The sequence below is a fragment of the Elaeis guineensis genome, chromosome 2 (genome assembly GCF_000442705.2).
Source record: "Elaeis guineensis isolate ETL-2024a chromosome 2, EG11, whole genome shotgun sequence".
In the NCBI taxonomy this organism is placed as follows: Eukaryota; Viridiplantae; Streptophyta; class Magnoliopsida; order Arecales; family Arecaceae; genus Elaeis; species Elaeis guineensis.
The window spans coordinates 110,056,605-110,127,773 of NC_025994.2; the positions used below are offsets into that span (position 1 = coordinate 110,056,605).

Genomic DNA, 71,169 nt, shown 5'->3' on the forward strand with positions numbered 1-71,169 from the left:
GTAAATTAGGCTTCATTATGGGCCATGAATGGGCTCGCACTTGGGCCAAGCTTAAATCTAGCCTAAAAGGCTAAGAGAAATTCTCTGTGCACCACCCGCGGTGTAAAAAATTTGACGTGGAGCACATCGCTTCATTATATTGGACCACAAAGCCATTGTTTTTCAATATATATTTAATATCTATAATTCTATTTTTTCATTTAAAATTTTAAATGACGAAAATACTCCTTTCCTTCCGAAAAAATTATGACATCTTGTACTGATATTATGACATTTTGCGTTGAAATTATGACTTTCTGCACAAGATGTCATAATTTTTTCACAAGATATCATAAAGAAAGAATGGCATTTTCATCATTGAAAATTTGACAAGAAGGGATATTTTTCAATGATGAAAATGCCCTTCCCTCTTTATGACATCCTATGAAAAAATTATGACATCCTGTACAGAAAGTTATAATTTCAATGCAGGATGCTATAATATCAGCACAGGATATCATAATTTTTTTGAAAGAAAAGAGATATTTTCGTCATTCAAAATTTTAAACGAAAAAATAAAACTGCGGATATTAAATGCGCATTGAAAAACAGTGACCACGTAGTCTAATAAGATGAAGCGGTGCACTCCACATCAGATTTTCTATACCACGGGCGGTGCACAAAGAATTTTGCAAAGGCTAAATCTGATCTAAATTTATTTAGGCCTAGACCAAAGCCGACCCAATGGGCCTTGAGCCAACTAGAGCCCAAGTCTAACCCTACACGCCACTTTCTCCTTTTATAACTCCTATTGATGGCTCATTTGGTTTGTTAAAAGAATTTTTTTTTATTGAAATATTTTTTTAAAAAATTGATTTCTAAGAATATGATGCTTGAAAAGGTGGTTTTGGTATATTTGGTTGACCATAGAAAAATAAACTATTACAAGATGGCTTATATTTGGTTAAACATCTATTTTTTAAAAAAATTATGTAAAATATCCATTATGTCCTTAGTAAAAGAAAAGATCTTAGCTCATTTTATTTTGAATTTTGCTACAGTACTTCAAAAGATATTTTAATCTTTTTATTTTTTATTTGTTTCTGATCGTTGGATTAGATATGGACCATTTAGATTTTAACTGGATGAAGGGCTTATGTGCATAGCTGGTGCAGTAAATATTTCAAAACTTAAGATTATTTCGATATTGTAAAGGATGATATTTTTTTTTTCAAAATCCTTGGCTACCACCTCGGAAGGTGGGGGAGTTGGGAAGGACGATGGCGGAGGATCTGACGGGCTGAGGCGCACTGATCAGGGCATCATGAACGAACGATAGAGCATTGATGGGCAGAGGACCCGCTAGGGGGTGACAGGGGTGTCGTGGGTGAGGGAGGGGGGCACGGTGGTGGAGCCATGCAGACGAGGGAGCATCAGCAAGTGGAGGACCCATGAGTAGGTGGTGGAGAAGAAGAAAGAAGAGAGGTGGTGTAGTAGAGAAGAAAAAAGAAGAGAGGGGGGTGCACCAGAGAAGAAGAAAGAAGAGAGATGGGGGTTTGCAGTGGAGAGGAAGAAAGAAGAGAAAGGGGGCTGTGGCAGAGAGCAAGAAATAAGAGAGGGTTGGGGGTGCAGTGGGGAAGAAGAAAGAAGGAGCCACAGGAAGGCAACGCGGTTGTGAGAGGGGTGGCACAAGCGCCAGTTGGGAGGAGGGGAGAGAAGACCATGGTGTGGGATGGCATGAGTGTCGGTAGGGAAGAGAGGGAGATCGTCGGAAAGGGAGGGGAGATGGGAGGGAAGACCATAGGGTGAGGCGGAACGAGCGCCAGGAGGAAGGGGGAAAGACCGCTAGGGAGAGGGGTGGGGGCGGCACGGGGTGGGGCGAATGGAAGAGAAAAGAAAAAAGATATCTAAAATATATTTTATAATAAAATATTATAAAGAAATACTGTAATAAAATCCTTTCATGCATTTTTTGATGGCTTTCAGGATATTTTTGAAAAAATAAAAGACTACAATTTTCAACTCATATGAAAGTAAAAAATTCATAACCACATGAACTTTTTTCTCTCTTAAAATATAAAAAATTTATTTCTATAGAAATGTTACCTTTCAATCTCTCTTTTTCCAAAGTTCTAATCAAATAAGAGAGATTTTTTTTTTTTCCAAATCCATACTTCATTTTTTTTTCCACGGATGAGTTCTAAAACATAAAATCTAACTACAAAATAAAATAGAATCCTACTAGGATTAGGCTTGGATTTATGGTGCTCAAAGCTCCTCTTCAGCTAAATTAGTTAGAGTTCCTAGGCAGGCCGGGTAGACTACCAAACACAAACTCCTTTTTCTTTTTTTTTTGCGGCTAAGTCGCCAGAAGTTGTATTAAGATAAAATTAGATCTGTTTACACGAGCAGTACACAAACACAAACAAACAAGAATATGAAAAAAAAAAATAAGTACAAACTTGTACAAAGTAGGAGGGGGACCTGCAGCCACATGATAAGTCAGGATGCAGCTTCAGAAAATAGTGACAGGTGCTGGGCGTGGCTATGATGGTGGTAATAATTAGCTGCAGTTGGGACGACCATTGCTTGAAATAGATACAGAGTGTGTCTGCCACTGGAAGGAGCAGCTGTGAAGAGACTGCAGCAGCATTGGAGCAGACCATTTGCAAATGTAACCGTATATGAGTAGGTAAGACGCAGGCACGGAGCTCTCCAAAGAAAGAAAATCAAACATGTACCTAAATGTTCCAATGGACATCAGACCAATTACAGTTTCAAGGTCCAACGTGACGAGCAACAAATGCCACAAGGGTGCATCTCCTATCAAATCCCTATTTGAAATCTAGACATTAGAGTGGTTATCTTACTCTGTCAAGGTTGGCAGCAATCTTTTTCTAAGAATCTAGAAACACATGCAAAATCACACGAGGAGACAAAATCACAAAGAAAAAAAAAAAAGAGAGGCATGAATTAAACTTATTCTCGATCTGATAATGATTGCCTCTTATCAAAAAAAAAGAAAGAAAGAAAGATATTATAATGATTGCCAGCTCCTAAGATAAAAGAACGAAATGTGCTTCCTTCGATCACCGACGTAAGATGTTTACAGCACATCATGAATGATGAGGGAAAGAAAAACTTTAATTCTTTTCTCAGTAGTCCCATGCCCTCCCCTCCAGCTCACATGACCTGTCTCAACTCGACCGATTCCAGCGTGGCATCGGAAGATTCCCTGAACTGACCTGTCGACGACCGGTAGCCCGCGCACATCCGCCGGACCGGCGAGCCCAGCGCCGCATCCACCATCACCTCCGACCAACGTCCTCTCATCGCTCCGTTCAACCTCGCGATGAATCCTTGCCGCCGCCCCTCGCAGTGCCGCAAGAATTCCCCCGACCAGCACGTTCCATCGGTTTCCTGGGAAACTTCATTGGTGATTACCTGAGTAGGTGAAGCGAAGCCGGCAATCATGGCGAGGTAGTCCACCATGGCTTCCAGGAGTGGCTCCGGTGCCGTGCCGCCCCCGTCCCAAAGCCAGACACGGGCCATGCCCCGCTGCACCGCCGAGGCCAAAGCTGCGTTCGTGTCAGGCATCGACATGAGGCTTGGGCTCAAGTCGATAATAAAGTCGGCGGGGCCAACGCCGGAGGTAACCGACACGGTGGTGGTGAGATTGTGGCTGGCCATGCGGAGGGTGACGCGGTCGACCGGCTTTCGGGGATAAAGATTGTTCGGATAGAGGGCACGCTCGACGAGTTGACCGGCATGGTGGACTATTCGGGCAGCTCTACCGTTGGAGACGAACATAAGGTTGAAACGGTGGCCGGCGTGAGATCCGGCGGCAGCCTTGACGATGGAGATTTGGAAGCCTTTCGAGGCTTCATAGTTCGCCCAGAGAGAGATGGCAGCAACGGCGATGATCGTCGATAGACGGATAACGATGGTTGTAGTGCTGGAGAGTGAGGAGAGAGAGGAGGTTTCCTCCATGTCATCAGTGGTGGTGGTGGTGGAGGAGGAGGGATTATGGAGGAGAGGCTCTTCCATGGTCGTTGACACACCTTAAAGATGGGAAAGCGGGAGGATATGTGATAAAGGAGAATGTTGGGTATTTTAAAGAATAACGATTGGGCTAGAGCATCAACCTCGCTTAGAGAGCTGGAGATCGCTTGTGACCTCTCCTCTGGGATTTCTATTTTGGAGGTCAGGTAGCGCGTGGTTTGGTGCCTGAAAGACCTGGATGAGAGTTGGAAGTCCCTGAGTAATGAATTTGCGTTTGGCTGATCATGGAAGCGACGTAAGGTAAGGTAGAACATGGGATGTGATGTATGTCGCCTACCATTTATGCAATCAAATATTTATCCTTTGATTCGATATAAGAAAGTAATTAAAGGCAAGAGGTCGGATCCTTACCATTCTACCAAAGAATTTATAACTTGTTTGTAGAAATTTATGGCAAGCCATGTCAGGCCTTCGATATCTATAAATTACTGCATACGAAAATAAAGGCTGCTGCTAATTTGTTGGCTGGCTGGTACAATGAATGTGTGGGTCTCGTAATTGAGTGCTCCCCTTTATTTTGAGTTTTTTTTTATTTTGATAAAATAGTTTTATTATACCAATTTTAAGTAAATACAACTTTATGAATCAGAAAAGAAAAATCTAGAAGCTCAGGTGGAATGTCGTCAATCGCGGACATCCATAATATTAACTTGGCATAATTAGCTATGTATGGTGCTATCTAATCTATAATACTTTGAATATCATTAATATCGTTCCAGTTTTCACAACTTGCTTGTTCATATGATGCTACGGGTTTGTTGCTATATCCTTGCAGTCCTTAATTTTCCTTCTCGAAGCCCCTCATCTGCATCAAGAAAGAGACGGCTCTCCAAAGCTCATAGCATTTCAGCCTAATACAACAGAGGCGGCCATTATACTAATTGTCAAGGCCATGTATGGTAGCAGAGAGGATCCCCTTGGAAAATACAGGGACGCGCTCGTTACTAATTACTGATTAGACAACTTCATAATCAACAAAGTTCTTAAGTTACACCAATTCCGCCTCACCACATGGCAAAAAATTTGCAGCATCATCACCAGTCCTACGGATAACATTTTTTTTTTTTTGGGAGGTAAGACTACGGATAACATCTTTATCCTTACCCTTGACTACCCTCATCTTTGATGATCAGATTTCTTTGACCGTTCTCTCATGATTTGGATCCCGTATAATTATACCCGTTTTTTTTAATAAAATAATACTGTTTTATTGAGAGAAAGTTGAGAACGTTGCGCAACACCTGTTAGACGTGCATGAGTTGGAATTCTAGACCCTTATCATCTTTCCTTATTCAGATCTTTCCGTGCAAATTAGAGGTTTTTAAATAAAGAAAGCGCCAAAACTAGATGAGCTGGTAAAAGTCACTTGATGTAGGAAAAAATTAAAATCCAGCGGGTAAAGTCTCTTAGTGTGGATACTAAGTTATCTAAATTCGCAAAAATGATGAAATATTATTGAACAAAAAAATAATTATTTTTTTTAGATATTGGTTATGTATACGATATGAACTCTGTGTTTGGTTGGGATCATGAAAAGATAGATGGATAAAGATGGAAGGATGGATATGGCTTTCATCCACTGTCTGGTTCAAAAAGTTGCAGGAAAGATAGATGAAAATGAAAGGATTGTCCATTCGATCCATCAATTTGCATTCTTTCATATTGGAAGAATGTAAGGAAGGATGAATGAAGCATTGATGAATGGATTTTGCATTGACAAAATTACTCCTCATTAATTTTTTTGACAAAATTATAATATTTTTATTTTTTCATTCATATTATTTATATATAATTTTTTATATGTACTATTAACCATATACTATCAAATTTTATTACTGATTATTTTAATTTTAGTATATAATTATGATAATTATAATTAAATAATTAGAATTATCTTCTATATCTCTATTTTTATTTACTATTTTTTAGTTAACTATTTGTATAATATTAATTAACTATTTAAATTACATTATAAATTAATTAGTTATTTATATAAGTAATATATATAATTAATTTATTAATAATTAATTTATTAAATTATTTATTAAATTAAACTAAATTAAAATTAAATATTTATATAATTGTATAGTATAATTTGTTTACTTCTTTAGTACAAATAAGTATAATAAATTGATAATAGTAATATTTTTATCAAAGGGTTTGTTTGGTTGGGGTGTATCGGAGGTAATCTAACGATTCTTAAAAATCATTTATTTAAAAAATTGATTGTAGAGGAAAATAATTTTTACTATATTTGATTAGTAGAAAAATTACTCTAGAAAATAATACTGTAAACAAATTATTGTGTTTGATTGGAGATAATCCCATATGAGAATATGATAAAATTTATAAATATATCTTTTAATATAAAATATTTTTTTAATATCATGCTAGTATTGTCATCTCCATCAATTTTAATATAATTATTATAATTACAAAGCATTTTGTATAATGTCATCTTCATCTTAATTTTTTTGTAGAAGCTCTTTGTTAAATAAATTTAATAAGATATTAGAACAAATTCAATGATTATATATATAACTTTATTAAGGTATTTTTGTAAGTATTGATTATCACTACTCAAAAATTTATCAAATACCAATATTTTCATAGTATTTATTTTACTTTCTCCCTCTGAAAAATAAACACGGGATCCATCAATTTTTTTATCATCTCTCTCTTCTATTTTTTATATCAAATATGGTAATATGACATGGGATTCATTTTCCATGTCAGATTATCCCCAACCAAATAGTCTCAAAGTGTAATCTTGTAAAAATATCATATAAATATTATCCATCCTCTCATTCATTTCTCTTATACTAAATAGAGGAGAGAATCATTTCCATCCATTCATCCTTCATTCACCAAACATATAAAAGGATGGTTGGAAGATCTATTTATCCTTTTTCTCATTCATTCATCCTCCTCCATCCATTCTTCTTTCAATTCATCTTTTTTACCAAATAGAGAATAAGTTTTTCTTTGGCTATTGCGCACTGGTTAAGTATCCAGAGCTACTCAATATATTTATACAGTGGCAACTGTAGCTTTTCTTGGTCAAATCTCTTGATATTGGATTGATTTACCTGTTCTATGAAAAAGAAACTATGTACACTGTCCAATTTAAAATCAATAAAATTAATGCTTACACTTTATAATCTCTGGAATGCATGATTTTTTATAAATTCGTGAAAGGGAGATATAAAACATAATTGATGAAATTATATATTTTTCTATGATCTAAGAAAACAAGTTAAGGGGCCCAGCAGCTCTAGCATCGCTCTTACTCTCTAGTTAAGAGGAGTCTTATGGTTCGATCCCTAGTGGTGGCATGCTACCATGTGTAGTAGTCCATTGAGAGAGAGTGTACATCAACAAACCAATGAGATAATTAGGTTAGAATCATCCATATTTTCTCCATTTGCACTAAACACTAGCTTCTAGGATTGTTATCAAGACATTTAAAATCATGATCAGCCTAAAAAAGATTCATGCAACTTTTCAAGTTTGCTAGATCAAACTGAGTTAATGTAGCGTCGTCTCAATTTGATCTCTTCATATATCATATTAGATTATGAATATGATTTTCATGATTTCAACTTGATTTGATACATATACCCAATAGCTTACATAATACACAGTATGAAATTTACCCTTATATTTCTTTTTTGAATAAAAATTGTTTATTATAGGTTGAAGCCAAGTGCCAGTAGATTTTTTCTGAAGGTACCGGTGGAAATTTACATGCAAATGCACAAGCGTTTTGTTGCTCTTAATTTTTCAAGAAAGTGAAAAATGTAATATAAAAAATCCTAAATCATATTTAATGAAAATAAAACTCACAAGTAAGTGGGAAAAAAATATAGGAACAAACATGTATTGAGATTCATATTTACTATTTGGCCAATTTCCAGAAAAATACAAATCTACGGATTGATAGTTATATGTATTGCCAAATTGATCAAGTTGATTGGATAGATGGAATAAAATATGAATATTAAGAAAAAACTGCTATGGGGAAATATTAAACATGTAGAGAAACTACATCAAATAGATTGATTACAAATAAGAAATATAATTTAGCACAATGATAAGTCTTCTTTAGATCAAAATGGCAGTCATGCTAGAGAATGGAATAAATTGATTAGGTTGGATGCAAAATCATCTCGATGCTTGATCGATCTCCTCGAAGGTGGAATGGGATATAAAGTTGAAGAACTTTAGACCTAGTGATGGATACAGAATCTTCTTATTTTCGTGTATGAAAGAGGTGTAGAATCCTTGTCTAATATCTAGATGGTCAAATATCTATATGCGTATAACATAAAAAAAAAAAAAAAAGTCAATACCTATCATGTGAGAGTATGAATGAAGCATTCTTTCCCTTTCTTTTGTAATTATTATAGAATGGTAACCATTGAAGGTTTCCTGTCCTGATAACCTTTTCTTGGTGGTTGTTGGTGGTTATCTGCAAAAATAACTCCCTTGGCTCCTGATAAGTTTATTTAGAAAGTTAATTCTAGTAATTAACTTCCCAAACATTGCCTCTTATATGGCCAAACGGTTCCTTCAAGCATGATTAACTAAATCTTGACTAACCTTATATTTTTGACCATTTGCTATAGTTGGTCGATGGTTGATTAATTTTCAAGTGAATGCAATTGGCCACTGTAAAAGTTAAAAGAATCATGTACTCGTCCAATAATAAAAAAAATAATCAGTATTTTAGATTCTCAATAAATTCATATATGTAGCTTGTAGGAAATAACATAGAAATTATAAGGAATAAAGATGAACCATACTTAATAAAAGTAAAGCTCAAGCATCAACTTGAGGTGGTGGAGTTGATGAGAAACTCCAATTAGAAGGCACCGGAACATTAAGTAGTCTTCTGTTCCATGCGAGACAGTCTCCTCCAAAATATATTGGTTGGTGACCATGGGCGAGAGAATCGAATCATGAGGACTGTACAAGTTCTGGAGGCTTAATAGCTCTAGTTCATCTATCAGTGTGTATGTGTATGTATATATATATTATTTTATAGACTCATTTGGTTGACGGAAAGTGGAGGGGGAAAGAAGCATTTCTTGAGAAGTGAAAAAAGAATCTCTTATTTGGTTAGAATTTTAAAAGAAAAAAGAGTGAAAAAATCACTTTTCATGAGAAGTCACTTTCCATATTTCATGAGAAGTGAAAACCCATGAGGGATATGAATTTTAGCACTTCTTGTGATATGGAAAGTGGTTGTACTTTTTTTTTCCTAAAATATCCTTTTAAGATCCATAGCTAAAATTTAATAAAATATCAATGGATGGTTAGGATGAAATACTGAATAGTAATATAATATTATATTAATATTATCTTAATATTTATATAAATATAATATTAATATTTATTATATTTTAATATTTATATTAATATAATATTTTTATTAATATTAATATAATATTTATATTAATATTATATTATATTTATATCTATATTAATAAAATTATTATATTAAAATATTTATATTATATTAATATAATATTAATATATTAGTATTATATTAACATAATAAATTATTATGGTCTAATATTATATTATAATATATTAATATTATATTTATATTAATATAAATATAATATTAATATTTATATAAAATTTATGAGTAAAAATGTATTATTTTATATCTACTAAGGGTATAATAGGTATTTTATATATTTTTTTCAGAAAAATAGGTACTCATCCAAATATAAGCTAATTTACAATAAATTATTTTTTCATGATCAACCAAACATATCAAAATCTTATTTTCAGAAAGTAACTTTCTAGAAAGTTATTTTCGAAAAAGTTACTTTCTAAAAAGAAAAGTTTTTTTCGCGAACCAAACTAGTTCTTTATGGACTCCGATCGTCGAGCGACGTCGAAGATAAGCAAGGGTGAAGCACCACGAGCAGGTTGCACCAAGGCCCAATTTTTCATATCAAGACTTATTTAAGTTAGTTTTGGAAAAAAGTAACCTAATGTGACCTTATACAATTGGACCATGCAAAAATAAACCTGAAAAAACTAATTCAAACATCTCGGTGATCTTTGAGTCCTAACCCTGACCTAATGTGAAATTCAGTTAATCTTGGCCAACACTTGCCAACTGGACAATAAAGTTTGGATCTTGATCGTAGTTCTAAAGTCAATTTAAGCATCAATCAATTTGAACTTGAATCTGGTCGGATTCATTTGCAGTCTGAGAGGCAAAGCCGATTGACTAACCCAATTTAGCCTTCAAAAAGAACTTACATAAACAATTATATTATATTGGTAGCAGCAAAGAGAAGACTCAAAGAATCATGTCAGAATTGGAGAGTGGCTAAATTGCTGCACCTACCTCTCGGATTATGAAAGGGATGAAAAAATAATGAGAGCCTGGTTGAATATTTATATATGGTTGGATTAAAAATTCTATAAGAATTGAATCTGTTGGCCGATCTAGCTTTTATTTTGTAATAGCTTATCCAAATTCAGCTCAGATTCTAATCTTCGAGCTGTGGAAAGAAATAATAAAAATATTTTTTTTCATAAAATTTGGATTGGATGAAGTTTGATTCGTCCATAACCATACTTAAATGAATGGTCTAATGTACGAATTGTACAGAATTCTCAGTCCAATTCCATTGGAATAGCCCAATAGAATCACAGCTCTAATAATATACCATAACAAAGATATATGGAGCAAGATAGTTATAGAAATAGAATTAAATTGAGTATTTTCATCGTTCCACTGGTCACAGAAAATTATAATAATTGAAGCTTTTACATATTGTACAGATAGAGGATATTGCGGTTCCAAATAGTACCTCTTTTTCTTTTTCTTTTTTTTTTTTTTTGAAGAATCCCTCTAATAGTACCTGATTCGAATCCAATTTCTACCTGGATCCAGACCCAAGCGAATTTTCAAACAGACAATAGGGTTTGGATTAAAATGCTGATGCAGACCCGAAACCCCAACAAATACGGATGCGGATTGGAGGTAGCCAGGCTTAACCCGACCCGATAGAACCCTAAAGCAAGCCTAATGTTCACCCCCCCTCTGGGGAGCAGCGGGATCGGTCTCGCTGCCTCTGGAGCCCAGACGGCGAACTCCGTTCTTGAGTAAAGCAAAAACACAAGGAAGAAGCCGCCGAGAAGGCATGGCGACGGCCAAAGACCCCAATCTCCGCCCCATCCGAACCAGCAGTAGCTTCTCTCGCAATCCCTCCGCCCCCTCCGTTGCCGCGCCCTCGCCTCCCGTTCCCGGCGTCAAGCCTGGCCCCAGCGGCGCCGCCTTCGTTTCCTCCGGCATCCCGGACCTTGACAGTATTCTCTCCATTCGCAGTCTCTTCCTCTCTCCCACTTCCCTTCATATTTTCCTCTTCCATCTCTTAACAGCGTGGGGTTTTTCCTCGTAGAGATTCTTGGCGGAGGATTCCTTCTGGGGTCAGTGGTGATGGTGATGGAGGACGCCGACGCGCCTCACCACCTCCTCCTCCTGAGGAACTTCATGTCCCAGGGTATTGTTCACCGCCAGCCGCTCCTCTTCGCCAGCCCTGCGAAAGATCCGAGGGCGTTCCTCGGAACGTTGCCGTCCCCGGTCTCGTCTTCTAAGGAGGAGAGGCAACGAGCCCCGGGTCTCGATCCTGATGCAAAGGACAAAGTTGCGATCTTTCTCCGTTTTTCTTTCTTTATTATTTTTAAAAAAGAATTTAAAGTGCCTGGTTGATTGGCCTTATGGTGTGGTTTCTTGTGTTGCAGGAGAAGGGATTGAGAATTGCCTGGCAGTACAAGAAGTATTTTGGGGAGCGGCAAGTTCCTGAACTTCACGATAGAGGTGAAAAAAGAAAGTAAAAAAAAAAAAAAAATCTTTTTTATATTTAAAGTCATTGGTTTTTGTTAGTCTGGCTGCTAGAATGAACTTTTCCTTATTTCCTTCTTTGTCTGTATTTTGTATTGCTGTTGGTGTTGGTGTTTGGGTTGTGTGGGTGTCTTCATGTTTCAATTTTGCTGGAAGATATCATTGACAGCCAACTGAGAAATTGTAAGCTATATTGAAGCAGTAATGATTTTGTTATTTTGGCGGAAGCATGTTGGGGTGGAGGAGATACGGGAGTCAAACTCAAGAACTTGTACCGGCAACAATTATAGTCTAGATACTCAATTTAAGGGGCAATATGTGACATGCAAGAATATGTGATTAACTTCTCAAACCAACTGGAATTTGGAGAAGTCTAAAACTAAAAGTGGAGTGGATTGATGCAACAATAAAGGAACAAGGGGCATTGCTTGCTAACACAATAAACATTGTAACTGATCGGTTCAAGAAACTAACTAATGGGATGAGTTTGATGATTTAGAAATGACCTTGTAGTCACAATTTTGGAGGAATAACATAGCAGGATCTCTAGTCCTAGTAAAGTTGAAAATGAGTTCCCAGGAGTGTTGATTTTATCTTTCCTCAAAATGATAAAGTAAGAGACTTAAGCTTCCAAGTGACAAAGTGAAGTCTCCTTGATCATTTAGATTTTGAAGGGAACTGTGAATGTATGATAATTGATAGGACCATCATTGGCACTCTTTGACTGATTATATCATGAAAGTCGATAAATTTCCAATTCTTAACTGCATACCACCAAAGAAGGGTTTAAATTCTCTAGACTGGATAGTCTTGACAGAAAAGAGTGGATCTAACATGTTTAAATGCTTTTCTGAATGTCTAACTTCTATTGTTTGATTTGTTATTGGAGTATCAGTGGAAGAAAATATGCAGTGCATCATAATTTATTCCATTTTTCCAATCCCATGGAGTTGGGGTAAGGCTTGTCCATTAAGGTTGAATTTATGGGAATCTAATGGAGAAATTTGTCCCAAAATCTTAGAATGCTGAAACAGCATTCTCGTAATGAAGACAAGAGATTTCTTCAGTTGTATTAATTGAAGATCAGTGATGGATTTTCATATGCCTGATTCATAGATTGACAAAAAGAGGTAATGACAACTGGCGACTTTGTGGGAAATTGCCTCAAGCTGTTTTATAGTGCAGCGGTTGCTCTCTCGACTGTCTAAAGGAGGTTCAGGTTTTGAACCTTGGAAGGTGTTATCCAAGTATTTGATTTATATAATTTCATCTGGTGGTGCTCCCACCATTATTCTCAACAAACAGGGGGAAGACTATAGAAAAATGTCAGAAGGCGAGGTTTAAATCCGAGTGTTTCATTATGCTCTGGTGATAGGTTGGAATTCAATGACAATCTCGAGGACAAAGAGAAGTAATCTTTCTTAGTCTGATGAATTTTATAGCGGGCAGTAGACAATGTCATTAAAATTAGTCAATTTTCTGACAGCTGGATCTTCCTACTTTGTGAATAGAGATGGGTGCATGGTAATCTGATCTGATTGTGGAATTCATCATTACTTAGGCAAACTTTCATATTAAGCCTGTGGGTTTGATGGTTAGGTAGGCAGACTTTCACATTAAGCCTCCTGAGTTTTTAAGAAAGTTGTCAGAGGAGATCCATGCTTCATGTTGTGAAACTAAAGCAAGTATTTAGGTAAACAGGAATAAAGGGAATAACCAAATGCTAGGGACTAATGACCAAGCCTATACAACTATGAGAAACTATGACTCCATACATACAAGCTTAATCATAGAACATGAGAATATATGATGGATGTAGTAACCTATACTCTATATATTCCACATGCCAATATGTCCGTATCTATCTTTAGTGTTACATGCAAGCCTTTTCTTGTTGTTGCAGCATAAATATTGTTTGCTGACAAGTCACTGTATCATGGCCATGATCTAGTATATGCAGTCTGTTCTTATGTGCATGGACATGCATGCATTGCTATATAAAAAGTGTTTGTGTCCTGTAAGATACAGCTAACTTCACCTTTTTAATTTCGTTGCAACGATTCATCAGTCTAGAAGTACAATAATAATTCCAAAGACACAGCCTTGCTTGGTAGTTTTCTGAAGACTTAAACAGTCAACTAATGGTATTGCAGGTATAGAACAGGATTTCTGCAGTGATTTTGATTTGCGGAAGCCCCTTGAAAGGCAAATGTTTAGGGCACAACAAATTGATTGTATAAGCATTCAAGATAGTGCAAATCTTGCAGTTCTCCGTGAGCATTGTTCCACTTTTCTATCTAACCTTAGTAGGTCTGGCCAAATCTTTTTGCTTTCTATTTCTTTCAGGAAAAATAATCTTGAAATTACTGCTTTTTACATGTCTTCCTTGACCTGTTTATGCCGTTGTATGCATATTTCGTAAGTAACAATTGTCTAGCTTTGCTCTATCTCATAGTTGATCTCTTTTAGTTTAATAAACTAAATATATTATTTTGTATACGCACTTACTACTATTCATGGAAATGTTCTAAACTGCATATCTGTTATATTGAACAGCAATCTTTGATTTGTTTGATGGCATCCAAGATCTGCTATGCCTATCAATTTTTTTCACTGATTCATTTAAATTGTCCTTTAGAACTGGAACTATTTTTCCTGCAGTCGTTCCTATTATATGCCTTAGTGGATTTCATCAGATTTCCTCGTATGAATGTTTAAAGATCAGCAAATTTTAACATCTGGGTAAATCCACCAACCTGTTCATGGCTTGTCATGTTTGAAACGGTTTAGTGTTTTCTTACCTTGAAAATCAATTTTGGTGTGCCAGATTAATCTAAATGATGACATAAAGGTCATCTTTGTCACTGGACCATGTCAAAGGTAGGTGGTTGATCTGGTTTATTGTGCTAAAAAGTCTGTTTATTGGAATTAACTAGTTTCAGTTAAAAAGGTTTCTGAAATGTTTGAAAATATATTTTTTTAAAGGTATGCAGTGACACACAATGCAAACTATGGAAAAGATCAACAGATTGAAAAATAATTTTTCCCTTTTCCTTGCTGTTATAATTTGCTGGCAGTGAAAACTGCAGTCTGGAATACTGCCAATGGCCCTATAGGTTAGCCATTACTAATTATTTTTATTTGATGGGATAAGGCCTAGCATCAGAATTTAGCAATCCTGAAAGTCTTAATATGTAAACCTACTAACCCAAATCTCAGATCTAAATGTTGTGTGTGTGAGTCTTGATCTTATTTCAAGATGTTATATGGGTTAGATGAACTACTTGGAGGGACCTTAATGATTTTTGATGGGCCCAGAAATCAGAGTACTGGAGAAGTAATTCCTGATTCCTGATTAAAGATGTCGGGAGAATAATCATTAGAGTTGAAGTGATTTATTTACTGTTGGTGAAAGTGGCGTCGGGAGGTCGAAAAATGCCATTTTATGGTAGTGCTCAAAGGATATGAATTGGATATGCTGTAGTTGAAAATATCTGTGATTACTCATAGTATCCTTTCTAGCTGAATAATTCTCCAAATCATTTCCCAATAATTGTATTAGTCAAGAATTTTCAGTTGTTCATGAAATTTATGATATATCTCAGATTAATCCAGATGTTAATCCTGGAATATTCATGAGTTACAAAGAAAGATGCCATATGTTACTCTTTCTGGTCTGTTGTTGATAGTTTTTTGTCATGCCTCTCTTGTCCTTTTCTTTACATGAATATAACAAGTTCATGTTACACAATATCATTATTATTTTTTAAATCTTGCATTTAAACTGTTTCCAAACTTTTGGCACAACTGCAGACTGCTAGAAATGATTCACAGTTTGGCATAAAAACTAACATATTATGCATTCTGTTAAGTGGGTTAAGCACATATGAGATGTTAAACAAAAAGAAGGACCTTGTCTCAAGAAAAAGGGAAATTAAGAGAAATGACATAGGAGGGGGCAGTTGTAACGGACAAAAAGAAGAATTTTGGTGATCAAATAATTGTTGCTATTTGCTTTTGATGAACTTAATTGCAATGGAAGAAAATGGGCGTAAATAAAAAGCGTAGAGGTATATGATTTCTTGGAAGGATGAGAAGCAATCCTAAGGGGTTCACAGGTCTGGTTGCTAAGGAGAGAGACTACATGGGTTAATCCACTATTTCTTTGCCAAATGATAGTCGCATTCTGCAATATAAAAGGAAAAGAAAGGCTTTTATTATGTCGCTGGTAAGCTACCTTGGCTCCAATCTTTCCTAGGGACAGTGTCAAGTGTTATTGGTGGAGACCGAAGCAACACCACTAATTTTGGTTCCCACCTGACATTACTTACATCACCATACTATTAACATATCCCATCTTGACTTGTCATAAAACAACGCTAAAAGTTGTTGAAATGAAATAAATTAAGTTGTATTCCTTAAAATTAAGCGAGTAATAGGCATCACCTGCTTTTCACATTTGTATGGATGGTCATAATATTAGGCAGTGAAGAAAAAAAGCTCCCATGAGAACCGCACTTAACAGACCATATCGTTAAAGAGACCCAAAAAAGGAAGGTTCTAAAGGCTTGGATAATAGATGGGGAATGTTAGAAATTGGTTGTAGATGGGAAATATTAGAAATTGATTATAGATATTGGGTTGGATTTCTCTAAATAATCCTACTCTGAAGGAAGTTTATAATCCAGTGGGTACCAATAGAGTTTGCTTTGAGATCAAACAATTGGATGGACCAAAAGTCAGGTTTACCAAAAATCCGTCTGCTACCAGCAGAAGCTTGATCAATTATTTGGTGGTATGCTATTTTTACTACATTAAGTACCCTTCAATCTAGCTGCGTAAGATTCTTTTTTCTTAGTCTTACTTGCAGATGTATAATATGAAATAGTTTTGGGTCTTCTGATTTCAAAAATTATTCTGAGCATGATTACTTATCAGTCATGTATATGTTTCAGATTGGAAAAAAAAGATTGTATTATAGCAGCTTTGTGTCATTGTATGTTTTATTTATAATGACAAGTTCCCATACATGACCATATTGTTGTTCCTGGGTATACAAATAGATAAAATAGAGTCTGTTGGTAATGGATGATTTCTTATGTTTTGCATCCAGGAATGATGGCGGCAATGTTAATGCTGGTCGTATTGCAATACAATCCCTCTGTGCTCCACAATGTGGATACTCAGAAATGGTAAGAGTTCGATCCATTTATAAATAGTAAGCTGACATTGAGTGGCTTGATTGTTCAAAAGCTATTCCACGTAAATCGATCGATCCAACTTCATGTCATGGAATTACAATCTTAATACAAAACTTACTCGGTTCGTTTACTTCTGGAATTATACTACTGTAGGATTGGGATATGGTTTCCTTTGTCAGATCTTTGAGAGCAATGATACGATCTTCTAATGCAGTTGCTGTTATAACTTTTCCAACATCGGTTCTTTCCCCCTCCTTCTCCAAGAGATGGCAACACTTGGCAGATACGTTGCTCTCTGTTAGAGCAATTCCAGGCATGTTAAAGTGCCTATATTCAGTTCTTTATACCCTTGTAGCGTCTCAGCTTAAATTGGAATTAATTCTTTGTGAAATGCATTTCATTCCAGATGAAGATAAGGAGTTGGCAAAACTCCTTACTGGTTATCAAGACATGGTTGGCCTTTTGCATGTGCATAAGGTGGCTCAGATTAATACTCAGGTGGGTGGAATTTCTTTATTTTTTTTTTTATATTTATGCTTCTTTCAGTTTATACAGCTTTTGTATATAACATGTGGGATGTCCTGATGCGTGTGCTGCTTTGATTTTTTTGTGCTGGACTGTTATGATTAAACGACAAAATTGTCATGAGAGAGTTTGTAATCAGACTTCCTTTTCTCAAGAAATAAACATCCATTCTAACTCTTTAGATGATTTGCGAGAGAGGAATAAAGTAAGTGCATTGTATTTTATACAGAATTATCATTCATCACTTCAACCATCATCAAGGCCGAGATAAAAAAGTCAAGTGGTACTAGTGATGATCATGTTGGTGTGGCATTTGGAAGTCACACACAAGTTTGAGTTAAATAGTAGTACAGATAAATGGGCACATGGTGTTAAATTCATATGTGCCTGTGCTTTCACTGCTTGCCTTTTAGAAGTGCTTTTGGCCGTGGAACTGAAAGCTTGAAATTTTTGCTAGACTCGAGTACTCTTGGGCTCATCATCATTGTCATCGTTAAAATGGCCTGCAGGTTCCAGTGATACTCGAGGCAACCACCTTCTCACTAAAGATGCAAAAGCGAAGGTCTTTGATATTGGAACGTTTGAATCAGGCTCCAGTAGATGCTTCAAGCGGCACTTCATATGCAACATCTGGTGGTTGTTCTGGGTCATCGAAAGGTTCACCCCTTGATTTTTAGTCTGCCACCTTAAATTAGCAATGGATTTCTCTATCGAGAATCTCCAAGGTTATTGCTAAACCATAGCTGACATCAAAGCCTTCTTTCACCGTGATGTTGGCTATGAAAGCTGTGGCTCTGGCCAGTCTTCTGGGGAAATCAATTTGAGATGGAGATATGGCTCGTGGGTTTCATTTGTAAACATATTTTGATACTCTCTGACTGTTGAATTGATGCTTGTAGAATTAGAATGTGTGCAAACTTTAGATGCTAGAGGATGTTTGCAAGAAAAGTGCATGCAAATTGTTGTTATCGTGTAAATATATCGTGGATTTATGACTTAGTATATCGTGTATGGTTTTCGAATTTTTCCTTTAATAATTGGTAAGGGATTGTGAGGCAAGAAAGGTAATCAAACAAACCATATCAGTTTCTTGGTGTGTTCAAGCGCTGTTCCGTGTTCCTTGCGGTATTGTAAGGGGTCCTTTTGGGCTCTCTTAGACCTTAGCAGTCTTCCGATGTTTTGAACAAAAGCGTGGATTACGTTTTTGTCTGTTTGATTTTGAGATTTTTTTTCTTCTCTCTTCTTACCATCTACACTGATGTATAACTTTAGAAGGTTTCAGTTCAGTCGTATGGGGCGGTGGACGTTATGACAATTTTCAATATAAATTGTCTTGTGCTGAGATTCTTCTTTCTTTTTTCTCCTACTCTCTCCTTATGCTTCTTGAAGGCCCAAAAAAAATGTGTAGAGGTGGGGAAGGCTAAAGTTATATCGCTGAGTGTATAAATTATAATGCTGATGTTGTATAAATCATAATGCTGGGTATGGTTATATTGCTTTTGCTTTACCAACTTGTAAAGACAGGGAAGGCTAGAGTTATATTAGTCCTATCAGACCAATTTCTCCTACAAAAGAAGCCACCCTAATAACCTGATTCACTTATTATTTTGTCGCCCTATCATAGAAGCTAATAGACCCCCTTTTTTTGTTTTCGTTAAAAATAGGAATCTCGTGGAAGGGGCATCTGGTCCACTCACCCGACGACGCAACATACTCTCGGTTCAGCCGGTCCGGACGATGAAAATTCAAATATCCACGTATTAATCCAAGAACCAGAGCAGTTCTCATGCCTCAGTACTCCACCGGCGATACGCACGAAGCTATTCGCTCCGAAGCCCCTAGCGGTGGAGGAGAAGACGAAGAAGGAGAACGATGGAATACCGGAGGATGGACCTCCGGAGCCCAAAGAATCATACCCTGGTACGTTCCTATTTTCTTTATCGATATCGTTACTTAAACCCCAAAGGGAGAAATAAACTCAAATTGGAGAGGATGGGGGTCTGTTGAGGGCGAGTGAAGAGTTGAAAAGCGGTGGAGCATTCTTGATTCTTGATCTTGTTTGGGACGTATTTGTGCGGAAGTTGAAGATTTCCAGAAGAAATAGGGGCCGACAAAAATGATATGAGGAAAAGTATGGTTTCTTTTTATTGTTGTTGTTCCTGTCACTCGGAAGGAGTCGGGGCTGAAAAAAATTTTGTGATTCAGGAAACAAAGGTACAGCATAAGGCCGTAAGGTGCAAGAATTCAAGATTTCGACTGATTAAGATACTTAGGTCAGGTTGGGTTGTGCCCATGAACAGATTTAAATTCAAGGAATTCCAAATCGACATCAAAATGTTTTTTTTTTTGGTAGCAAAAATATATATATTTTTGGGCCCGTTGGAAGATGCCAGGTAGTAACAGTAATTAGTAAAGCCTTTTGATGACTGAGACATCTTACTAGAAGAGGAAGGTACCGTCCAGCTGAGTTACTAGTTGTTTATGACTATCGATGGTAAAGTCACGAGTCGTTCCTATCAAAGTTTTAAGAGCTTGCCTCGGTTAGGTTTCAAGGGCAATTTGCAGGACAATAATCCTTATAAACTTTAATGAAACCTAGATAGCTGTAGCTTTCCAATTAGTGTCCAAGTTTATGTCATTTTCCCATTAGCATGTGCAAATAAAAATGCTTGGGTTTTGCTACAGTATTTTTTAATAATTTTTTATTATGCAAGATATTTAGGATGATATACTATTATTTTTTATATTTAATTATTTTTTAAAAAATAATATTTTATTATTTTTAATCTTCCTCCGTCTTCTTTTTTGCTTCTTCTTGCCGTCGCCTGCCACCTCGGACCCACCTCCCTGGCAGTCTTCCCTCTCCGTCTGGTACTCGTGCCACCCCACCCTGCAGTTTTCCCTCCCCTCTCTTTGGCCCACCCACAAATTTCGCTTGTGCCCCCCCGCATCGGCGACCACACCGCCTCCCTGCTGTGCCCTCCTTCCCGCGACCATGCCACCTTCCTACTCGTCCTGTCCTATGCCTCCCCCCCCCCCATCGGCAACCATGCCGCTTCCCTGTCGTGCCCCTCTTTCCTGTGACCGTGCCGCCTCCCTGCTTATGCCGTCCCCCCACCCCCCGACTACCGCGCCTCCTCCCTGCTGTGCCTGCCCCTTCCATGACCGCCCCCCACTCCCCCGCCCGCCCCCCCATCCTCTCTTCTTTCTTCTTCTTCGCCGCAACCCCCCCGGCCCCCACCCTCTCTTCATTGTTCTTTTTCGCCGCAGCTCCCTCCCTTCTCTTCTTTCTTTTTCTCTGCTGCACGTGCCCCCCTCTTCTTTCTTCTTCTTCGACGTACCTCCTCCTCTCTTCTTTCTTCTTCTCCACTGTATCCTCTCTCTCTTCTTTCCTCCGTCCTTGGTAATGACCCTGACGCTCCGCCCCTTCTTCACCCTCAGTGCACACCCCCACCTTCTCCTCCTTCTCTCTCTCCTCTTCCTCCACCATTGGTGACGACACCGTCGTCCAGCCCCTCCTCTATCCTTGATGCACCCCCTCAACCTCTTTCTCGGGCTTTTCTCAACTCCACCACCCACCCCCTTAAGTGTTAGGATCTGATGTCTCGAGATTCAGCCCACATTGAGCCCACAGCGAGGTTCGCGGCGAAAAACGGAGTCCAACGAGACCAAGATCACCTGAATCGGAGCTCGAATGGAGAAGATACGAGCTTTCGAAGATGGCACAAAAATCGAGGCGGCGGAGGATCGTCGGCGACCGGCGGCGGCGCGGCCGCAGGCGGCGGCGCGCGGGACGCGCGACCCAGGCCCGCGCGGGGGGGGGCCCGCGGCCCAGGCGGGCGCGCGGCCCAAGCTGGAGCGCGGTCCAGGCGCGCGGCCTAGGCGCGCGCGGGCGTGCGGCCCAGGCGCGCGCAGGCGCGGCCCAGGCCCGCGCGCAGGCGCGGCCCAGGCCCGCGCGCGCGGGCCGGCCCAGGCCAGCGGGCCTGCTGGCTCTTGCCCCGGTCCACCGTGGACCGGGTGGTCCACGGCCCGGCCTGCGGACCGCGTGGGCGTTTCCCACGCGTTTCTCGCGGTCCACGGCCCTATTTCGTGGACCGGAGCGCGATCTAAGGGTCGAGGACGCTCCTGGTCTTGATCCGACGGTCAGGAGGGTTTTTTGGCTATGTTTAGGATTCCTAATCACTCTCTAACCTATGTTTAAGGCTTTAAAAGGCCTGAGAACGAACAGAAGAGGTTTGGGGGGGCTCGGGTTTTCATCGTACAGCCGTACGAACCAGCGTGAAGAGAGAGAGAGGCGCGGGTGTGCTGTGAGAGAAGGAGCAGGAGGCTCCTGGACAGCGGTCGCCAGGCTCTTCAGGGGTTCAGGGGGGTCTCCAAGAGAGAGAGCTTTTGTGAGGGGAACTTCATGTGAGAGAGAATTGGGTGTACAAGGGTTGAGGGTGAGGTCTCCTCTTGTAAAATTTCTTTTTCATAGTGAAGTTTGCATGCCCCGTGGAGGTGAGCCCTTTTGTGGCTGATCCACGTATTTTGATTGTTTTTTCTTTTTGTTTTGTTTCTTCTTTCTTCCTGCTGCATCGCGTGGTACTGGAAAGATCTTGGGAGGTGGTGTCCTGGCCAGACATCCACCCAACAAGTGGTATCAGAGCAAGGCGGTAAAAGGACGCAGATTGCAGTGGTGGTGAGCAAGACTGAAGATGGAGAAAACAGGAACAATCAAGATGGAGATCAATAAGTTTGATGGTAAGAGCAATTTCTCCTTGTGGCAGGCAAGGGTGAAGGACGTGCTCATCCAACAGGGGTTGATCGATGCTCTCTTGTGCGATGAGAAGCCGACCACCATGGAGGTGCGGGATTGGAAACGGCTACAGATGCAGGCGGTGAGTTCCATCCGCATGTACCTGACGGATGAGGTGGTGATCCATGTGCTGAGCGAGACTTCCCCGACGGTGCTGTGGTCGAAGCTCGAGGAGTTGTACATGGCGAAGTCTCTCACCAACACATTTTTCCTCTGGAGGCAGTTTTACCAACTGCGGATGACTGAGGGACAGAGAGTGCAGGAGCATCTGAGCCACTTCCAGAAGATCCTCACCGACCTTCTCAGCGTTGGCGAGAACGTTGAGGAGAAGACCAGGGCGCTGGTTTTGCTGGCGTCGCTTCCCCCTTCGTACGAGTCCTTGGTGACTGCTCTTCTAATGGGGAAGAGCACTATCAATATGGACGAGGTCACCGCGGCGATACTCCAAAACGAGGTTCTCAGGAGGGAGAACCCAGCTTCGAGCTCAGGTGGCGATAGCTCAGCTTTGATGACTTTTGGAGGAGCAGGAGGCGGTAGACGGAGCGACAGGAGATCGCATCGAGGGCGGTCTAAGTCCAGGAGGGATTTGAGCAAAATCAGGTGTTACCGGTGTGAGGAGTTGGGGCATCTAGCCAGAGATTGCCCTCAACTGAAAAATCGGACGGTGGCTGCTGTAGCGACGGCCAGCAGCGATTCAGATGGAGATGTCCTGGAGATATCTGACGAGGTATCTACTTCTTCCCAGCAGTGGATATTAGATTCTGCATGCCCCTATCATGTGTGTTGCAGAGAGGAGCAGTTTGACTCCCTAGAGAACAGTGAGAGCACTGTATATCTGCCGAATGGATCGAGCTGTGCGATCAGAGGCATTGGGACGGTCAGCTGGAGGACACATGATGGTGCAGTGAGGAGATTGGGGGAGGTCCGATACATACCCGATTTCAGGCGGAATCTTATCTCACTTAGCAGACTGGATTCGAGAGGCTACAGGACGGTAGTTGGTGGAGGAATCCTGAGGGTGCTACGCGGCGATAGGATTGTGCTGGAGGGGAAGAAGGGGAGCAGAGGACATTATTACCTGGCAGGGAGCCCAGTGCGAGGTGGAGCATTGGGAGCCAGGTGGAGCCCAGAGCAAGGTGGAGCTCCAGGAGGTGGATCGGGCACGAGACAGGAGACTCGGGAGGACGAGAGGCGACGTCGCAAGGTAAGATTCCTATTGCCGCAGGATGATGCCCCGAGCAGGTCTCAGGTCAGGAGGAGCACAGCATACGACGGAGATGGGATCGAGCAGCCTAGCTCGACTCCCATGTTTGCCCATCCATGATCAGCAGGCGATTGCCCCAGGGCATGGGGGCGAGAAGATCCAGAAGCTCTCGGAGTTTGGAGGAGGCCGAATATCGAGTCGAGGTGGAGATTGTTAGGATCTGACGCCTCAAGATTCAGCCCACATTGAGCCCACAGCGAGGTTCGCGGTGAAAAACGGAGTCCAACGAGACCAAGATCACCTGAATCGGAGCTCGGATGGAGAAGATACGAGCTTTCGAAGATGGCACGAAAATCGAGGTGGCGGAGGATCGCCGGCGACCGGCGGCGGCGCGGCCGCAGGCGGCGGCGCGCGGGACGCGCGACCCAGGCCCGCGCGGGGGGGGCCCGCGGCCCAGGCGGGCGCGCGGCCCAGGCTGGCGCGCGGCCCAGGCGCGCGCAGCCCAGGCGCGCGGCCCAGGCGCGCGCGGGCGCGGCCCAGGCCCGCGCGCGCGGGCCGGCCCAGGCCAGCGGGCCTGCTAGCTCTTGCCCCGGTCCACCATGGACCGGGTGGTCCACGGCCCGGCCTGCGGACCGCGTGGGCGTTTCCCACGCGTTTCTCGCGGTCCACGGCCCTATTTCGTGGACCGGAGCGCGATCTAAGGGTCGAGGACGCTCCCGGTCTTGATCCGACGGTCAGGAGGGTTTTTTGGCTATGTTTAGGATTCCTAATCACTCTCTAACCTATGTTTAAGGCTTTAAAAGGCCTGAGAACGAACAGAAGAGGTTTGGGGGGGCTCGGGTTTTCATCGTACAGTCGTACGAACCAGCGTGAAGAGAGAGAGGCGCGGGTGTACTGTGAGAGAAGGAGCAGGAGGCTCCTGGACAGCGGTCGCCAGGCTCTTCAGGGGTTCAGGGGGGTCTCCAAGAGAGAGAGAGCTTTTGTGAGGGGAACTTCATGTGAGAGAGAATTGGGTGTATAAGGGTTGAGGGTGAGGTCTCCTCTTGTAAAATTTCTTTTTCATAGTGAAGTTTGCATGCCCCGTGGAGGCGAGCCCTTTTGTGGCTGATCCACGTATTTTGATTGTTTTTTCTTTTTGTTTTGTTTCTTCTTTCTTCCTGCTGCATCGCGTGGTACTGGAAAGATCTTGAGAGGTGGTGTCCTGGCCAGACATCCACCCAACATTAAGAAAATCGTGATTTAGGAGAGGAGGGACGGCGAGAAAGCTTTTAGAAAAAAAAAATATATTTAATTTAATTTTTATTTTTAAAATACTTACCGCATCAGTCACGTATATTGTTGCTCTAACTGATTGTTGATAGAAAAATTTAAATTATCCATCTTTAATTCAACAGTCAGAAATAAGTTAATTATAAAAAAATAAAATTATTTTTTAGAATACCGTAGCAAAATGTAAAATACTTATACATGAATTCTAAGGTTATTACTGACTTTTCTTCTACCTTTCTCCTACCCATGATGGAGCATTCATAACTCGAGTTCTTTAGTTTGGAGACAAATCTTTGTTGCCATGTTCCTACGTGCGGTGGAGCATTCATAACTCGAGCTCTTTAATTTGGAGACTAGTCTTTGTTGCCATCCCTTTCAGAACAGAGCAGTCTAGTGGAAATTAGATGCTCTTAAATTTGAAAACAAATCCTTGTTGCTCCTGTCAAAAACTGTTTTCTAATACTCATAGAATCAGAAGCATAATACAGAATTTTTTTTAGTGTTGTCCGTTGTTGAATAAATAGCTTGAATTGATATAGAAAATAGTTGAAAGTGTTTCACTTTCCAGTTTGTAATTGTGAAAATTTTATATTTAGAATTTTAAGGACTATTATTTCTGTTTTTTAAAAAAAATCGAAGAGGAAAAATATAATAGACTGAACAACCATATGGTGAAACCCCTTTGATTTTTTAGACTGTTAGTAAAAAGCTTGTGAAGCATTGGAAGCAAAAGTTTAGGAATGGCAAAAGTTCCATGCCAGTAACATCTTCAACATCAATCTCCATGTTAGATTTCAATAATGTGTTTAAAAAAAAAAAAAAACTCAGACACAAAGATAGCAGTGACAGACATGATCTTATTTATCTTATCTCTTTTTTTTTTTTTTTTGAAAAAACGTGCTCTAACTATTGCCAGCAACCTTCCTTTCCACTGCAGCCAGGCGTGGATGCAACATTCAACAGACTTCAAGATTGATACGTAACACCATGATATCACGTTTCAACATATCATTGTCTTTTATCATAAACCGTACACGACTCTTAAAGTATGCCTTTCGTTGCTGTCCGATGAGAAATTGTTGCATCGACCAGGTCCAGCTGGACCAGGGCAAATCTTTGAGCATATGCACTGTGGATAACGCGCAATTGAGAATGGGTGAAATACAAGGACAAAGTGGCGTGTTATCCACCGTGGGATTCGGCGTAGTCCATTGGACCTGTTCAAGTAATAATTGAACGCGACCTGCATAACGGGCCGACATCGCACATCTGATGTTCGAGCCACTTCATCTCACCTGCAGTATTGTCGGTGGTTTTGCGACTTAGAGATTGATGTTTACTTGGTTTGCTAAGTCGAATGGTTCGAAAAGTTTCTTGGACCGTCGCGAACTCCAAGCCGACCCTTCCCGCCATGCTGCAACGGCTTTCCACCACCGTCTCCCCAACCAAAACTCTTCGTTTCAGCTCACACCACCCTCTCCTCTCCCTCCTGGACTCGTGCAAAACCCTGGACCAAATCAAGCAAGCACACGCCGAGATGATCACCGCCGGCCTCTTCCTTCATCCCTTCCCACCCAGCAAGCTCCTCGAGCTCCTCCTCTCTCCTTCTCCTCCCCTACTCCCCTACGCCGACCTCGTCTTCCGCCACTCTCCTTTCCCTCCTCTCTTCTCTTACAACACCCTCATCAAGGCCCATTCCTCACCGGCCTCCCTCCTCCTCTTCCGCTCCCTGCTTCGGGACCCTTCGGCCCCGCTTCCGAACCAGTATACCTTCGCATTTGTCCTGGCTGCGTGCGGGCCGGAAGGGTTCGGGCTGGTGGAGGGGGAGCAGGTGAGGGGTCAATTGATCCGGCGTGGGTTCGAGACCAATGTGTTTGTTTCGAACGTGGTGATTCGGATGTACGGGTGTTGGGGGCTGTTGGATGATGCGAAGAGGGTGTTTGATGAAAGTTCTGGGAGGGATCTGGTCTCATGGAATTCCTTGATTGGTGGATACTCAGGGGCTGGTGATACGGTTCGTGCCAAGGAATTGTTTGATGAGATGCCGGAGAGGGATGTTGTTTCCTGGAGTACTGTTATTGCAGGCTACGTGCAGGTAAAAACAGGTTTCAAATATCATTAGTCCTATATGATTTGTTTTGACTGAATATATTTGTTCTATTTTCTTGGTATCATTTCATGGGTAATTCTTTCTGATGTGTATCGAATATTTCAAATCAACTGGTTCTATATGATTACTATAACTGATTTTGTTGCATTGATTGTCCTTTATATCCATTTTACACCTATTGTTGATAAAGCAAGGCTTCCTTTGCCAAAGGAAGGAAGGCTTTCCTAATCTTTGGAACGTGCCAATTTATTCACTGTGTTATATGGCCCTCTGGATGTTAACTTGCATTAAATTTCACTAGCTTTTTTCAGGTGGGATGCTTTGTGGAGGGAATGGAACTCTTCCGTGACATGCAGCTTGCAGGTGCTACACCTAATGAGTTCACACTCACAACTGTTCTTGCAGCCTGTGCTAATCTGGTGGCTTTGGATCAGGGAAGATGGATTCACATCTATATTAACAAAGCTAGGATCAAGATGAATGATAGATTGCTTGCTGGTCTCATTGATATGTATGCCAAGTGTGGAGAGATAGAGTCTGCATGGAAATTATTCAATGATGAAACTAATCCAAAACGAACTGTTCGGCCTTGGAATGCTATGCTTAGTGGTTTTGCTATTCATGGCAGATCTGATGAAGCAGTCGAACTATTTGAAAGGATGAAGAAAATGAATGTTCTTCCTGATAAAGTAACTTTTGTATCCTTGCTTAATGCTTGTAGCCATGGGAGATTAGTGAACCAGGGGAGATTATATTTCAATTCAATGAAGAGTGTCCATGGCATAGATCCAGAAATTGAGCATTATGGATGTATGGTGGATCTTCTTGGCCGTGCTGGGCTCTTGAAAGAGGCAGAAGAGATGATATCAACTATGCCTATGGCTCCAGATACCATCATATGGGGTGCATTACTAGGTGCTTGTCGTATACATGGAGACATAGAGATGGGAAAGAGAATAGGGAAACTTATTAGTGAAGTGGAGCCTAAACATGTTGGCTGTCATGTTCTATTAGCAAATATTTATTCTCGATCTAGGAGATGGAATGATGCAGGGGATGTGAGGAAGCACCTTGAAATCACCAATGGGAGAAAGACACCAGGTTGCAGTTCCATCGAACTAAATGGGATGTTCCATCAGTTTCTTGTGGGAGATAAATCCCATCCACAGACAAAGCAGATCTACTCATTTTTGGATGAGATGGCTATCAAACTAAAGATCGCTGGCTATGCCCCAGAAGTTGGAGAAGTGCTGCTTGATATTGACGAAGAAGACAAGGAGACTGCCCTATCAAGACACAGTGAGAAATTAGCCATTGCGTTTGGGCTGATGAATACTAGTTCAGGAACCCCAATCCGAATTGTGAAAAATTTGCGGGTCTGTAGGGACTGCCACCATGCTACAAAGTTCATCTCCAAGGTTTATGACCGGGAGATTATAGTTCGGGATAGGATCAGGTTTCACCACTTCAAAGATGGATACTGTTCTTGCAAGGATTATTGGTAGAAGGCCACAGTAGGACAATGGAGTTACAGTTGACAACTCAGCTTGAGAAACTTGATTGAAGTTTTTTTATTTTCAAAGATGGATACTGTTCCTGAAATGATTATTGGTAGAAGGCCACAGCAGGAGAATGTAGGAGTTAGAGTTGACAACTCAGCTTGCTTAATCAACATCTTAACATAATAAACTTGATCAAAGTTTTTCATTTTTTTTATTTTTTATTTTTTTATAGCAAAAGTCATATCAATATTCTCTCTTTTTTCCCCTAATTGTTTGAGGCTTGTAAAAGATAGCCATTCTTTTGTTAATTTTTTTTTTTAATGCAAAGTAATCATATTTATAGAATGACATGCTCCCAAAGGTCTTGTAAACATCAGTTGACCCACACTGGAAACATATAAAGCTCATTGTGTAAAGGCACTAATTTACATTGGACATGATAGTAGTGCACTCCATATATGGATCACAAAATTTATTTGATCAGCATGTTGTCACTGTATAGGTTTGCATTTTGAATGAATTTTCTTGTGATTAGTATCTTCTTCTCCTATTAGAAGGAAAAAGATTCAATAGAAATCATAGAAAAGAAATAATTTAGAGAAAAGTATAATATCTGAACAGCATCTTGAAGTGGGGGAGGATGCTACGTGGTCCATGTATTAATGCAACACAAGAAGAATATTAATGGCAACTTGGCAAATAAAGCAGAAGAAGTACTATTACTAAATGTAAATATTTCCTAAGTAGCTCATGAATATTTTCAATTAAAGGAACTATTTTTATACAATTGAATGATACAGGAGTATTTGGAGTAAAACTCAGAAAGTTGTTACTGCTACTTTTGTTGTATTCGAGGATTTGATGTTATGAAATCCATGCATTAGTTGATGTGCAACTATTGATGTTGTTTAGTACTAGAATGGAATTTTATTTACAACATGTATTCATTTCTCTGCTTGTATGAGATTGCAATCAATTTTATTCATTGCATGTTAAATGTGTATCCCACAGTCCGAAGACATTATTACTATCTTATGATTAGCATGTTAGTTTGAAAAACAAGAGGAAATCAATCTGACTGTTCTGTGATGAGACATAATTATTGCTGCATTGGTTTGATTTGGGACATAATTATAGCATTTTTGGAATCCAGCAACAATTAACTGTAGTTTTCATTTGAGAAGCATGGGAAACTATCATTTGAAATGAGATTTAAATTTTTTAAGTCTCTATGATAAATAAGTTCGGATAAATCTTACAGATGTCTCATCCAGCAATATCAACTTTCATGAGATTGTGGAGCTCGCTGGTGTTGTAGTGATGAGACTAGTATCCAAAGATGGCACTTGCACTTGCTTCTAATGATGCTGCACCAAAAAAAGAGGGGATAAAAGGAGATAAAAGATTCAGTCCCAAAGCACACACCATGTACACGGAAAGTAGTTGCTTAAAAGGATTATAAGCAATCACTATCCAGTTAATCTATAATCATATGTTTACAAAACAAGATACATTAGTAAATGACTAGCGTTACTTCATCTGAAACTATCATATATATAACAAATTTCTGTTATGTCAACACACTTTCAAAATATAACTTCTCCAACCAGTGAATGAATCAGGCTCTACAGCAAATCGTACCCATTCAATCTCATAAAAGTGTACAAGCGAATTTAATTAATAGTAAATATCAACCCAGTTAGACATGGGAATCAGTAACAAAATCTAATGGAAAGGCAGCATTATCCTTAAATCTGACTGGAAAATTGTTTCCGTCTTCAACTTGACAGTTTCTTTAGAAGATTGAGGCTAGAGAGGTGACAAAGCCACTACCTTGCCAATAATTAGAGTCGAAGCAACTCATTGCTCAAATTTGTAAAAGAGGTTTGAGCAGAAAAGCCATTGCCCAAGGAGAAGGTTTGTCCGTTCATTATCTGCAAATCTTCAGTCTCAAGGATTACTTGATGATTCTACATTAAGATTTGTTACATCTCTTAGTAGATTTTTTTTTAAAAAAAAAAAAAAACCTGTCCATTCATTACGGTGGCGTAGTTCCTTGCACCACTGCAACAGCTAAAGTGTTTGATGGTAAGCCATGATTCATCAATTTCAGAGCAAGAGCTGAGACTTGTAAGGTTCGCCGTCTTGATGTACCGGACTCCATACTATTGTCAATCTGTTACTATATCGGTGCATAACCGGTTCAGTGTATTGAATACTAGCACACCCTCCATACCATAAATATCGATATCTAACCAATATGGTATGGCATGGCAAATCTTGGCTGCGAGGATTGATGGATCGGTAGCATTTTACAAAGGACATGTTCCTCCTTTTCTCGAGTGCACTGACAATGATATCACACCATAGCAAAAGAGCAAATGTCAGAGGGTCTAGTATTCTAATTATTGTGCATGTTAGCGCACGTGGTAGTTGTTTTTTCTCCTTGTTTTTCCCTCTTAGCAGAACCATATGATCCAGCAAAGCTTTAATTATTTTCTTCCTCCCCTGAAGCCAAATGAGAAGCATCCAGGTGTAAACTGCTTCAACTAATAAATATAGTTAAGGAAATCAAGACTTTTAGCAATTCAGCTCATTCAATCCAGTATATGGAGAAGACTGACGGAGAAGATGGTTGAACTGTGTAGCCAATCATAATTGACAATCAACAATAAGATGGCCATTTACTCTTCACTAGATTCTGTAGTTAGCATGTAGCTAGGAGAAAAGATTAAATTGTTGGTAGTTAGGGTAAGGTAAACCTACAGATTCTCCGTCAGTCTTCAGTTGGAATTTCTTTTCATCAAAAAAAAAAAGGGTGGAATTTTTTTCTGCTTGGATTCCAGACTACTGCAATTCTAGGATGATGCCTTGCAGCTTTTAGCCATAATAATGATATATTCTCTTTAAGTTATTAAAGGATTTGAATTATTTTTGAATTTTTCTTGACAGAAACATTCTGAAAATGTTCTTTGCAGATTGTAGGCCAAGTTAGTCAATGCGGATAGTTTTGATTGTGTTTTTCCCTTGTTAATGCGTAGTGCCATCGGTTTTACAAAAAGTGATATGATTATTTTTGAAAAAAACAATATGATTGATTTATAAATTATCCACAACTAAATCAAAAAACAATCATGGCTTTCAAAACAATCACGCCCTTTTGTCTGCCGTTGGTTATTATTCTCACCTCCTCTCTCATGCCTAATTTTACATAAAAAATACACATGTATGAACGGCCTCACATTTCTTTCTCGCTAACATTTTTTTAAGAAATTTAATTATCCAACTCTTTCTGGGCTTTTTATAAAGTTTTTTTTTCCTTTTTTATTAAAAAGGAGGGGGAGGCCCACAGGTGGTGCAATTATCTAGGTCCCAGAACCTCAAATTGCTAAGCATACAAAAATGTGACCACTAAAACAAGCCCCAGCTCTTTTATTTATTTTTTTAGTTGATTATTTAAAATTCAGAATGTTTCCCTCTAGTTCATACATGGGCAACTTGACATATGCTTTTAGCTAATTCCAAAAAATTTAGCAGTCTATTTAATACAAAAGACAACCTCTTATAATTGAAACTATTGGAAGTTGAACTCCTTTTCCTGGCAGTCACTAATGCACACCATTTGAGCTCAAGCTTGCTTCTCAACTTTTGGTCAAGACGGCAGTAGTAATAGACCGGAGAAATACAGGGATTTGATCCGCAGGAGTAATAGACCAGAGAAATACAGGAGAACAAAAGCGCAACAGTGGACGTACAAAACTACAAATAATGAGCCTTCCAATTCTCATGAATCCTATTTGAGCAACATTAAATCAACGGAATGATTACATCAAATTGCCGTTTTATTTCTGATGGAAAAAAATGTGGGACCCACTGCCACTACCCCATCATGTTACATCGCAGTGAGCGACGAATGACCATTTCCAACATCGCATTATCATCTCACTCAAAAAAAATATACAAGTCCTAAGCTTTGAACCTCACACATAAAACTGCCATTAATTCTGAATAGCTCTAGTTCCTCTTCTCATATCCAAAACAGTGTGCAAAAGCCGATTGCTGGTTGGGGAGCATAATGATCTTCAAAGAGTGGATTTTTAGGCCAAAGAATTCAAACTGGCTTATTGATAGGAATTTGAATATTTTGCCAACAAAAAGGAAACCTCAAAATCAAAATTTGGTAGCCATTCGTTATCCCTGTTGATGAAATTGGTATTCAGTAACTACGTGAGATTAAATCAGCACTGATCAGCTTGCCAAAATAATGGAAACAGGTAGTGTAACATACCAATACCGCAGGAATGTGAAGAAGAACCCATGAGATGCTATACAAGCATAAGGAAACGACTGCTCCAGCAATGAAATTATGTAAGAGGCGTTTGTTGTCCTTAGCAGGGACAAAAGCTGCTTTGAGTGAATTTGTCAGATCAAAGATTCGGTAGGATATCTGCAACATGCACATTATGATGTGTCAGCTATAGTCATCTTAAGAATTCTGGCCAATTTATTTCCGGCCAATTTAGGTAAAATTGACTTACAAGCACATAGATTGCGGTGGTAAGCAGGAAATTGAGCAATGGGTAATCTGGGATGAAACAAAGTAGCCATTTGGGCTGGCTGTTAGGCACGCCTGACCTGTGCATCAATCCAAGACATGCATTAGAATTCATTTGGACTCCTAGAAGTATTTACTGGGCTACGCCTGCACTAAAGATAATTAAGAGGCTTCTTAGAAGGATTTACAAGGGTTTCAAGCAAGCACTGAAATCCACAAGGTTTTGGCAACCTAGATTAGTTTCTTAAGGTCTGTTGCATAGCTGCAAGAAGGAGAGGTCATTGTTGCTATTCTGAAGTTACAGCATGAACCAAACACAACATATGCCATGAAAAAAGAAAATTATATCCAGTGATGCAGGATATTTTGTAGGCAACAAAAAACTTGAGATGTCACCAAAGTAATTCAAAATTTAGTGATCTATAAAGGTAAATAGCAGCTATAGAGTTTGCTTCCAACAAGATTATGAAATAAATAAGCAAGCATGATAATGAATAGGAGGAAAAGAAGAGAGAGAGAGAGAGAGAGAGAGAGAGAGGGGAGAAAACGGGTAAGGTGGTGAAGAGAGAGTAGGGGAAAAGTGAGCACAAGGAACCAAAAAAAGAAGGCTCTTTTCTTTACATGTGAATATGCAACGGAGGAGAGGAGAAAAGAAGGGAAATGAGAGAATAGAGAAGGGGGGAAAAGAGAACCCTGGAAATCAGAAACAAGAAAAGAAAGTTCGCTTCTTTTCTCTCTGCATCTCTCCACTTTTGGAGATGTCTGAAAATTAGTTTAGGAGAGATTTCTCTCCTCTCCTCTCCTCTTTTTGCTTGACCATATACTAGGAATTCTCTCTCTGTCCCCCCTCCCCCTCCCCTCTTCTAATTAAATTAAAGATTCTGACTCAACTCTCTTCTCTCCAAATCTCTCAAGCCAAGGAGAAGTTTGCTGGGTTGCAAGAAAACTACGAAAATGCAGAAGTCTTTCCTCCAATAAAGGAAAGTCCTATATTTTAACTCTTTGACATATTGGAAGAAGCAAACAAAACTAATAGAAAATCCATGAATTCTGCTTTTTCCAAGAGGGCCTTTGAGTTCAATTTTTCAATTTCTGGAGATTCTTGGCGAAACATGAAAAGTCTAATTTCCAGAGAATCAAGAAAAAGTTTCTTTCTGTGCTTACTCTTTTGCCAAAACAAAGAGATGGAAAACCAGATTTCCATGAAAAAGCAGTTTACTAAGCTGTTTTCTTCCAACAAACCAAGTTCCTATACCAATCTCCAAAGCTAAGAGATAAGCCTAATTAAATGAAAACCCTAACTTCTTATATCTTTCTGACACTACCCTCCATTAAGCAAAGCAAACTTTTCAGGGCCACTGTAGCATGAATAGTAAAGTTGCTACACTACTTTGCCCATCAACTTATTAATAGACAATGTGACTTATTTTTAATCCATTCAACATAATCACCTCTGACCATTCAAAATGAACATGAGATCATTTGATCTCAGCAATAAAAACTCCAAAAGCCACTAAAACTGAAAATTAAGGCATGACAGAATAACTAAAGGCTAAGACTAAATCTATGAGCAATCTCAATGATCCAGAGCCATCTGGTGCATCAACAGTCTAACAAATCATATCATAGTACTCAGTAATCATACCCCTCCATTTCTAAACAGTGGGTCCAGGGTTCGAGGCTTGAGCATCTTATCCCTCAAGATTTCCGACCCATCTACAAGTGGGAATTTCCTGTGCGAAAATCCAGTTTTCAAGCCTCGGATCAGCCCAGTTGTATGGGTTGGACCCCCTCCGAGCCTCTAAAAAAGGAAAAAAGCATGGACAGAGAGGCAGGAGGTGGGGATCTCATCTAGAGTGGTATAATAAACCAAAAATGATCTCAAGAAAGAAATTCAACTGACAGCTGTTGCATCCTTAGTCACTTTGTTCCTATCTATAACATCGCATCCTCGTGAGTAAGCTTTCTTTTTAAGATCCATTTGTGAATATCTGTTGTTCAAGAACTATTAAATAAAGCAAGTCTCAAACTCAAAAGATCCATAACTGGAGGCAAAACAAACAACATTACCAAGGAAGAGAATGACAAAACTTCATTTAAATACTACAGCTGATACCAAGCTAACTTTGAAATGCAGTTTGATAAGTAAAAAGTACGAAGCTAACTTTGGTTTTCTTTCCCTGATTTGGTTGTCTTATGATCTGTGCTTCAAAAATTCCTGGTATCAAACCATAAAATAATGTGTTGGTCAGCATAGTGTATCCAGCACAGCTGATATCACAGATTCAATATGACGCTTGTTTCATACTGCTTGCAACAATAGCACAGTATCAGTTCCACGCAAATGCTTGGCATGCTGCTAGGCCATTGCATGCAAAGTATTGGCATTGCATGGTATGTATCTGTCATTCCCAAGAAAGGAGCAAACAGAATTTCAACCATTATATATAACCTTGATGTCTCCATTCTTTGTTGAGACTCTTTCCTAGTCTAGACGTACACTAGAGGGTTGTTCTCGAATTGCATAAATTGAAACTACATTACCACTTTTATGCCTTCCTAATGTCATTTTCTCTGACTTATACAGTAAGATCATCTCTAGTCCAGAGCAAGGTTTTAAGAGCTGCATGCAGGTGTGATGTAAACCTAGCAACCTTGATGTCCCCATTCTTTGTTGAGACTCTTCCCTAGTCTAGAGGAATGCTGGAGGGTTGTGCTCCAATTGCATAAATTCAAACTACATTACCAATTTTATGCCTTCCTAATGTCATTTTCACTGACTTATACAATAAGATCGTTTCTAGTCGAAAGCAAGGTTTTAAGAGCTGCATACAAGTGTGATGTAAGCCTAGCACTTGCAAGATACATGCCATCTTCCACCAATTGGCCACATTTGGCATGTATTGGCATGCCGTGGATTAGCAGCCAGTTTTACTGGAACACATGGGCATAAGTAGATACACATATTTTGGCCTTCAATTTAAACCATTCTAAACTTCTTTCCAAGGCTCTTAGGTTGGTTTTATGCACCCAAAAGAAGGATAAAATCAATAAGGTAGTATCTCACAATCGAAAGATACACATGCATGTCATTTATTGTACAATTTATAATTTAAGATAATATGATATAAGTCTTACATGTTAGATGAAATCAAGACATGCATGCACGTTAATTACTACAAAATTTATAATTTACAACAACATGACATAGTATTACATATTAGTAATGCATCTGAAAAAGGTGAAAAAAAAAAGATATTGGATGATTAGACAGCAACCATTACTGAAACACATCATACATACATGAACCCAAGATGGATGCTCTCCAAAACCATGATAAAGTTTATTAACTGCCTCAATTGTGATGGAGTAAAGAAACAGAAGGCTTCAAAGCTTTTTGACTTGATGTCTGCATTGAACCAAAGGTTTGATACATGCAGCATGAACAGATACTCAGGATTCCTCACCATGAACCCATGTCTTATGTTGGTCCAGGCCTAGCATGGTGCATGCTGGCAGACAATATCAGCATACCAAACCATGTTCCAAATATGTCACACGAGAGTCATATGCAAAATATCGCAATTGTGATAGACCATAGCTTTCATCCTTAAACCGGTCCATGCAATATAATTGGGCAAATTTGTTAAGCTTAGGTTTGAAACTATCAGTTTTAAATAAGGTACTCCAAGAAGATATTCAAAAGAACCTTTGTGAAATGCAGCAAGAGATGAGAGTATCCATACCTCAGCCAGATATGGATCTGAGAGATGTAGGTTTCCAGTGTGACCTTGCCAAGCCACCTAACAAAGAGATTGAAAAGAATATTGACCAAAGAAAACATCTGAAGCTTAGAGTATAGAGAGAAGGTATCATAAAGGTTACAAATGTAACTTACGCAAAGAGAGTCAAAGAAGAACTACGTAATTGCTGAGTGAAGTTCCGCAAACAAATGTAAGCACTGGAGAGGATTGAAATCAGATTTATTATTTAGTAGGTTAGGCATATAAATCCAAAAATTAACTAAATGTAACTTTAAATAAAATTTCAAAAACCCACGTGATTGGAATCCATGATGTGTATGGGTGGAACTTATTGTATGTAATCTTGTCTAGCTTGTAAATATACTCATACCACAAGTAAGCAACCTGGAAAAAAAAAAAAAAAATCAAACATATGTCATATTCTGGTACTCACGAGACGAGGTCCCTCTGCTATTCAATAGAAAGAATCACATGACTCACCACCAAGCAAACAGTAACAAAGATTGTTTTAATCGACAATCTCATTTTAGTTTCAGATTCCTCAAGCCTCTCCATCCATCTTTCGACCTATTGCAATAAAAGGCTGAAAAACTAAGCAGCCTTGAGAATATCAATAACTCAAATAAACAACATTCAAGATTACACATGCACATCATTCAAGATAACTCAAATACCAACATCAACCAAGCTACATGCTAAAATCCAAACAGGAAATGTCTGATTCATCGAGCATGCCACCAGCATTAAGAAACTTACAGTGGGGTGATAGTAAGCATATATCATTCCAATGATCCAAATATAGCGATCCAGGCCAGATCTAAAGTGCCACTCATGCAGGAGAGGTAAATTAGCTTTAGAAGGATCTGCATCCTTGTAACCTGCATCCAACAAACTCGGTACATTTGTAATGATCCTTGAGATGAATAGCAAACTTGATTGTGAACATAGTTACTTACCAAATAGAAATGTAAAAGGGGTCCATATAAGATCAAAAACTCCAGGAACTTCCCAGATTAAGATGACCACCAAAAAACAACTAATAATCTTCACAGCCATTACTGATGCAATCTCATTATACTTGTTACAAATGCCAAGTGCACCATATACCATAAGAGTGAAAAGAGTGTGCATTGGACAAATATAATACAGCATGTAGTCATTGTTCAAGACAATGCAGCAGAAAGCCACAAAAAAATTTAGCCGCCACATCATCTGCAAACAAGTAGATGGGTGTTGTATTTCAATATTAGCCAACAGATAATTAGAAACAAAAAAAATAAGGGATAGAAAATCATGAAGGCACCTGCGCAAACCGAGCAAGGCTAAAATCCTTCCTTATATAATAATATGAGAAGTTCCCAAATCCAGTCATCCACACATAAGCAGCAATGAACACACGTATTGCATTGTATATCTCTGTGGCAGCGAAGTAGTGATACATCAAAAATAAGACCTGGGAGAGGATGTTTATGGGTGAACAATTAGAAATTGTTTTCACAGCAAAGAAATATTTATAATTATAATACTTCATAATATTGTGGCAGTGAGCTTTTAGGGTGCAGAACACTATAACCACATCTGAAATGTCAACATGGTCCTGCACAGCCCAAAACAATCATGGAGTAAAAGATAAAGTAAATAACCTCGGTAAAATAATTATGTTGTATGAAGAGAGGATGTGATAATAAAAAATATATATTTTTGCATACACAACTATACAGTATATGACAAAGATTTTTTGTCAGGTGCTTAAAAATATTTAATAGTTGTAATTAATTAGCAATAACATGGATCCTTTGTTTGTTCATCAAGAAAGAAGCTACAGATAATGTAAATTTGTCAAAACATAGTCAAAATATATTAAGAATTAAAAAGAAATAAGATTAACATCTTTAACCAAAGTGGGTTATCACAATGCTAGTAAGTTCATCATACAGGCACCATTCAAACACATAGGCCATATAATGACGTCAAAGTTACAAATTTTCAAAAGTAATCATCCACAATGTCCATTATTAGATGGCCAGCATTTAATAGGAAAGGATGTCCCTACGACTCCACCATGCTCCACAAACACCCTCTCCCCCCCCCCCCACAACCCCCCCCACCGGGAAAAAAAAAAAGGACACACAAACACACATATACACAATGAAGATGGGGACCCTGGTTGAAGGATAAGGAGAAGGGAAACTCATGCTAGGTTAGAAGAGAATTTGGGTGCAGCCAAGGAGAAGGATGTGGGCATGAGGGGAAAAGGAAATAGAAAACAAAGATACTTACATACATGTGCCCCTGCTGCTATTGTCAAACACTATTGCTAGGTCTCTTTGTCTTACTGTCCCACTTATGACGGACACAATAGATGACATCTGAAAGGGGCTTGGTTCATCATAAGGGTCATGAATTCTAGGTATTTAACCCACCTAACATGATAGACCCATAATCTACCAACCATCAAAAACCATTAAAATTCAAAATATCCATGATGTATCTCGAAAGGTATTCAGTCAATATGCTAATGCAACCACCAACAATTAAAAATGAACAAACAAATGGATACATGTGGATAATATCCAACACATATCAGGTAATATTAGAGTCTCACCAGTGTCCTGTATGTATTGCATACAGCAATAGCTGCTTTGGGGAATATATGTGCTTTAGAACCTAGGTATCATAAGGCTTTTTTTAAAACTCATGTCCGCTACTTCATAGATAATTGAAAGGGCTTTCTCTTGATCAAGCTATGTGCATTTCTTGCTATGCTTTTTAAGAAAAATGGGAGGGGCTTTCCATATTCATATGTTGCCCTTCATACATAAAAACAGTCTCAGGGGCTGACCATCAAATTATGGTGTTGCATGACTCAGCTACGTTTTGCTCCATATTAGTGCTCATAACAGGAGTAAAATTTGCATGGTTAACTTGCAAATTATGACAGCCTTACTCTAATTATATACAGTATCGTCCTCCTCCATGGTGCACATTTTTTTGTCATCCTAGAGTATTTTATTGACATCCATCTTAACATTAATAACCAAGCTTTGCCGGTCCATACCGTACCAAACCAATACGCAGTCTCGTACCGTACCAACACTCAGTATGCCTCACTGTCTCATACCGTATCGTGTATCAACACCGTAATAAGATGGTTCCAGTACAAGTCCGATACCGAGACGGTGAACCTTACTAGTAACTATCTTAGATAAATTTACTAAGCCATCTCATGTACAAGAACAAAGAAACCATTGGTATGCTCTCATTGTAGGATAACCATTTTACAAAGGATAATTTGCAGTTCATCTTATTGTGCTCCAACATATTGGATTTCAATTCTATTTCCTCAGACATTGCCAATTTTTTCTAATATTAAATATTGAAATTTGTCAAAATTATTTTTGATAAAACCACAGTTAACCCACTGGACAAGTATTTCAATTGAAACAATCCTTGCACAAGTGATTGCATTAAGGAGATCTAGGAAATTATTGGCATGCAATCTCCCATCACCATCAGGCACTGTAACTTAAAGGCATCGGTGTTATCCTGTTGAATATGAATTAGCCAACTCTCAAATCCACCATGTAGGGTTGTAGATTTCTTTACTCCCTAGCATTTTCAATCTCAATTCTACCTCCAAATTCCTAATGGTTTGGGGATACATACCTCCCTTCAGGCCTGCCATGTTTTTGAAAATAGACAAGTGTCAACTCATGCAACTACACTCCAAGATATCTTATTGTGCTTGATTCATTCTTGGAAGGCACATTCTTTGAGTAATATATGGTCCCTTGTGAATCACATTATAACCATAATGCCAATGTTTAGACTTTAGAGTGCAACAAAACCGCATCAGATTGAAAATCAAACTATGAAAAAGAAAAAGAGAGTTAATATATTTCATCACAGTATAGGTTTTTTTGAACTCCCCAAGGCTTTATGTCTTTGCTTCTTCCTCCGCAAATCTGAACATTCTTGGGCACATACATTCGTTAATTATCACCACACTTTTTACATAAATAAATAAAGATCATAAGCCAAATATATAGTTTGCATCTCCAAGATCTCCTCTCTTTATTTCTTTGCTCTGGACAGGCACATCCATTATAATTCCATGGCTTTTGGATCACATTGTAGCCCTTATTCCAAATGGTTATGTTGATGGAAAACAACACAGAAAAATAAAACTTACCAAAGAAACTACTTGGACATGGCCAGACAATCAGCACCATTAGCCCATGCCACACCCCAAAATTATCCTATTTTCCCCATAAAAAGACTATCTTTGTCCCCTCTTCCCTATTTCCATCATCCCTTGCCCGGAAAGGAATAAGTCAGCTATTTTAAGTTGCAAATCACTAATCCCCTTCCTCCTTCAACAGATAAACATCTTTTTAAACCAAAAAGTATAAAATACCCTTTGTTTCACAAATAAAGGCAATCACTACTAACTCTACTAACTTAAAGAGTAGAAGTGTCAGTTCGGCCAAATCAGCATTAAACAAGTGCAACTGATTAAGAAGGCAGAAAAAACTGAATCAAGTTTTTTTACCTAGTCCTGCAGGGAATCCTTTTCATCATTAAATTGAGCATGATAAAAATATTTAATAAAGAGGATAAGCATAAAAGAGTACAAGGTAGTGTAAATATTCGTAAGTCAAAATGGCCACCGTAGGATTTATGGTACTAAGTCCAAGATCAATTAATTTACCATCAAAGAAGGAGCACAAGAAATGGGAGGAATGATAAGTCACCAACCTGCATCCATCCTTTCCATTCCTCAGTCTGATGACGATTTAGGTAAAGTATGGATTTTCCCGAGAATGCAGACTTGTCATTGTGCTTCTTAAGAGAAGTCATGGCTGAAGCTATGATAAGAAGAATGTAAAGAAAAAGAAACAGGTCGCGGCTGTAATTCTGAAAAAACCAAAGGTCACAATAAAAATCAGATGAGTTCAGTGCTATTTAAAAAAAATGAGAAAATTGAAGCAGCTTGTGATCATAATTCAATTTGCAGCAAATATATCTATGAGAACAACTGGGATTTGAAATTGTTCACAATTTCTGACCACATTTTTAGCAAGAAAAATAGGAAAATGACACAATTGGTCACAGTGTACTGTTATATGAACAGATGTCTAGATAAGCTCAAAATCGTTGCATCATAATAGGTGTAGAAATATTTGCATATGAACCCAAAGATGGCTATTGATAATGATCACACCATAGGTTAATTACATTTTAGTGACTAATATGCAATTTTATTACTGAGTCAATCTGGTTTGCATATATTTTTTCTTTTTCTCTTCTTCCAAATGGGCCTTCTAAATTTGGGAGCCAATCCAGGTGGTCATTTCAGTTGGCTCTCAATCATCTGAAAGTGTAAAAAAGAGCCAAATTTCCAAAATGAAGGATCACATTTTTAAAAGGAACATATATAAGTGTATAGTAGAATAATTAAGATTCTTATGGGTTAACAGAGATATTACTCAAAGTGCTGAGGCATCATCGCCATGACCAGGTTTTGGTCCAAGATCAGGATCACCATCATAATGTGTTAATATTAAACTATAGACAAAAGCCCGCAGCTGGATCATATAGTTGGTAAAAAGAAATCAAGTTTGTTAGAGAACTTAAGACATGTTTCCCATTACTGAACACCAATTACTCAACCCTTGTTTCATATAGCTTTTCTGGAATGACTCTAGGTTGCTATGACAAGCACATCAGCATCAAAAGAATTTTCTGATGTTGAATGGGCATTAGAAACAAAGGATAAATGTATCTAGTGTCAGGAATCATGCACCAACAGACTGTAAGTTTCTAGTTTTATTCTTGTGCAAAATTGGTTTGTGCACAATACAACATCATACATGTACAAAAAAAGCTGTATAACCAATTTAGTCTACAATAAACTCAAATTAAAGTCTAAGAAAAAGACCTTCTTAGATTCTGAGAATAGATTTGTGCGATCACAGATGTAGAAGTAAGCCAGAGTCAACCCAAATTCTGACCTGCACAATGATTATGAATTAATCCAGATCCAGGTACAAGGAAAAAATTTCGGGGTGGCAATGCTTAACCTGTTTAACTTGATTCAATACAATGTGGGTCGGGTTCAGGTTGATAGATTTTTGACCTAACATGTAACTAACCCAACCCGTATCTGACCTGCCCTGACCTGATTGGCACCCTAGGGAAATTGATCTATTCAGCAGAGGTTTAAAATATATGCTGAAGAATCTTACATGGCTCTTAGTATTGCTCGATTTTCAAGCAAGAAAGACTCATCCATTGTCATAAACCTACAGTACATAACAATGTCAGAAAACATAAATTTCAACAACTTATGGGTCATAAAATTTTTAGTGAAATTTTCTTCTAACTTATATTGTCAACAACCTGAATAAATTTGCCCGCACAGAAGCATTCTGAAATTTTGCAGATGATGATTTTGATAGCCCTCCTTCAAGCAAAACAGCACGATCATCTTCCTTGATCATTTCATTTCCCAATTCAACCAAATTTACATCTGAATGACTGAAAAAAAAAAAGGCATTGCTGAGAGAAGGTCTAAAATTTGGGCTTGGACCCATGTTGATTGATTAATATGGGCTTATTTAAATGGATGCTTCCAATGTAACATGAAAAAAAAAAAAAAGCATTCTCTCAACCTTAGTCCTGTCTTTTGTGAATAATATCTTATGTCTCGAGAGATCTAGTGCAGCTTGATCCATCTGATTTGCATAAAAGTTGTTTGAGAAAGGAATTACCTTGCAGACTGGATAGTGCCGCTCAAGAGTCGCACCCCATTATAATACAAATAAGATGCAACTAATTGTCCATACACATATGTAAACATTCAAGGTCGACAACTTGTTACCAGAGCATATCTCACATCAATTTGAATGTATAGATAAGATAGCAAAAATTTTGTGCAGGAAATAATCTAAAGAAGAAGAAAATTACCAAAGACATCTAAAATGATCATCATTCAAAATTTATATTCACTCAGGCTGCACATACAATGATTCCTGTATCAGATCTTTCATTTTTTATCTTCTTGTTTTCATATCTCCTATATCTACGACAACTTTTTATTTCTAAATCACATGCAAGGTACACCAGACACGAAATTCGTCAAAAACAACAAAATTAATGGTGCCTGTCTTTATACTTGTATTCAATTTTGTTAACAAACTAGAGTGGACAATCTAATGGCTACTATCCTGTTAGAATGATTAGCAACAGAAATTTCAAACCTCCAAAATCATAGATATGATACTTCCAATTCTGCATATCTAATCATAATTGTCTGTTCTGCCTACTCAAATTAATACAATAAGATTCAAGAATGATAAATTTCTATAATTTGTTCTTGCTTCTGTAATAAATATCTTACACTTTCGTAGGAGAGGAATATTTTCTGTACTCCAATATTTCTGAATATATCCATGCAATGAACACAGGGAAAAAGCCAAGCAAAAATGAAACCTGCAGAAGCAAGAAAGAAAAAAAAAAGAAAGAAGGTCAGTGGTAGTTAAAATCATCTAGAAAGAGATATGAGATATATGTGAATTAGAATAGGCACTGGATTTTCACTTCAAAGAGAAATTTTTATATTTCGCAGTGGACTGGAAAAGCCAAGGTGAATATAATCAATGTGCAGAAAGAAAGCATCTCCTAATATTCCTATAAACCGGAATCTTATAAAGAAATATAAGTTTTTCAGAAAAGAAGAAGAAAAAGAAACTTACTAGGCATAAGGATTCCACAAAACCAAAGGGAAAACCTGATACAGAGAGAACCAAAAAAAAAAAAAAAATTCATGCACCCCCAAGGGTAAGAGTTTTTGCAACCTAGTTCTCTAGCAATGTCCAACATCTACTTAAGGGATTTTGGGATCTAGTCTCCCACCATCCACCAAGAATTCAAAAAAATCAGTATCCAAGCTCCCTTACTACAAGAGCCTAAGAGGTGCACGAGGATCAAAGGGTTGTGTTCATCTTAAAATTACAACAAAAGCTTTCCCTGCACCTTGATATAAGTATTTCTCTAAGGGACTGTAAATCACAAATAAAAGATCATTATGGTCCCAAAGAATATATGTTGTGTCAAAAGGACTAAACACTTCCATCTAGGATGACCAGAGAACTGCCAAACAAGAAGACTCCTGACTTGTCAAGAGCAAAACAAACAAATATTATAGTAAAGTTGGCAGTCTCCCTCTGATCTCTTGCAAGTAACCACCAGCTCAGAAAAATTTAAAAATCAACTATTCATTTCCCCTAAACGCTTCTACAAGGACAAAATTGGTAACTTTGTCACCAAATCATTTTATTCTACTTCCTTTTTTCTCCAAGGCCACACAACTGCAAATCAGATTGAGCTCTTCCATTTGAAAAACTAAAGCTTGACTTACTATCACTTGCAAATACACTGATAATATTTCTCCAGACGCTGATTGGTTACCTGATAATTAAAAAGACATTTCACTTGCAAATGGCAGCGGTCAGCACAGCACGTGCTTGCAATGATATAGGAATGCAGCAGTTAAAACCTTTTTTGACTCCCTCATCCATCTGATGCGTTGCTACAATAGCCTTTCTCTAAAGATGTTGCCTTTCTATCTTGGAACTCCATATTCAGTAAGCAAGAAGAGCCAAATTAAGATTCATCAAATTTTTCATTCCTGGCCCTCAAAATAAATAGTTTTACAAAGATTCTCCTAAATGACTAGGTGAGAACATTCTGATTCTTTTCATCCCTTCCCTAAGGATCACTGTAAAGTTTCCCCAATTTATTTACCACACCGAAAGGCATAGTAAACAGACAGAAATGAATAAGAAGGCATAGACCGTGGTTTGACTTGCACCATGTCAGAGGTTTAGTTGGATGGAAATAATATGATATCACTTGTTGTCTCAAATATTTCTTGACTAGCGTACACGAACCAAAAAAGATGGACAGTGTCCATACACCCGATGGTAGGGAATGGTCCAAAGAATCACCCAACTATTCTATGCCAATGGGTAATGCAGCTCAGAACTCGTTGTTCCCGCATTTCAAAAGTCAAAAACCTCCACGTCGACCACAAAAAGCCACCATCAGACAAAAGACATGATCGTCAATCTAAAAAGGGAGAATAAAAGAAGATAAATGAAAGAAGAAATCGATTCAGCCAAATGAATTGATCAAGCAGCTAAATGGTGCAGGCCACGATCCTGCTTAAAATTAATGATTACCAGTTACCACATTCAGGACAGACTCACAAATCTGCCGACAGCAGTAGCTCATCACAATCAAAACCAACTCCAAATCCGGCAAAAATTCCAAAACCGACCCAAGAAGTAAAACTGATCTAATATATCTCAAAAGCAAAGAAAATGATAAATTGATCTCCTTCCTCATCAACTACTCGAACAATCCAATCATCGTACCCTAACAAATGAAAGAACTGCATACCTGTCCGGGAGTCACAGCGCCAGAAACCTCCATGTTCTCTGAATTGCGCATCAAGAATCAATCAAGAAAGAGAAGAATCAAAACCCAAACAACCTACAATGGAAGAAATAACGAAAGGGGAAAAGATAATGAGAGTGGATTACCTCTGAGGAGAAGCGATTCTTCTCCTTCCTCCGATACCTCCGGCGGGATCAAAGAAGAAACTTCATCGACACGAGGAATCGAGTGGTTGGGGGAGGAGAGATATATAAATCCTAAAGAAAGCGCCGATCTGAAGCAAACCGAGGGCCACCAAGATTAAAAAGAGACGTCGGGTGACGATGTCGGAAGAGAAGTCGTCCTCACGAGCGGGGAAGGCAGAGGAGGGGAGCGGTTGAGGGGAGTTGGTGGTTTCTTGCCTTCCGGCCTTCGTCGACAAAAACAAATAAAGTAATAAATATAAAATAAAATGAATAGATAACCAAAAAGAGGAGACGAAGAGCGGAACGCCCATATTTCTAATACGTCACTCTCATCTGAAATAGGCTACTTCCATTACAAAACCAATGCAGTTCGATATTTTAGAGATTGCGATATGATACGTAAAGTGGGATAAATAATAATTGGGGACACAGGAAAAAAAATAGAAGGCACCATACAGGAAAAACAATAGTACTAGAGGGTGGTGATAGTAGAAGTTGTTGGCTCAGCGGACCGAGTAGTATTAATAAAAAGATCTACGAGCAATTAATGGTTTAAATACCCAGTTTCCCACCCCAATGCCAGCATCATGAGCTAATAATACTCACACGGGGAGTCACATTGGTGTGGGTCGCACGTTTCAGTTAGGTGTGTGCATTTGGGTGTTGGGAAAGGTGGTGCAAGAGAGATTTACATGGTTCGGTTACGATTCACATTGCCGACAGCGGCTACTGATGGCCCTTACAGCTCATAACGATATACGGTGGTGTGTGATCTTGTTCGCTTGGTAACGATAGAGTACAGCTCTAACAGAGTGATAAGTCTCTTCCAGCTACCCCTAGTGCCAGATTTTCCATTGTTTTCTTGGCAGCTTATTCGTATTCGATAATCTATTAGTACGGCATCATGCACCACAGCTGGAATCCTCAAAATGGGCAATTCAAATTGCTGAAACATGTCTGCGGTTTTTTTTTTTTTTTTTTAATAAAATAGCCCATTCAAACAATTCTTGAATACGATCAAGAAATTAGAAAATAAAAATTTATAATATTTCATTAAAAAAAAAAACTTCCGTAACAATTTCTATTCAATTAAGATAAATGGTAGCATTGTCATATATCCGTGTAAAGCCTAGCTTGGCACCCATCCAAGTTACGTGCTGTAGTATGGAAAACAATGTCCTATAGCAAATCATGTATCAATTATGGATTGACATGAATCGGATACTTATTTGTGGGTCATCACCTGAAATAATATTTTAAAAAAATAATATTTATGTATTAGGTGCTCTTACTGGTTGTTGATTCCTTTTAATTGAAGATTTTATTTTGCCAAGATTTAATAGACAAGAGTTGGATGGTTCGGTAGACTGACAAATAACTGTTACTGCACTAACCAAAAAAAAGGAAACAAAAATACTCACTGCATTCTAATTCTAGTCCAAACCTAATCAACTAAATAGTTTGTCAAGCAGTATAAATCCAATGTTTAAAGTTGCTTCTTGGTATCGAGAGGTGTAGACAGATCATAACCTCCATGTATTATATTGGGAAAACTATATAGAAAAATATGTAGAAAGGTCATAAAGAAAGGAACTAGAAGTCAAGGATCAAGCTAGCTAGACAGTATATTTCATCTTTTTTGGTGAATCCATCATGTGTGCGTGGCTATGTGACTACAAAATATCAAAAGCTTTGAGGAATGTTATGTCTAGGATGCTTGCCTAGCATGCTTGAGCTTTAAGCTATATCAAGATTACATCCCAAGCTATCTATGAGCGTCCATAACATCAAACTTTAAAGGACAAGGATATGGAATTGACTTGCAAAATATGGAGAGAAAAAAATAATATTAATTATATAAAAATTATAGAAAAAATGCTGTTGGGGAATACCCACCGACCGACCGACCGATGGTCGGAGGGACCGACCGACCGACTTACAGTCGAAGGGACCGACCGACCAACCGACGGCCGGAGGGACCGACCGACCGACTTACGGTCGAAGAGACCGACCGATCGACTGACGGCCAGAGCGACCGACTGACGGGCGCCATCACCGGTCAATTGACGGCCCATCACCGACTGAGGATATGTCGGGCATACCTTTCCCGACCGACTGGACCCGGAGGTCTGATGGCCGACTCACGTAAGACTCGCCGACCAACAGAGAGGCCCGACGTCACTCGGCTGGCTACCGACCTAGGGTCGGTCGACTCCTCCAATCGTCGTGCAGCCGCCTGAGCTTGTCAGTTCTGACAGCAACATACGGCACTGCCACCTAGGGGCATTATCCCACCTAAGGCATGGGGCAACCCTAGTGATTTGACAGCTCCACGGCGACATGACACTTTCACGGCGACTCTGACAGTCTACAGTGAGTTGACAATTCCTCAATTGTCCGCGCCATTAATGACGACGCCATACTTGCTCCACTATATATATCGGGGAAGGAAACAGTGCAAGGGGACAGTCCACTCCTCGACTTCAAAACCACAGGCTCGCTCCTCTCTCCCTCTCTCCCTCGATTGAGCTCTCTGTCTTCATTTCACTGTTGTCCAGTCACCTCTTTGACTTGACCGTCGGAGGGTCTCCGCCGGAGCCGCCTCCGATCAATGTGGACTTCTCATTTTGCAGGTGCACCAATTCTGTTTCTCAGATCTTTGTACCATGGATAACAAGAGGAGTGCCCATGCATCCCCACCTGGACTAGAAAATCTGACTTTATTCTATTCATGTCCAAGATAAATACTCTTGGAAGAGGATGGAGTTTTGGGTATTAGATCAATAATACCAATTTAGTAATGCTGATTATTACCAAAAGCATCCTCTTATATTAGTGAGATCATGTAATGGGTGGAAAGCAAGAGCGGTGGTAATAACTTGCCGTGGGAATATTTTGAAATATCTAACAATAAAAAAGGGTAAAGAATATAAGAGAAGTTTGTGGAGATACATAACTAAGAAAGTTAGCATCAAAAACTATGATGAAAAAGTATGCATGTGTTTAAATTTAAAAAAGAAAAAAATGGTGGAAAATCAACTAGAAAAAGTTGCTTTAAAGAAGTGAGACTTAACTTTTCTATTAGGTGAGAATATTGACAGCTTAGCAAATTAGATAAACATAATTATTCTTGCCCATGATTAAATTTGCCCCATGAAACAATAAGAAAGGTTACTCTAGATGTTGGAGTCATGCAAATGATTGATACATAAGATAATTATAATGGCAGTTTGAAGTAAGGTCCGATAAAGTAAGGAATATTATCCATCTCCCATCACACCACAGCTTGAAGTAAGGTCCGATAAAGTAAGGTCCGATGCATAAGATAATTATAATGACAGTTTGAAGTAAGGTCCAATAAAATAAGGAATATTATCCATCTCCCATCACACCACAGCTTAATGTTGTTTTCGTTCTTTTATAATGTGTTGGCTAAAGGTCAAAGAGCTATCTATCTAAGATATTTCTTTTCAATTTCCTTTTTTTTTTTTTGTTCCTTTCATATTGGATTATCAAAAGATACATCTAAACAAGGTTCTCGGCTGAACAAATATGCATGACAGACCAAACAAATTTTGTCCAATAGTTGAATGACTCAACTTACCATAACATATTCTACCAAAAAAAAAAAAAAAATACTTACCGCAACATGCTTACGGTAAATTAAATTTTAACACATTTTACTTTACAATCACTTATTTAATATTTCATTAGGTGTTGCCGCTTAAAATTATAAATACGGTGCCTCCATTCATCTTGACATGATTCTAAATATTTTCTTTGCATATAAATTCATAGATAGATTTAAGACTCTATTTTTATGAATAAAAAAATAATATCCATGTAATTTTTTACATTACAAACTTTCATAGAGAACTCTTGCATTACTGATCACAATCATCACCTTGCTCTTATGTACAGTCGTATACAAAATCGTTTAATATAAATATTATTTTTATTAATAATATATTATAATATTTAATTATTTTGATAACATAATAAACTACAAAAAATGCTTCGATAATAATAGTACATCTATCAATTTTATAAATAAAATAAATTTAAATTCTATAAATTTAGAGAAAATTGGAGATGTCAGTGATCCGGTGCACTTTTATGATTTGTTAGCTACATAATTTTCTGTTAATGCCGGTAGAAATCAACAATAAAAGAAAGTGATTCGAATTGGAGAGAAAAATGGCATTAAAACAATGATGTAACGGTAGAAATTAAATTTGAATTTTTAAAAATTGAGATATTTAAATTTAGAGAGTGAAAAGTATAGTTTATCTTAAAAAAAAAAATAATGAAAGGAAATCACCTGGCAAATATTTTAATACCCGGACCCAACCAGCTGGTGTGATCAGAACAATCCATCGAGTGCTTGTTCCCTTTCAGCCAGCCAATTCATGTGCTCGAGCGCGTTATGTTGGTCTTAGCATCGCCAGAGTTGTCACCTTTCTATTATTTCTTTCGAATCTTATCGTTGAGGGATCTTGGAAACCCGCACGGGTCACGCTAAATTGGGGAAAAAAAAGGAAAATAATAAAAAATCTCCCAGCTTCTTCTTCTCCCAGAGTCCATCCCCAACTCTCTTTTCCCCCTTTTCTCTCTCTCCCCGATCCTTTGCAGGCTGATTCTTCTTATCGGAGGTAAAATTTGCTCTTTGCGTTGTCTTCGTGGGCGTTTATGCTGATTTCTTGCTTGATTTGGGGTTCATAGATGGCGTCCGTGCCTTCTGGTAGTAGTTAAATTTTTTATTATTTTTTGATTTGTTTTATTTGAGAGAAAGTCTTTCATCCCATCACGAGGTGTTCAACGTCCAACTTTTTTCCTTCGAAATTTGTTCTTAAACGATTTTTAAGAGCATGTTTGCAATCTTTGATGCCATCTCGTAAAGGAAAACATATTTCTCGATGGATTTAATCGGAAATCCTGGTGATTCTTACACGGGCTTTCTGTTATTTTTAGTGAATGTGGATCGCAAGGGATTTGTTCATCCATATGCTCAATTTCAGGTTAAATTTATTGGTTTTTTTTTTTTGTTGCATCCCCAGAAACTGATATATGAGAATGCGGTATCGTGGAAATCTAAATGAAATCTACAATAGATTGAGTTCCGAGCTATCTTTATTTATTTATTTCTTGGTAAAAAAATTTATGCATCTATTACCAATTGATGGTGTAAATCGGGTTACGTCACTTGGTTAGTTGGTTAAGTGCTTAGTGATCCAGATCCCCCAAGGTGGGACACCACTGTAGCAAACTTCTGGGCATTTTTTTTGTTTGTTGTGATCGCAAATATGAGATAATAATTATGTCAGTCAAGAGTTTTAATTCATTTTTTTTGGTGACTTGGTGTTTCTTTGGTAGCCATCAATGACGTTGGCCAATTTAATGGACCATGAGTTAGATCAATAGGCTTGTTTTACAACTGGTAACTATTTGCATGACCTTGCAATTTCTTGTACACTTGATTGAGTTGTTTGTTTAGAACTCAAAGATATATGTATAAGAAAAAGAAATGTTTTGGATTGTGTTTTTTGCATTTATCCTTTTTCTCACCTTATTAAGCAATGAGTACCACATTCTATAGTTGTAGGAAAATTCAGATGATCAGAATAGCTTCTTAACTGGGGAAATTTGTGGATCTTATAGGTTGGACATGTTGGCTTTAAAAGGCCATTGCTTCTTGGTAACGTGTTGGAGTCTATGTAATCATAGATTTCTTTGATCATAGAATTGACCAAAATCCCTGTTTTCTCATTTCTGTTGTGCATCAACTGGCATCAAAACCATATTGATAGTTTAAAATGGAAGGTGTGCAATTTCGCAAAGCTATGACCTATAAATACTGTCATGATATGGTGATTTTTGATACAGTGGATCAAAAGATGGATAATTTTCTTTAAAGCAATCACTTAGCAATATAATAACTTTTGAAATAAGGAGAGCTTGCATCAATTGAGTAATGAATATTGCACTTTAGTAGTTTCTTTGCAAACTGGGGCCTTCCTCTTTTAAAGATCTGAATAAGGATAGTTCTGAAATATCTTATTGAACAAAGAAGCACTGACCAGGATCAGATTGTAAATCTATGAGGGTAGAAGTGCAAAAAGGCTAAAATGTGACCTAGACTCACGAGTCCCATGATGGAGGATGAAGAGATTCCTAAAGATTATTCATCATAGTAAATGGTCCATGAAGGGGCTAAAATTGTTGAGTATTGTCATTTTTGGATTGCAAAATGGATTTTGCATTTCTGATCAGATAGATTAATTATCTTCATCCAATGTTGAATTGAAACACATTAAGATGAGCTAACGAATCAATAAGCAGCAATATTTGATAGTTTGATTGGTAGTGAGCTTAGTGTTGGTGATCATCATTGAGATTCTCACGAGTGTCAGTGCAACTAGAATACTAGATGGCTCGGTATAGCTCTTGTATTTAATTAAACATTTTCTTTCAAAAAATTTTCATGGCTATTTGTGGAGAAATCTCAAGGAATAGAAAGGTTGCACAAATTCATATATCCATATATTTTTAGGGAACATATATTTGATTTGTCTTCTTCCTTTCTTTCATCTTAATTTCTTATGTTGTGAGACCGTAATTCTGTATTTGTAGAAAAATATATTCAGTAATTTAAGACTTCTATCTAACATGGGAAGTTATGATTTGGGTTATTTGGCTTGCTAAATTTACCTGGCCATTATTTTTTCTTTGTGAAAATTTAATATGTCAATTTCTAACAACATTGGAAGCAAGAAATATTAAAGGATGCCCCTAAGGCATCAATTTAGATGATATTTCCCCTACTAAATTAACAACTGATTTTTGTTTTAAATTGCTCTCACAAAAATAACTCATGATCTATCTCAATTGCTAATCCACCCATGTAATGCATGAGTTCCTTTTTTTGTCACCATATGAGTGGTCGATATTTACTTTGGTTGAAGCATAAATGATAGATTTATAAAATTGTTTATATTAGGAGTTAAAGATAATTAGTAACTCATATAATGAAACATAGGCTGTTGGGGAAAACTTAGGAAGTCAAATCTCTTGGTGTCAAATTTGAACCTCTAATTGAATATCGACATGTCATTAAGAAAACAAGGACGTTATTTTTAGTGTAATGTTGTGGGGTTTAGTTCAATCTCCCATTAGTTCCTTGTGCTAACATGGTATGAGGGGATTGGTGCAACTTATAGGGGCTAGCATGATTCGCTGAGGGTGGTTGAATCATGACATTCCATGCTAGAGTCACAATGGCATAAAAAATTGATAGGGTGACCAAGCAATGGCCCATTGCATTTTTCTTGTTCTTAACAAATGCCCCAAGGGCATCTGTTACCATTAAAAGTTATAGTTTTCTATGGTGGAAATCTGGTAGATTTCATGTAGTACCTTCCCTTAATTGTTGTCCAAATGAAAATTTACATTCTTATATTTTTTTCCTCTTTTTCATAAATGTTATCTGAAATTGGATTTCATATTGATGTAAATGATGTCCATAACTTAGCTTTCTCCCCTTCTTTTCTTGCATCTAGCTTTCTACCACTTACGGAAACCTTTCTCGGTCTTTCCTGCTTGATAGAGCTAAACAAGTCTCACTACAATAACTTTTGTCCACAATGACTGGGATGGTTTGCTTGAAGCAGGGAAGTTTATTTGATCTGGATGCTTCAGTGAGTGAACCATTTGGTCCAGATAGTTTTTGTATTAAATTTAGGTCAACATAACCTTTAAACATTGATTGGGCTCCATGAAGGCCCACTTGATCCAGTATAAAGATTTTGTCTAGTTTTCAGGCTTCATTTGATTGCATTATCCCATTGGAGAACTTAAACCTTAACCATCTAGCCTTTTCTCAACTATTTGGGGTTAGCTTTATTGATCAACTATTTGGGGTTAGCTTTATTGATCTTCATTTGCCAAGTATTCCCATCTCTGATGTTATTGAGGTACCTAAAATAAAAAATTACTACCTTAACTAACCAAAAATTTAAGTCCAACCAAATGGTACAATCTTCATCTTTTTTCTCCTTCTTGTTATTGTTGGATAATCTATTGGGCAATAAATGATGGCACAGGATTTTAGAGGACTTTCAACAAAGATCCTGGTACTTGAGGGACAAAGAAGACTTAAAAAAGTTGGTATGAAATATAAAATCTACACGTTTGGTTATGGACATGTGGTATACATATATTCATGTCGAACCCATGTGCTTTAATTTCCGAAAAGAAAGGAAAAAAAAAAATAAATCTCGTGCAACACCTCTTTTCTTTGCTTCAGATATGCTTCCTGTAAATATCCAAGAAATTTGGGAAATAAAAAAATGCCTTATGCATGTATGTTGCCAAAATGATGGTTCCACTTGTAGGCATATGCATCATCATCCTCACTCAAGCCTTTTCTCAAAATTTGGTATGCATGTATGTTGCCAAAATGATGGTTCCATTTCTAGGCATAAGCATCATCATTCTCACTTAAGCCTTTTGTCAAAATTCGGGGATCAACTACGAAGACAACTCTTGAGTCAAGAAGATATCACGCAAAGAGTGAGTCAATATTTTTGATTGGTTGTCAGCTTCATGTCAACCTTTTAATCTTGGGAGCCAAATTCCTAGCTAATAAAACTTCAGGCCAAGGTTAGCTATCTTGATACCAGATCTCATACAGATACCATCCTATTACAGTATTGGTATGCGGTTTGGTATGGTATGGTAGTATTGATACACTACCATATGTCCCATATTGGGTAGTATGAGGTGGTATGACAAATCTTGCTTTAGGCAAATGAGGGCAAATCCAGTCCATTAAACCTAAATGACAATGATGGATAGGATGGTTGTTGTCGAACCAAGGTTATTCCTAAGCAAGATCAGGTGGATGGACCCCTTGTATAGCCTAGGTGGGTGCAGTGCTTTGGCAGCTGCCTAGGGATGAAAGTCCTCCAGACTTCTATAATGCATATACTTAACTATATGCTAAATAGCATGTACACATGTCATATATACACTCTTTTTTCACCATATACAGCATTTTGAAAACTAATTTTCATATTGAAAAAGTCCAAAGATCAAATTCCTCTAGAAGCAGACCAACAACAGCATTGCTGCCACTGCTGCAGCCAGCAGACTGCAGAATGCAACTGGGTAGTAAGCACATAGCAAGAAGCAGGAGGAGGGGGGCAGGAATCAGCAGCCAATGGGTTGCAGGTTCATAGCCAACCATGAGGGAGGAGGAGGCAAGCAGAATAAAAGGAATTGAAATTAGTAAAAAGCTGGAAAATGCCAGACGAAGAAGAGGTAAGAGTAGGAGAGATGAATAAAAATCAGACGAATGAGAAGATGTGATTGGTTCGAGAAGAAAGAAAAAAAAATGTAAACCTGGTAGTGGTGCTGAACATTGCAGCCACCACTGCCACTTGGAACTCCTATTTTACCTATTAGTAGGCATTGCTCAGCTCGGTGGCTGCTACTTGGTTGGTGATGGGCCTTTTGCTCCATCCCACATACCCCATATGGGGCTCAAATAGGAAAATAAATCGGAAAAAGAAACCCTTAAGGGCCCTTTTTCTAACTATGTTGTATCCTTAGGATTTAAAATAGGATTTATAGTATCACAGAACATAAGGCCTGGCCCAGCCTATGTTAACTGGAACTTTCCTAGTTATTCCTATAGGGAGGAAAAAAAAACCTCAGCAGGCCTTTTTTTTTTTTCCTCTCTATGGGATTCGGGCCAGCCCACTCTGAAGCTATTCTTGAGAATTCTATGAATATTGGCTTGGCCCGGCCTTTGGTCCTGTGATCCTGCTGAACCGCAGAGGATTATCCAAACAGGCCCTAAAGATGTGTGTTTAAAAGCAGGCTTAGCCTGGACAGCCCGGCCAAATCAAGTGCCTAGGCACCTACATGACTGCGTTTTACAGCAGTGTTGAACTTGATGCAACCAGCGAGCAAACCTCTGCAATTTCCTCAACACGGTTAGTGTCTAGATGAAGGAGATGGGTTAGAAGTCCTGATATAGTGAATCATAGTACCTTTGAAGCACAGATTAAAGGCACAGGAGACAAATTTAGTGCAATTCTACAAGATGAAAGTACAAGGACCAGAATATACAGTAATAATGCAGATTAGCTGCAGTAGATTGGATGTGGTAATTTCAGAATTTTAATATCCAAGGATGGTTTATATATATGATCCTTAAATTCTAAGACTAAGAGGTTCTCCTTTATAAGTAGAGTTGAGCCTTTGGACTGTCCAGAATCGTCAATCCATGCATCAAAGAAATGCTAGAAAAATTTGCTGGAAACCTGGTATTCCGTGTGGATCAGAATGTGGGACACTAAAGAGCAGATACTAGGGTGATATGCATATGCTGGATATGATTTTGAGTTGAACTGAGTAGAAGTTTGCATGAACGTATTAAACAAACCAATGGATAGCAATGATAGAAGATGAGCAACAATAGATTCCAAAGATCCATCTTGAGCTTGATAAGTCTTTTGTATATGTATTTTTATTCTTCAATTCTTTTCTATGAATATGAAGTTTGTTCTCATATTAGCAATAATAATTAAGACTGTACACATGATTAGGCTGCCAGAGGAGTGATTGTACAATCTTTCTTCTTATGTTCTATGGCTGTGAATCATTCTGCTTTTTGCTCAAATCCAAGTCTCTATCTTGCTATAGACATCTTTTATGTTTTTTTCTTGAGAGACATGTCCTTCCATTCACAAAGTATTCATTTCTGGCCAACAACTGAAGTATTATAGAGAATTGTTCATTTTAGAATTAAATCAACAGTTTATCTTAAGTTTAGAATTGTTAGACATGCTGTCAAACATTTTCAATTACAGCTGTCTTTGAAGGACATTTGAGCACACTATGTCCGACATGAAGGCTGCTGAAGCCAGTGAGCAGTTATCTACAGACAATAATGTCAAAGAGAAGGTTGATGGGGATGCTTCTGACGAGGGCCCTGTAATCTTGGACCAAACTGAAGAGAATGCCATGCCATCATCCCAAGAGGAGGTGATATTATGCCTTTTTTTTTTTTTTTTCTTTTCTCCATTATTTTCTTGGCAGTTGGCTCTGATACTTGATGCATGCATTGCCTGCATTGCTTCTGTGTATGTCTGGGATTTTGTGACACCTTGGTAAAATGCTTTGAGCTATGCTATGTACAGTAAGGTCATATCTTATACCCATAGGGTTGTTACGTGACTTTCTTGTTTGCAGGAGGAAGTAATAAAGAAGAAATATGGAGGAATGTTACTGAAAAAACCACCACTCATATCGAAGGTAGCAACCCTTTTCCTTTAGAGTCATCTATTTATTGCTTCATATAATATAGATGCATTAGGTTAGCAAACACATGATTGCTTTTCTTTTTACATTATTAAGGAATAACATCACAGAAAATTAATTTCTCCAGGACCATGAACGTGCTTACTTTGATTCTGCTGACTGGGCTTTAGGAAAGGTATGTGTGGAACTTTGCAGATATACCTAGTTTGTTGCTAGCTTTGAATTTTCTAGGTCTATTTCAATGTTTATTTTAGCTCAAAATTTACTTTGCTTGATACTAACAGCAAGGAGGGCAACCTCACAAGCCCAAAGGACCCCTTGAGGCACTTCGGCCTAAATTGCAGGTATCAATGTTTTGCCGCCTTTTATACTGCTTGACATTCATGTGTACTATGACATGCATTGGAAGTTTGTCAGCGAATGCATCACATTTTTGAGCCACACTTCATCCCCTTGAGGTGTGCATGCATGAAGCGACCAACCATTTTTTTCATGTACGCATGCACTCTGTTGAGATTATATATAAACAGAATGCATCTGTCCATATAATGCAGAACAATTTTTTGATGACTGGTTCTTTCATTTCTATTAGCCTACACGTCAACAACAAGTTCGTTCCCGCCGCTCAGTTTATGCATCTAGTGATAATGAAGGTATTAGTGCATATGTTAGTGTTTTATTACTAAATCTGACTTTTTTCCTGTTCTCTTTCATGTTATTTAAAAAGGTCCTGCTAAACCCTTGTTTTCTTTTGTGGCCATAGATGGTGGTAATGCTGCTTCTGAGGATGTGAACAACAATAACATGACCAACACTGAGAACAGCAGCAACCCATAATTGGATGTTCTAGAGTGCTACTATTGGCTAGCTTTCTATTTTACTAGCTTTATTCTTCTCTTACAAATTGCAATGAGTCCATTTGTAGCTTCCACGAATAAATGGTGGTGATGATGATAATGTTAGCTTATTTGATACAAGAACTTAATGCTCTAGTGTTGATGGCAGCCAAGACCTGTGTTACTAGACTTGCAGCATGTGAGGCTTTTTAGGCTTGGAATGTATCATTTGATATAATAAATTCTATAGATGGCATGGCATTAAAAGTGCATCCTACAAATGCTGCATCCTAATATTGTGGAAAACAGGAAAATGCTGCAGAGTATAATTTATGACAATCAAAATGTTTGGATAGCAGTCCTTGCTTAAGATTCTGAGAAATATGGTAGTGACAAGCCACCACAGGGTTTGAACACTGGATTCTCCCAAGAGCACGCCCATGAGAGAGGCTGTCGGCTTAACATTACGGTGTTTACTTTTGAGGGCTTACTCGGAAAACCATTTCCATTCTGCATTCGTAAGCATAACCGATTCTTTTTTTCATCTTTTTTATCATTTGATTTGTGGCTGACTTCCATAAGTAATCCTTTCTTTTTGTTGGAAACAGCCAAAAGTAGGTCGAAATTGTTAAAGCCATTGATTCGTTTGGCTCGGGGTAAAGCCAATGTGGCTACGGTAACCGATTTATTTTATCCTATCTTTATTCAGTTACATGCGGGCTGAAATACTTCTTCGCATGAGCAACTTTTTTTAAGTTAAGGCTTCATTTTTTACTCCTTTCAGTCCAATTATCTCAATCAAAAGATATTTACTCAGCCCGTAAATAAGTGTAGAATAGTTTGATCCTCCCTTCTCGCCCCAAAGTGATTTCACCTAAGCGAGATAATATGCCTCTTCCATCCTCAAACCAAACACAGACCGCTTTTAAAATTTTGTCGCGAATTAATCAACAATCTTCCCTGTTTAAAAGATTTTTATATTTTTGATCTGGAAAATCAGTTGATCCACGTAGAAAACTGTTAGCGCGCGTCCGAACGTTAACGTTGGCATATTTCTATTTCCGTGGGATGGGAGATGACAATGAAGACTACCTGCACGAAAATAATTATCAGAATCATCATATTTGGGCATCACCTGTCAAAACAACCCTTGATGCTATGTCCCATCCCATTTGAAGACAAACCAAAATTCTGCATGGGTCTCCCAATGCAGAAATGCTTAAACATGAGCAAAGTTTCACTGAAAACTACAGCATCCGAAGAGGCACAACAAAACATTGTTTAATCTCCTCCCATTCTTGGGTCCCGGTAGCTGCGTAAATAAGAGTCTTACTAACCCCATGCTTTCATGATAAGAGACTTGGCAAACCACAAATCCTTCATGCCCCCAATGAAATCTTTCCACATTATAAATTTCAGATGGTGATCAAGGCAATTTGGGGACCCTGTTGAGTACAGGTTGTCCGTTATAACGAACAATCTGGAACATGCAATCTCAAAGGGTGAACTTTAAGCTTTGGAAATGCGAACAAACATCACGTATACACACGAGAAATTACCCAAATATCCAATGCTTCTAGGCTTGGGAAACATCTGAGAAAGGAACCATGTGCGCTTGAACATTTTCATTAACTATATAACGGCCAACGTTCCTAGACTACGGAACACCATACTCAAGCTAACAACAATCGCACGCTGATATAAAGAGAAGATCACAGAAAAAATGTTTTTGTTGATTCTGTCAGCACATTAAGAAAATGGGAAGTAATCATGCAAGAGCTTTTACATCTAAGAAATACATTAATGTAGATTTTTCTTCTATTTCTTTAATGCCTTTGAAATAAGAACTCCGGTTTCAGCTGATATAGCTAGAGTTCCATACCTCTCGTTTGCAGTTTTTTATTTTATCGGGGATGCCCCCAACTTGTACCCATAAAAAAAAAAAAAGAAAAAAAAAAAGAAATACATTGTATCATCTATTTCTCATACGCTTGAAAGCTCGAACTGAAGAAAACGAGATGCGAACCACATCAATATTATTATAACAAGCAAGCTAAAACAGTGGGTAAAATATTGTTGTGTTCATCATACCTCGAAATAAGTATGGCTCAGCTGGAAGATCTTAAATTCATATTGATGAAGCGCAGCAGTTCCAGCTTTGGAGCATTCAGAATCTTCATATGTATGCATTTCATCATCTGATCATGAAGCACCAGGAGACCAAGAGATCGTGCATATTCGACCATGTTATGCATAATTCACCAACATGTTAAGCATGTTATGTACGGTTCAAAGATTTGAAGGCTTGAAGAGCACAAACGTGGAGACGGTAAAGGCCGTTGACCATGCTATGTATGATCCACCATCATGTTAATGTATGACTGCTCTTTTGCTGTTGCTGTATGGGACTTCATGGCTCAAACCATCCACCAATCCCCTTGCTGCGGCATCTTTGATGACGTTTTACAATTGTTGAGCTCTTCTTTGCCTGAGTATACTATAACAATATAGTGTTATACTGGATGACTTCTTTAGAATACCAGAAATGAGAGACTCTTCCAGGAAAAGTTTACAGCTGTCATCAGCCGTAATATATGGATAACTGATGAATCCCAAAAGAACAATAAATGCATTACATATAAATTTCTCACAGTTTCCATTGTAATCCAGCCAACACCAAGAGACCACTGGCATAAGGTAACTATTGGGAACATCTCCGTATCACCATTAAAAATGTCTATTCTTTCCTCCATCCTGTTTCCGCTCTCAAGCCAACCTATCCAGGCCAAACCAAACTCGAAGCAGTACATGTCTCCCAAACGCAAGTGGAAAAGCAGAAGCATAGTTCGTCATCTTTACCAGTACAAGGTAATCCAACAATAAGAAACTTCATGCAGTGAGCTACATGAATTCAAAAAGAACTACAATTTTTTATATAGACTTTTACAACGACGTTCCAGTAGTAGCTGCTTCATTTGCGATGATAATACATTGCTGGCACCAAAACAAAACTTAGCATAGAAGCATCTTTGTGCATCGCAACTCGAAACATCTTTTCCTTCATATCAATAATAGATGCTATTTCTCCTCTGTAGCAATCATATATGAGGCCAAGCCAAACTTTCAAGCACTGCATGGGTTTTGGAAGTTAGAATACATCAGCATAAGCTGCAGGCCATTAATATACCAAAAAAACCCAAACTTACTATAAAGATTGTGATTTCTGTGATTAAAGAATATTTCATTACCGATGATGAAGCAGATTACAGGTTGAAAATTTATCACAGAAATACCGGTCCATCATGAATGCTGCTTCAGCATCTTGAGGCATAAAAGGCATTTTCACTCCATGCATCGCACAAAGAGGAGCCATCTTCTTAAGGATTCATGCTTTTGCAACAAGAAACTTGGTAAAACCCAAATCCATCTTCTGCCCTTCAAAACTTTTCAACTTTACATATTTAAGGGGATAATCCAGGCAATCAATGGAACTATGTTGCTCCCAACATCCTGAATCTGGAGATCCAGAATCCATCCAAACAACCTGAAGGAAACAAAAGAATCATGAATGGGTGGTCTTGGAGGTTTGAAAACATCAGAAGATGCAAACAAAGACCATATCTACATGAAAGAAGTACAAGACCATCAAATGTTACAGGGCAAGGGAAACATCTGAGCAAGTCAGTAACTATGTGTGACTGATGATTGTCTTTCAACTTCACCTAAATGACCAGCATTTTTAGAGTGGGAAACACAATACTCAAGCTAACAGCAATCCTATGCTGTGAGATAAAAAGAAGATCAAGGTAAAAAGGATCATTCAGTTAGCATATTGACAAGATGAGTAGCATTGTGCCATGTACAGGAACAAAAAGTACCAATTCAATGACAAGCCGTTCACTGAGTAGCATCTATGTTGTGTACTAACTGGTTTCAACTGAAGCAGATGAGATGCAAGCCACATTAATATCATATCAAGGAATATGAGCTACAAATCTACAATGATTACGGAGATGATGTAATGTATTCAAAATTGATGATCAATCAAAACTTCTACCTCAAATGAAGTCTGGCCCAACTTGAGCTTCTTTAAGTTCATTTGAACAAAAAGCCAAACAGCTCCAGGTTTGGAGCATGGATAACTTTTGTGGGCTAGCATCCTGTCGAGCAATCGTGGAGCATCAAGTGCTTGAGTTGGAGCATCTTCAACGACTAGCTCCTCAGTTGTGAAACCCATATTCAGTTTGAAATGCGAGACTGGCAGAACAGTATTGTTTTCTAAATCCCATTCTACTTTGCCCAGTTTCATTGGTCTCAGAGAGCTAACCCTGACAGAAGCCCTCAAAAAGAATGGCAGATTTCACTACCTGGTGTCCTGCTGACCTGCTTTCCATAGGATAGCTGATTTCACTACCTAGTGCCCTGCTGACATGCTCTAGTATGGCTTTGCTGCACTGGTTTGGCCTTTGGCTCATCCATCTCTGTTCTCTGACACTGATGCATAGTCTGAAAATGCTAGCCATCAGACTGAACAACAATATTTGTCAGGCAAATGTAGTTCTTGACTTGCTCAGATGCTTCCCTTGCCTTGAGACATTGGATGTTATGGTAAATTTTGGTTGTCTATGAAGCTTGATGTTCCATCGCATTTTCCTAATGATGGTTAACCCATTTTAAGTTCTTTTTGATTGGGTATACATTGTTGGCACAGGTTCAGCATATGGTCAGAAGTTGGGGTGCTGGGAACAGGAAGGTTCTCTCGATTGCCTTGAGCATCATCTGAAAAGTGGGAAGCTAAAAGGTTCTTCAGGACAGAAACCAATCAAGGATTTGACAAGTTTCATATGGCAAGAGCACATGCACTTAAGGTGATGACTCTTTGTTGCAGGTATTTGTGGAATAAAGAAGTTATGGAAACAGAAAAGGCATGAATTTTTTGGTAGCGAAAAGCCATTAGCTGTGCTTTGAGAATAAAGCATCTTCAGATGCTCGAGTTGTTTTTCTGAAAGATGAAGATGATGGTTACGAGTTCTTGTTCCACACTTGGAGGCCACTCTTAAACCAGCAGCAACCCTTCTTGGATCAAGGGTTCAAGATCTTTTGGGCAATTTGGGTGTTAAATTTGCTTACAAGTTGGAATGGGCTTGAAATTCTCTCAACGTGATCTTTGTAAGGCTTCCAACTTTAAGAGACCTATAAAATGCTTAAAAGTTTAATTTGGTCCACTATAAGATGACTAACAGAGCAGAAATGGCATAGTGATATTCAAAAAAAAAGGTATGCTTCTTGTATTTATTCTAGTGCCGACAAACTCTAATAGCTCCTCCATTTAATCATTGACATTTGGAATTTGTAGTAGAGATCTGTGCGAATTGTTTCTTAGCTTTTATTTGGATTTCATAATGTATCCGTCCATTACATCTCAACACGTACATTTTGTAAACAATTACCTATTACTAGAAATGAATTACCCTTCCAATTTTCTGGAAGAAAGCAAAAGTGGTATCATGTTGTTGAGCCATTCCATTGGAGAGGTTCCCAATTACAAGCCTTCATTCTCCTATAAAAGGCAATGTGTCCATTTACGGATTTCATGAATGATATCCTAACATCAACTCCTAACATAGATCGAAACACAAGCAAAACAAAGCCTCATTCAACAGGTTGGTAATTTTGTACAACAGCATGCGATCATAATACAGTCCAATGATTTTGCATCCGCAAATAGAACCAAGCTCAGCCATTTGGCATTCCATCCAACTTATGGAAGAGGTAAAGGGTCTAAATATAGTTGTTGGCATCCCCATCATATTTCTTTAAAAAAAAATGCATCGGCACTAATCATTAGCTAGATTCATGCACAAGTAAGGCTAGTCAGAGATTTTTCATGAAATGCCCATTCTTCCACGACGTGAAAGTAATAAGAAAAGTAATTGCTGATGTTCTTAGTTGTCATGTAGATATTAATAAGAAGATCAGAAGCATAATTTATAATCTTTTCCAGAAGAAGGTAATGAGTTCAAGTAATAAGGTTCAGGCAGTAAGCTGTAACATCTAGGGAAGCAATCAATCCGTGAAGAACCATAGATGCATAAATACAGATCTCTAAGATAAGTTCCAATTCTAACATATTGGGGATGATAGAAATTAGAAACAGCTAGTCAAAACATCTTTATCTTCCCATCATTCTATTTCTGCTCTCTACCCATCTAATTTCAGGCAAAAGCAAACATCAAGCACATGGGTGTCCAAAATGTAGAGAGCTTGCTAAGATAAAACTAACAAAACCTGCAAGCCATTGCCAGCCAAAAAGGAATTTCAAAACCAAGATGGAAAAAATTTGAACTCATGATCTAAAAATATTTACAACTGAAAATATGAACTCCATGAAGAACTATAGATGCATAAATATAGATTTCTAAAACAAAGTTCCAATTGTAACACAATGGGGATGATAATATAAACACTAGTCAAAACATATTTATCTTCACATCATTCTATTTCTGCTCTCTACTCATCTGTCTTCTGGCAAAAATGAACGTTAGGCATTGCAGGGCCCTCCAAAATGTAAAATGCTTGCAAAGACAAAATCAGCAAAATTTGCAAGCCACGGCCAGCCCAAAAGAAAATCTAAAACCAAGAGTTATTGGTATAAAAGAATGCATGATCTAAAATAGTTCACCACTGACAAAATAGCAAATTTCAAGTAGGAAACTCATCAATGAGATACTAGTTTTCGACGAAAATCATTTGAGTGTCTAAAGAGGCCTTGTTCTCAAGTCAGAAAAGGAATCATTAAGTCTCCACCCATGTACTACCAAGTACCTACACAAAGAACAGTCCTCTTCAGAAAGCACAGGTGCTTATATACTAAGAAACTTGGCAAACACACCATCTTGAAGCACTCATGCATATGTAATAAGAAACTTGGCATACCCACAACTAAGTGCTTCCTTGGATGGAATCACCCCTTGCCACTTGTGCAAGGAGGCAGGGGTTCAATTTCTGTTGCGGTCAGCCCTCGATAGGTAGTGTCAGTATAGGGTAGAAAGGTTGGGACTGGCCCCTCTTAATCTAAGACGAACCCCATATCCATCACCTCCACTCGGAAGCCTCCCAACTTTACATACTTCAAAAGGCGATCTATGGAATCAAAGGAACCCTGCTGCTCCCAAAACCCCGAACTGGGATATACTTTGGAACAATCTGAAGGAAAATAAAAGAATCTCATAGTGTTTTAAAGGTGGCAATGGTATTTGGATGATCAAGGAACCACATGGTGCTTATGTGGTATGTGAACAGTGTATTACCATTTTGAACTGCATAAAAATAAATATAATAAATTAAATACAATAAAGACATCTATAATGGTAATAATTTTTTTTGGGATGGATAATAGCAATACTAATAACAATAACAACTAAAGTTAGTACCTATTACTTAGTATCTAATACCTAATAACAATATTTATAATGTAATCAATAGTTTAGCACTATTAATATCTGAATCAGGCTCACTTGCAACATTCAACTTGAACTTGTTTCACCTATAGGAGGTCATGTAAGTATATATGTAGCCCTAGAATGGTGAGTGAGATCATACATGCAGCCATACAATACTAAGAAGGCCTTACATGTGGCTGCACAATGCTAAGTGGACTTCCTTTTCGGTCCATATGTGGTGTGACTGCGTAGAGCCGTGCATATAGGCAACTTCATGCAGTCAAGACACCGCATATGCATATGTGCCAATACGCACTGCATTTTAAAACACTTGAATCTCAATTTTGAATAGGTGAACATCCTAAGCTTCGGAAAACATCAGAAGATGAAAGCGAACATCACACCTATGTACCATAAATTACCAAACATCCAATGTTTCTAGACAAGGGAAACATCTGAGCAAGTCAGGAAGTGTGCCTGCTTGACAATGGTCAGTGAAGTTCACTATCATGGCCAATGTTTTTAGACTATGGCACATAATCTTCATGCCTAACAACAAGCCTAAGCTGAGATAAACATAAAAAAGAAGATCAGGGAAAAGATGTTATTAACAAATGGATATAATTTTGCAACCCAAAGAAATGACAAACAAGTTATACCTCAGAAGAAGCGGCACTGTCTATTAGTTGTGCATTAGAGGACTTCAGCTGAAGATATGGCATGCAGACCACGTTTTATTACACCAAGCACGATACAATGGTGAGCAGAATGTCCTTGGGTCTTATTAATCAGTAAACATTATACCTCGAAATGAGTTTGTGCCAGTTCAAAATTCTTCAAACGCACATAGATGAATTCCAGCTTCGGAGCATTGAGAATGTCCGCAGTTATACATCTCATCGAAGCATCATAGAGCATCATGCGCTCAAGATCCGGGGCATCTTCAACGACGATATCTTCAACAGGGTAGTTTGAATACAGCTTCAGGATGGGGATACTTGGAGAAGAGATACGGAGACGGCGAAGGCCTGAACACATGAATAAAGACAATAACTGGAGAGCGAGGCAGCTGGCGAGTAGGTGGTGGACGGTCTCATCAGTTAGTCCGACGCCCCACAGGATGAGTTGTTTAACATTAATGAAAATTGGTTGGTGGGTGACGGGAGGTTTCAAGAAGTCAAAGTTGGGCAACTTCAAGGCGCGAATAGTCTTGCACCTGAGAATGGAGGGAGTCAGCTGGTTGACCGAGTCGCAGCTGGTGAGGTTGAGATATTGGATGCCTCTTTGAGCAAAGGTTTGGAGCCAATCGAGATCGACGTAGAAGCGAGGAATGTGGAAGCTCAGGATGGGCCCGCGGTGGACGGAGAGGATCTGGTTGACGGCGCGGACGCACCAGTCCCTGCCCTCGTGCCACCCCCACGCCTCCTTGGATTGCCGGTCGGGGAATTTCTCGCGGCGGAGGGCGAAGTCGTCGAGGTGGAGGGGGACGAGGGTCCAGACGTGGCACCATCGGCAGGAGAGGATGCTGGTCCGAGCGCATTCCTTTGCGGGAAGGAGGGAGAGGATGTGGGTGATGAGAATGCAGTCTGGGAGAAGGCTGATGAAATCCGGGCCCTCTCCTTCTCCGACGCCGCCGTCGGAGTTCATGCCAGGTCGTGAGATTCGGTTCTTCTCGTCGTCCCTCCTCCTCTTGATGGCGGCCGGCATGATGGTGGCTGGTGATCGTGATTTCGCCGGAGGAAAGATGGGAACAGGGGGTATTGGTGAACGGATTTTAAAACCCTAGGAGGGAAGTAGGATGGAATCGCAACCAAATAAGGGAAGAACAGGGGGCTCTGGGGGAATGGATTTTGAAACCCTAGGAGCGGTTCGGGTTGGAGGTGCACATGGACACGAGGCAAAATATCCGGCGTTGAAACTTGAGAGCTGGCACAGGAGAGATCCCTGGCTATCTAGTCCAGTCCTCTCCGGTACGGTCCATCTGGTTTGATATAAAAATCCAATTAAACTCACTATTTTTCACAACTAAACTAAATTTCAAGATATTAATATATTAAACTTTATCTAATTACCCATCAATTTGTGTTTCTGATGGAGTTGCATATGGCCGTCAATCAAATCCTTTGCAAAACGAGTCGTTGATGCATCTACATTTTTTTAACTATTATTGTCTACATAATATTTGAGGATGTAATTGAATAATGAAGTTATAATGTTTCTTACGATTCTCATTTGATTATTTTTGATAAAAAACCCAAAAGGCCAATAAGATAAGTCTAAATCCAATCCAACCATGTTACAAATTTCATCTTGGCGTATGTCGCCAACGACACATTTTATCGTAGCTATATATATATAAAGCATGATACAGAGGGCATTTCCTTTCTGCTTTAAAGTTCAGCACTACTATAATCTTACAAAATACAGTAAACAATATGCATTATGGCATGCATTAAATACTTTGGCCTGTCTTGAATATTGATAGTAAGTTTATCCATTAAAATTATAGTGACAAAAGATCTTTACATCACCCACTAATATAGATCCAAAACATCTGTAAAACACCCTAGCATGACTAAAAATGACTCAAGAAACTCGTTAATAGTTCGTCATACTGCATAAACTACATGCTGTTTTGACTCAGCTCTCCAATATCTTGCACCAACAATGCATGATAGGATTAGATAAACATAGTAATTCATGCACAAGAAGGTAAGTAGAATCTTATAAAATGCATAATTCGTACATCATGCAAAAGTAACAAGAAACCCAAAGAACAAGCAATGGTGTAAGAAGAAAGACCAAACGAGCATTAAGAAAAATGGTGCTTGTGTTGCAATACATCATTATAAAACTAATAAATAACTCTTGCCAAATGAGTAACATAGTATGAAAATTTTGATTCTTGAAGATACATCATTTAAAAGTAGAAAGAACCCTCATTTGAACAAGTTATTGGACAGACGACCAAACAGCGAGCATGAAAATTTTCACATGCAATAACTCAGATAGTTTTGGATGAATCAAGATGGCAATTTTAAACAAAAATCAATGCTACTGCTTCTACACAATTACAGAATTGCCTTCGGTATACTTACATTTATGAACAACAAATGCTCATACTTATCCATGCATCCTAATAATGTAGGAAAAGACAATATAACGTAGTACGAGTAAATAGTACCATCCACAGTTGAAACTAAATGTGGTAGGAAAGAAGTGGCTCATGTGCTTCTCATTGAAACTTTAATCACCTACATAATGAAGGAAGCAGTGACATCCCCTGAAAAGAGTTTCCGATGTGTAAAATTTCACAACAAAGCATGAAAGTGGGAATTCCAACAACTGACAAGCGAGGATTTCCACTATTTTTGTCTCCCAAGAAAACTAACTTGATAGATTTAGGAAGCTTTTGCATTTATATAACACAAATGATGAATGAACAGTTATACAACATTTTTAAAATTATATCCGTTGGTTGATCTAAATGAAGAAGTAAAATAGATGAGATCAGAGCCATCCACATCTAAAGCACAAGGACATACAAACACATGCTGACAAAAGAAAAAGTAGTTGCCGCTTTTACATGTCTCATAACATTTCTTAAAAAAATCAGAAGCATAATTTATCTTTTTTTTCTTTCTTTTTTTTTTTTTTCGGGGCAAGGTAATCATATCAACTAAATAGATTCATGCTGAGTTGCAATATATAGATAAGTAATGATATCCTGAAAGATTGATTTCCGAAAACAAAGTTGCAGTCACAATGCATTGGAGATGGTAATGGAAGCTGCTCGCACCAAAGAAACTATCAGAAGCACCTGTTTTTAGCATTACTATTCAAAATAACGTTATTTGCTCCATGCTATTTCTTCTCTCTAGCCAATCTATCTCAGGCCAAGGCAAATTTCAAGCATTACAAGATCTGCAGGAGGCTGACGCTTGCAAGGACCACATTAGCAAAATTTGCAAGCCAAAGCAAAAAGGGAAACCCAAACCCCAGATTTGATTAAAAGAGTTTCGATTTCTGATCTGAAAATAGTTCATTTTGGATATAGTAGCGAATTCCAGGTCAAACAAAAATTATCGACATATCGGTCTCTCACGAAAACTACTTGAGCATCTGTGGAGGCTTTATTGTCAAGGAACAAGAGGTGTTCTATAGTCTCTACACGTTTTCTATTCCAAGCAGCTGCACAAAGGAGAGTCTTCTTCTTAAGTACCTGCCCTTTTACAATAAGAAATTTGGCAAACTCCAATTCTGTTGTCTGCCCTACAAAACCACTCAACTTTACATATTTCAGATGGCGATCAAGCAATCAAGCGAACCCTGTAGCTCCCAGCACCCTAAATATGGAGCTGCAGAATCCATGCCAGCAATTCGAAGCGCACAAAAGAATCTCGAATGGGTTTCTATGGATCGAAAAAAAACATCAGAACATCCAAACAAACATCACACCAACACACAGGAAGCTACCAGAACATTCAATGTTTCTAGGCACGGGAAACACCTGAGCAACTCAGGAACTATGTGTCCCTGATGACTGCCATTGAACTTAACTTGAACGGCCAATGTTTTAAGACTAGGCAACAGATACAACAATACTATGCTGTATATAGGGGTTTATCTTGTTAGTAAACCAACAAAACAAGTAGCATGTTGCCGCATATAGAAGTGAGAGATACAAGTGATGCCAAGAGTTTTTACCTCTGTTAAGAGAGAGACAGCATCATCCATTTGTTGTGTAGTCATCGGGCTCCAACTGGAGAAAAAGGGATAAAAACTATATGAACATTATATCGAGGTAACAATCTAAAATGACGAGTGAGATCTTCTGTTATAACTTTAAACGAGTCTGACCCAACTGGAGCATCTTAAATTCTATATCGACGAAGCCTAACAGCTCGAGGGCAAGCATCTCATGGTGCCCTCATGGAACATCAGGTGCAGGAGATTTGGTGCGTTTTCGATGACAAGCTCTTCCATCACATGTAGTTTAACGGTACGGAGATGGCAAAACCTTCTACACCAGAGCAAAGGTCAGCTCTCGAGGGCGAGAGAGCTGGAGAGCACGTGGTGG

At 38.5% G+C, this 71,169-nt stretch overlaps 6 protein-coding genes across 9 annotated transcripts in view; 3 read left to right on the top strand and 3 right to left on the bottom strand.

Annotated features, from left to right (window-relative positions):
- Nucleotides 1-2,362: 2,362 nt before the first annotated feature.
- LOC105049469 (uncharacterized) lies at nucleotides 2,363-4,465 on the bottom strand. Its single transcript, XM_010929128.4, has one exon. The coding sequence runs from the start codon at nucleotides 4,024-4,026 to the stop codon at nucleotides 3,163-3,165; it is 864 nt and encodes a 287-aa protein (XP_010927430.1). The 5' UTR covers nucleotides 4,027-4,465; the 3' UTR covers nucleotides 2,363-3,162.
- Nucleotides 4,466-11,100: 6,635 nt separating this feature from the next.
- LOC105048727 (elongator complex protein 4) lies at nucleotides 11,101-18,639 on the top strand. Its single transcript, XM_010928158.3, has 8 exons — nucleotides 11,101-11,379; nucleotides 11,472-11,716; nucleotides 11,815-11,890; nucleotides 14,068-14,224; nucleotides 17,028-17,106; nucleotides 17,269-17,428; nucleotides 17,522-17,613; nucleotides 18,150-18,639. The coding sequence occupies exons 1-8, from the start codon at nucleotides 11,214-11,216 to the stop codon at nucleotides 18,315-18,317; spliced, it is 1,143 nt and encodes a 380-aa protein (XP_010926460.1). The 5' UTR covers nucleotides 11,101-11,213; the 3' UTR covers nucleotides 18,318-18,639.
- A 780-nt stretch (nucleotides 18,640-19,419) lies between these two features.
- On the top strand, nucleotides 19,420-28,828 carry LOC105048740 (pentatricopeptide repeat-containing protein At3g62890-like). The gene is made up of 3 exons (XM_010928178.3): nucleotides 19,420-19,560; nucleotides 25,846-27,003; nucleotides 27,330-28,828. Exons 2-3 carry the CDS (start codon nucleotides 26,266-26,268, stop codon nucleotides 28,521-28,523), a joined length of 1,932 nt encoding a protein of 643 aa, XP_010926480.1. The 5' UTR covers nucleotides 19,420-19,560; nucleotides 25,846-26,265; the 3' UTR covers nucleotides 28,524-28,828.
- A 3,444-nt stretch (nucleotides 28,829-32,272) lies between these two features.
- Nucleotides 32,273-46,795, bottom strand: LOC105048749 (protein REDUCED WALL ACETYLATION 3). The gene is made up of 17 exons (XM_010928190.4): nucleotides 46,448-46,795; nucleotides 46,305-46,342; nucleotides 44,242-44,333; nucleotides 43,242-43,379; nucleotides 43,088-43,144; nucleotides 42,781-42,853; nucleotides 41,598-41,756; nucleotides 38,143-38,292; nucleotides 37,796-38,051; nucleotides 37,596-37,717; nucleotides 37,320-37,406; nucleotides 37,135-37,223; nucleotides 36,974-37,036; nucleotides 36,822-36,878; nucleotides 33,059-33,155; nucleotides 32,809-32,967; nucleotides 32,273-32,717 (listed from the first exon to the last, which is right to left on the bottom strand). Exons 2-17 carry the CDS (start codon nucleotides 46,335-46,337, stop codon nucleotides 32,712-32,714), a joined length of 1,638 nt encoding a protein of 545 aa, XP_010926492.1. The 5' UTR covers nucleotides 46,338-46,342; nucleotides 46,448-46,795; the 3' UTR covers nucleotides 32,273-32,711.
- A 4,119-nt stretch (nucleotides 46,796-50,914) lies between these two features.
- LOC105048763 (uncharacterized) lies at nucleotides 50,915-58,928 on the top strand. 4 transcript variants are annotated; one of them, XM_010928217.4, is made up of 8 exons: nucleotides 50,934-51,138; nucleotides 51,458-51,504; nucleotides 57,361-57,535; nucleotides 57,743-57,805; nucleotides 57,939-57,986; nucleotides 58,096-58,155; nucleotides 58,404-58,464; nucleotides 58,575-58,928. In XM_010928217.4, exons 3-8 carry the CDS (start codon nucleotides 57,389-57,391, stop codon nucleotides 58,646-58,648), a joined length of 453 nt encoding a protein of 150 aa, XP_010926519.1. In that variant the 5' UTR covers nucleotides 50,934-51,138; nucleotides 51,458-51,504; nucleotides 57,361-57,388; the 3' UTR covers nucleotides 58,649-58,928. The 4 variants fall into 4 exon arrangements, 3 of the variants coding, with proteins under 3 accessions (XP_010926526.1, XP_010926512.1, XP_010926519.1); XR_012139087.1 differs by lacking the exon at nucleotides 51,458-51,504 and having other exon boundaries at nucleotides 50,915-51,138; nucleotides 58,096-58,305; XM_010928224.3 differs by lacking the exon at nucleotides 51,458-51,504 and having other exon boundaries at nucleotides 50,915-51,138; nucleotides 58,366-58,464.
- A 1,499-nt stretch (nucleotides 58,929-60,427) lies between these two features.
- LOC105048784 (uncharacterized) overlaps nucleotides 60,428-71,169 on the bottom strand; it is a 17,426-nt gene continuing 6,684 nt past the window's right edge. Inside the window, 4 exon segments of the mRNA XM_029265371.2 lie at nucleotides 60,428-61,777; nucleotides 61,896-62,191; nucleotides 66,749-66,796; nucleotides 66,894-67,871. Coding sequence (XP_029121204.2) covers nucleotides 62,033-62,191; nucleotides 66,749-66,796; nucleotides 66,894-67,871 — 1,185 coding nt within the window. The 3' untranslated portion in view covers nucleotides 60,428-61,777; nucleotides 61,896-62,032.

Bases quoted from the DNA above. Each gene is read 5' to 3' on its own strand.
- LOC105048740 (XM_010928178.3), top strand. From the start codon at position 26,266: ATGGTTCGAAAAGTTTCTTGGACCGTCGCGAACTCCAAGCCGACCCTT. The intron at 27,004-27,329 runs GTAAAAACAGGT...AGCTTTTTTCAG, and splicing joins TTATTGCAGGCTACGTGCAG to GTGGGATGCTTTGTGGAGGG.
- LOC105048727 (XM_010928158.3), top strand. From the start codon at position 11,214: ATGGCGACGGCCAAAGACCCCAATCTCCGCCCCATCCGAACCAGCAGT. The intron at 14,225-17,027 runs GTCTGGCCAAAT...TTTTGCATCCAG, and splicing joins TTTCTATCTAACCTTAGTAG to GAATGATGGCGGCAATGTTA. The intron at 17,429-17,521 runs GCATGTTAAAGT...ATTTCATTCCAG, and splicing joins CTCTGTTAGAGCAATTCCAG to ATGAAGATAAGGAGTTGGCA.
- LOC105049469 (XM_010929128.4), bottom strand. From the start codon at position 4,026: ATGGAAGAGCCTCTCCTCCATAATCCCTCCTCCTCCACCACCACCACC.
- LOC105048763 (XM_010928210.3), top strand. From the start codon at position 57,389: ATGTCCGACATGAAGGCTGCTGAAGCCAGTGAGCAGTTATCTACAGAC. The intron at 57,987-58,095 runs GTATGTGTGGAA...TGATACTAACAG, and splicing joins CTGACTGGGCTTTAGGAAAG to CAAGGAGGGCAACCTCACAA. The intron at 58,465-58,574 runs GTATTAGTGCAT...TTGTGGCCATAG, and splicing joins TGCATCTAGTGATAATGAAG to ATGGTGGTAATGCTGCTTCT.
- LOC105048749 (XM_010928190.4), bottom strand. From the start codon at position 46,337: ATGGAGGTTTCTGGCGCTGTGACTCCCGGACAG. The intron at 43,145-43,241 runs GTTGTTGACAAT...TATGTACTGTAG, and splicing joins GTGCGGGCAAATTTATTCAG to GTTTATGACAATGGATGAGT. The intron at 32,968-33,058 runs GTAAGTCAATTT...TGCATGTTGCAG, and splicing joins CCACCGCAATCTATGTGCTT to ATATCCTACCGAATCTTTGA.